Source organism: Lithobates pipiens, unplaced genomic scaffold (genome assembly GCF_037356315.1).
Source record: "Lithobates pipiens isolate NorthernLeopardFrog02 unplaced genomic scaffold, aLitPip1_a1.2 Scaffold_22, whole genome shotgun sequence".
NCBI classification, from domain to species: Eukaryota; Metazoa; Chordata; class Amphibia; order Anura; family Ranidae; genus Lithobates; species Lithobates pipiens.
In genome coordinates, this window is record NW_027507784.1 from 271,589,808 (window position 1) to 271,661,896 (window position 72,089).

The following is a 72,089-nucleotide window of genomic DNA, read 5'->3' on the forward strand; positions in this document are numbered from 1 at the left end:
TAGTTACAACTTTTTTTGATTGTGCAGAAATGCAGAAGGAAGAAAATTCATTACAACTGCTTTGTGAAATGGTAAATGGGAACTTTGAGACCCTTACTTATTCACTCGAATGAAATAAAAATAGTAAACTAAGAAAACATACCCCTTATGGTACACTATTTGTATGAAATGTTTAGCAATAAATCTAAGGGCTTAAAGGCTTTTTATATTACCCTTCTTGCTGAAAAACACCATGAAGGGTTAAAAATTGGAGAGTGAGGTTCCCCTGAGTCTTTCAGACTTATCATGATGTAACTTCAAAGGGATGATATTGACTGAACAGTTGGATTCTGGGAAATTACAGTCCCAATGATGTCATTCTTCATTAATACATTCATTAAATTGGAAACATTGTAACATCAATGCAGCAAAGTAGAAATGATCTCCTAGGTCAAGAAAAACTGCAGTCAAATTAAATTGGATTGGCTGAAATGGGTTGCTGTGTATACCTTGTTAAAGAATAAAACCAAAACATTATTTTCAGTTTTTGTAAAACATTAAAAAAAAGAAAGAAATAAGAGAAAATAAATAAATCAAACTGTTTATTATGATATTATTATTATTACAACTAAAACATAAAAACCATAAAAATTCATAGTGAGAAAAAAATTAAATAAGAAAAGAATACATCTAGATAAAGGAAGGCCTGTAGGCTTGGTGTATCTGGATTTTGCAAAAGCTTTTGACACAGTTTCCCATAAAAGTTTACTGTACAGGAGTGCGCATGCGCGGGACTTCCGGTCGGACGCCTTGATCGGGAGCTCCGTACCGCTCCGGCCCTTCGGCGCTAACATTAGCATTTCCAGCCAGCGGGAACCTCAGCCGCATATATCACCGAGCTCCGGAAGACACCAGGAGCCCGCACATATGCCCAAAGGCCGGGCAAAAACGTTCGCCAGCCGCCAGTTACTTTACGGCCTAGACGAGCCTGATCCGTCCAAGATGGCGACCGCTCCTCTTCCCGGCGGAGACACAGACATCAGGGATGATATAGCGGACCCCCCTCCTCCCCAGCCCTCCTCTGCTGCCGTGAGTAGCATCCAGGACCCTCAGACTTCTCCTGCTTCTACTTTATCATTGATACATAGATCGCTGGCAGGCTTCTCTTATTCTCCTCAAACCATCTCCCCAAATAGCCTGGCTGAGGCCCTGCAGGCCTCCCCTCAGCCTATCCATCCACCGGACCTGACACAGCTCTTAAGTAGCTTTTCTGAAATGCTGGCAGCAGGCCTAGCTCAAAATGCTGTTCAGATAACTTCTTCAATCAAAGCCGACCTGCAGAATCTAGGGGCCAGAATAGATGTGATAGAACAGGCAGTAGATAATACAGCAGCTCGCACTAACCAGAACACTAATTGCATACAGTCCCTGCAGGAACAACTGGATTCAGCTCTTTCTAAATTAGATGATTTAGAAAATAGAAGCAGAAGGTATAACTTCCGCATCAGAGGTGTGCCTGAATCTGTCACGGACATTCAAAACATCGTCAAGGCCTTCATTAAGGACATTATCCCGGACGTTCCGGACCACAAGCTAGAGCTGGATAGGGCCCATCGAGCGCTACAAGCCCCCACGTCAGGACGGCTTGCCCCGTGATATTGTGATCAAGCCTCACTTTTATGGAATTAAAGAGGAAATCATGATGCGATCTCGCAATCGTGACAATCTCACCATCCAGGGCAACAAAATTCAAGTCTTCGCAGACATCTCTCCCGCCACGATTCAAAAGCGAAGATCTCTCAAGCCCCTTCTGGAAGTTCTCAATCAAAATTCGATCAAATATAGATGGGCCTTCCCATTTCGTCTCCAGTTCCAGTGGAAAGAAAGACAGTACAGCTTTACCAACTTTCTTGACGGGGAAACCCTCCTCCTGCAACTTGGGCTCATTACACAAGATCTACAATCCATCCAGATGGAGAGCCGGCCGAACGCGTCTAAAAGACCCCCCCCGAACAGCCCGTTGGCCCCCCTGTGGGTGAAGCAAAAGTCGAAGAGGCAACGCGACTCTGTACTTCAAAAGTGACTCCTGAACCCTTAGGGCCTCTGGGCCCCTGACTTTTTTTTTCTTCATTTTTGAATCCTGATGATTGTCGGGAGGGGCCGACGGACTTTCCGGCTTTCCTCCGGTCCTTTTAAGGACCCTCTGAACTCAGTTTTTCCACTTTGCAATATGTGATTTTTTCCTTTTTTCTCCCAATCCCCTGGCCCCCTCCTCCCCTCCCCCCCCCCCCCTTCCCCCTTTGTTCTTTTTTATTTTTTATTTTTATTTATTTTTACGGGGTGTGAATGTCTGTCCAGATTTTCCACTTTACATTCACCTAGCATCCCGTGCTCTCCCCCCCCTCCCCCCCCCCCTGTCCATGACACATCTCTCTTACCGTTGTTGTCGTACTGACACCATTTGTTTTTTTTTATTATTTGGTCTCACTATCTTGTTGGACAGTCCCGGATCTTAATTGCTTATAAGTTTTCCAAGGTTGATATGTTTTTTTTTTTCTTTCTCTTTGTTAAATTCTTTTATGGTTCTCTGTATTTGCCTGCTGGCACCCATTTTTATAGGCACGTCGATAGAGGCGCTGGTGCCGGAGCGGGGCTTAGTGCCGTGTGCCACTCTACCTGCTGCCCCCTTGTGGAGATTTCTCCCTTAGGGTCTTCAGGAATGCAGTCTGATTTCAGACTGCCTTTAGTTCAGGCCCTCCTGGTTCAGGAGGCTCGAGGTGGGTTCTGCCATTCCAGACCCACCACAGAAGGACCCGAGCTTTCCCGTTCTCGAGTCCTTCCCCTTCTCCCCCCCCCCCTCCTTCCCTCCCCCACTTTTCCTCCTCCTCTCACTCTCTCCTTTTCTATTCTTCTCTCCCTACAGGAGCCCTCGGGGAGATCCCGCCTTTCGGTCTATGGCGCATTTCAGCACCTGTATCCTGCACCTTGGAACAGCAAACAAGTTCTCCTACCCAGGGTAAGATTGTTATTCCCTATCTTGTTCCCACACTCTGATAACCATGGCTGATCCGCATATTAATAAGACGACGCTCAAGATAGCGTCACATAATACTCAAGGTCTAAACTCCCCTTCTAAAAGACGTAAAGCTCTTCACAGCTACTACATTAGGGGCCTTAATATTGTTATGCTTCAAGAAACCCACTTCCCCAAAAATTATAACCCCACGTTTTTACACCGGAATTTCCCTACCTTCTTCTTAGCAAACGCAGAGGACAAGACGAAGGGGGTTGCCATATTATTCTCTAAACACACCCCGTTCACCCACATTCAAACCATCAGAGATATCAAAGGGAGATATCTTCTGGTTAAGGGTCTTATTAACGATGTCCTTTTCTCCTTTGTCTCTTATTATGCGCCCAATAAAAACCAAGCTCCTTTCTTCTCGTCCATGCTGACTGCCTTATCCTCCCACCTGGAGGGTAAGGTGGTCATGGGAGGTGATTCGAACATCGCGTTTGACCACCTTATGGATAAGAGTTCCAATGGTAGAACCCACTTGAAACGTCCCCCCAAACAGAGCCTAAAAATTGCTAAACTTTTTCATTCTCTGGGGATGATAGACTCCTGGAGAGAGCTTCACCCTGATGCTAGGGACTTCACTCACTTTTCGGCTCCACACAGGACATTCTCCCGCATAGATCACATCTTTGTCCACACGGCGGATATTACCTTTTTATCTCAGGCTTGCATTAAAGAGGTACCATGGTCTGATCATTCAGTCATCTACATCCAGCTAGTGGGCTTTCTGGCTCCGGCGGGCCCCCCCCAATGGCGCCTCAAGGAGTCCCTCCTTGCCAACCAAATACACTGCATGCAACTGGAGAGAGACCTGAAAGAGTTCTTTCAACTTAATGACACTCCTGAAATCTCCCCGGGCACGTTGTGGGGGGCCCATAAAGCGGTCATGAGAGGTAAAATTATTCAGCTGACCTCCCAGCTCAAGAAGGAAAAAGCCCAAAGCATAGTCAATCTGGAACGGGACTTCCAGGATCTGAGTGCTGCGCACAAGAAAAATCCATCACCCACTTCATTAGCCAAAATGGATACCGCTAGAATTGCTCTGAATTTGGCCCTGACTTCCAGTGCGGAGAGCCACCTCAAATGGACAAGTGGCAGATTCTATCTTCACACTGATAAATTTGGCCCCCAGCTGGCTGCGAGGCTTTCCCCCCCCGGCACAGGATTCAGGCCCTCCCCAAAGTGAAGTCCCTTTCCGGAAAACTGACTCAAAACCCTAAACAGATTCTAGAGGCCTTCAATAAATTCTATTCTAATCTATACTCGGACACCGACCCCGCTAGTATTCCACAGATGGAGGCCTTCCTGGACGGTATCGCACTCCCCAGAATCTCAGACTCCCATAGGGAGCTTATGGAATCCTCTTTCACGGAGGAGGAGGTTAGAGAAGTCATTAAAGGACTTAAACTTGGCTCGGCCCCTGGCCCTGACGGGTTTTCTACTAAGTACTATAAAAAGTTTATAGATGTCCTAGCTCCTTACCTGGCCCGATTTTTCAACTCCCTCAACAATAAGTCATCCCTGGATCCGACATCTAACCTGGCATTTATATCAGTAATACCTAAACCCGATAAAGACCTAAGCCTAGTGAGCAACTATAGACCTATATCCCTAATTAATAACGATCTGAAAATAATGACCAAGATTCTATCAAACAGACTGGGCTCTTTCATAGGTTCATATGTCCATGGGGACCAGGTTGGCTTCATACCAGGCAGGCAGGGGCCGGACCAGGTGAGGAGAGCTATAGACATAATCTCCATCCTCCAGTCGGGCTGGGATGGCGGTCCTCTCCAGGAGGGTTTCCTATTATCCATCGATCTCCAAAAGGCCTTCGATACCGTTACCTGGCCATATTTGTTCCGCACACTAGAGCGTTGGGGTTTTGGCCACAAATTTGTCAATACTCTTGCCGCCCTTTATTCCCATCCTAGTGCCCGGATCAAACTTCAAGGCCATCTCTCAGACCCCTTTCCCATTGCCAAGGGCACTAGGCAGGGTTGCCCGTTATCCCCCCTATTATTCGCTATAGCTATAGAAACGCTAGCAATCTCTTTTAGGACTCATCCAGATATCCACGGCGTGCGCTGTGGCCCCTCCTCACACAAATGCGCGTTATTCGCGGACGATGTCCTTCTATTCATTACATCACCACTCATCTCCACTCCCAACGTTTTAAGGGTGCTTCATGAGTTTGGGCAAGCCTCTGGCCTGCAAGTCAACATGTCCAAGTCAGTAGCCCTCAACATCTCTGTTAACTCGGAATCGGTAGCAAAACTCCAAACCCAGTTTCCCTTTTCGTGGAATCCAACGTCCATTCCCTACTTAGGGATCCACCTCACCCCAAGCATTGGTCTACTCTATAAGCACAATTTCCCCCCAATGTACAACAAATTGAAGGCGGATCTGGATCAGTGGTCCCTTTACAAGCTCTCCTGGTTAGGCAGAGTTAATGCCATTAAAATGACCCTACTTCCCCGAATCCTCTATCTTTTCCGCTCACTCCATATCTCGGTTCCCAAATCCCACATCAACAGTTTGCACTCTTCTATAATCCGCTTTGTGTGGGGCGGCTCTTCCCATAGACTACCCAAATCGGTTCTCTTCAGACCCAGACGAAAAGGAGGACTTGGACTACCTAATCTTTGGTGGTATTATCAAGCGGCGCAGTTGAGCCAGATTCCTGCATCTACACTAACGGTAGGAAACCGGATTGGGTGGAAATGGAAATACAAGCTATTCCCAACTTTACCATAGATTTTCTTATATGGCGACCCCCCAAGTCCAGGCCTCCGATTATGTCACCCACTCTGTCTCACTCAATGGCCCTCTGCGATTCGGTTCACTCCAAGAACTCCCTGACTTCCCCGTGGCGCCCTCTAGCACATATTTTTAATAATCCTCAGTTTCCACCTGGACTAGACGTCAAAACATTTCAATGGTGGCTCAACAAGGGTCTCATTAGAATTGGGAACTACGTCAACTCTAATGGTCCCCTCACATTAGACCAGTGTATCTCTAAACTAGAGATGCCTCTGACCGAGAGATTTCGCTTCCGCCAAATCTCTCACTTCCTACACTCACTTTCTTCCCGTACATTAGGCCCCCTGACAGTCACCCTCTATGAACAATGGTGCACATCAGCTGTGGTTATGAGAGGTGGTATCTCCCTGATTTATGCAGCTCTAGCAGATCCACAGGTTAAGGCAGGATACATGCTGAAATGGGAGCGGGATCTGGATTTCGATTGGGACCTGGATACTTGGCATTGCAGCTTTACGAGAGGGCTCAAGGGGATCATCAACGTCTCTCTAATGGAGGCCAGCCTCAAGGTGATTTCCAGATGGTATTTAGTCCCGCAACGACTTGCGTCAATCTTCCCCCAATCTTCCCCACTTTGCTTTAGGGGCTGTGGCCACCTAGGATCCCTGATCCATACTTTTTGGGAATGCCCCAGAATCAGAGGTTATTGGAATGGTGTTTTTAACCTCATCCGCAAAGTCACGGGGCTTGGAATTCCCCAGGACCCCAAGATCGCTCTCCTCAATCAAGATATCCCTCGTGCGAAGAAATTCTCACGAATTCTGGCCCAATTCATCCTTATTGGGGCGAAATTGTCCATTGCCAGGGCCTGGAAATCACCTAGAGTTTCCCTCCACTCTACTAAACGAAAGATTACTTGGATCATGCTCCAAGAACAGACTTCCAGTGTAATTCTTGACAAAGTTGACCGGTTCAAGAGCATATGGGAACCCTGGGCGAGTCATATGGGGATCTCACTTGGCTATAACCTGTTCTCTTCTCCCCCCACTAGGGGTACCCCCACAGACAGGTCGGGCCCTCCCTGAGGTCTCCTCTCTACTCTCCTCTCTCCTCATGTCTTTCTTCTCTTTCCTCCCTCCTTCCTCTATCTCTTTCCCTAACCCATCCTCCCCATTGCCCTTTTTTCCCTTATCTGCTATTGCCCCAACTAACAGAGGCTGAAAATTTGGACCCTGCTCAGAGTGGGCCCCTGTTAACAGTAATTTGTCATATATTGGGAGGGCTCTGAGTCCCTGACACAGCAAGATCCCGGTAGGGGTGTTGGGGGCTCGGGGCAACTCTTGCCTCAAGTTGACTTTGGAGCCTTGCTTAATGTTGTAATTGAGAAAATTTCCGATATGAGCAGGCTGATGGGTATTGTTCTACTCACTCTCTGTTTCACTATGCAAACTATAGAACTTTTGCCAGTTATGTTGTACCTCTGTTGTGTAAACTCCTTCTTTTTGACTCCCCTGCGTGGGAGACCTTCTGTTCCATTTTTTTATTACGTTTCAATAAAGCTCTTTTGAAACTTAAAAAAAAAAAAAAAAAAAAAAAAAAAGGACTTAAACTTGGCTCGGCCCCTGGCCCTGACGGGTTTTCTACTAAGTACTATAAAAAGTTTATAGATGTCCTAGCTCCTTACCTGGCCCGATTTTTCAACTCCCTCAACAATAAGTCATCCCTGGATCCGACATCTAACCTGGCATTTATATCAGTAATACCTAAACCCGATAAAGACCTAAGCCTAGTGAGCAACTATAGACCTATATCCCTAATTAATAACGATCTGAAAATAATGACCAAGATTCTATCAAACAGACTGGGCTCTTTCATAGGTTCATATGTCCATGGGGACCAGGTTGGCTTCATACCAGGCAGGCAGGGGCCGGACCAGGTGAGGAGAGCTATAGACATAATCTCCATCCTCCAGTCGGGCTGGGATGGCGGTCCTCTCCAGGAGGGTTTCCTATTATCCATCGATCTCCAAAAGGCCTTCGATACCGTTACCTGGCCATATTTGTTCCGCACACTAGAGCGTTGGGGTTTTGGCCACAAATTTGTCAATACTCTTGCCGCCCTTTATTCCCATCCTAGTGCCCGGATCAAACTTCAAGGCCATCTCTCAGACCCCTTTCCCATTGCCAAGGGCACTAGGCAGGGTTGCCCGTTATCCCCCCTATTATTCGCTATAGCTATAGAAACGCTAGCAATCTCTTTTAGGACTCATCCAGATATCCACGGCGTGCGCTGTGGCCCCTCCTCACACAAATGCGCGTTATTCGCGGACGATGTCCTTCTATTCATTACATCACCACTCATCTCCACTCCCAACGTTTTAAGGGTGCTTCATGAGTTTGGGCAAGCCTCTGGCCTGCAAGTCAACATGTCCAAGTCAGTAGCCCTCAACATATCTGTTAACTCGGAATCGGTAGCAAAACTCCAAACCCAGTTTCCCTTTTCGTGGAATCCAACGTCCATTCCCTACTTAGGGATCCACCTCACCCCAAGCATTGGTCTACTCTATAAGCACAATTTCCCCCCAATGTACAACAAATTGAAGGCGGATCTGGATCAGTGGTCCCTTTACAAGCTCTCCTGGTTAGGCAGAGTTAATGCCATTAAAATGACCCTACTTCCCCGAATCCTCTATCTTTTCCGCTCACTCCATATCTCGGTTCCCAAATCCCACATCAACAGTTTGCACTCTTCTATAATCCGCTTTGTGTGGGGCGGCTCTTCCCATAGACTACCCAAATCGGTTCTCTTCAGACCCAGACGAAAAGGAGGACTTGGACTACCTAATCTTTGGTGGTATTATCAAGCGGCGCAGTTGAGCCAGATTCCTGCATCTACACTAACGGTAGGAAACCGGATTGGGTGGAAATGGAAATACAAGCTATTCCCAACTTTACCATAGATTTTCTTATATGGCGACCCCCCAAGTCCAGGCCTCCAATTATGTCACCCACTCTGTCTCACTCAATGGCCCTCTGCGATTCGGTTCACTCCAAGAACTCCCTGACTTCCCCGTGGCGCCCTCTAGCACATATTTTTAATAATCCTCAGTTTCCACCTGGACTAGACGTCAAAACATTTCAATGGTGGCTCAACAAGGGTCTCATTAGAATTGGGAACTACGTCAACTCTAATGGTCCCCTCACATTAGACCAGTGTATCTCTAAACTAGAGATGCCTCTGACCGAGAGATTTCGCTTCCGCCAAATCTCTCACTTCCTACACTCACTTTCTTCCCGTACATTAGGCCCCCTGACAGTCACCCTCTATGAACAATGGTGCACATCAGCTGTGGTTATGAGAGGTGGTATCTCCCTGATTTATGCAGCTCTAGCAGATCCACAGGTTAAGGCAGGATACATGCTGAAATGGGAGCGGGATCTGGATTTCGATTGGGACCTGGATACTTGGCATTGCAGCTTTACGAGAGGGCTCAAGGGGATCATCAACGTCTCTCTAATGGAGGCCAGCCTCAAGGTGATTTCCAGATGGTATTTAGTCCCGCAACGACTTGCGTCAATCTTCCCCCAATCTTCCCCACTTTGCTTTAGGGGCTGTGGCCACCTAGGATCCCTGATCCATACTTTTTGGGAATGCCCCAGAATCAGAGGTTATTGGAATGGTGTTTTTAACCTCATCCGCAAAGTCACGGGGCTTGGAATTCCCCAGGACCCCAAGATCGCTCTCCTCAATCAAGATATCCCTCGTGCGAAGAAATTCTCACGAATTCTGGCCCAATTCATCCTTATTGGGGCGAAATTGTCCATTGCCAGGGCCTGGAAATCACCTAGAGTTTCCCTCCACTCTACTAAACGAAAGATTACTTGGATCATGCTCCAAGAACAGACTTCCAGTGTAATTCTTGACAAAGTTGACCGGTTCAAGAGCATATGGGAACCCTGGGCGAGTCATATGGGGATCTCACTTGGCTATAACCTGTTCTCTTCTCCCCCCACTAGGGGTACCCCCACAGACAGGTCGGGCCCTCCCTGAGGTCTCCTCTCTACTCTCCTCTTTCCTCCTGTCTTTCCTCTCTTTCCTCCCTCCTTCCTCTATCTCTTTCCCTAACCCATCCTCCCCATTGCCCTTTTCTCCCTAATCTGCTATTGCCCCAACTAACAGAGGCTGAAAATTTGGACCCTGCTCAGAGCGGGCCCCTGCTAACAGTAATTTGTCTTAGATTGGGAGGGCTCTGAGTCCCTGACACAGCAAGATCCCGGTAGGGGTGTTGGGGGCTCAGGGCAACTCCTGCCTCAAGTTGACTTTGGAGCCTTGCTCAATGTTGTAATTGAGAAAATTTCAGATGTGAGCAGGCTGATGGGTATTGTTCCATTCACTCTTTGCCTCACTATGCAAACTATAGAACTTTTGCCAGTTATGTCGTACCTCTGTTGTGTAAACTTCTTCTTCACGACTCCCCTGCGTGGGAGACCCTCTGTTCCATTTTTTATTATGTTTCAATAAAGCTCTTTTGAAACTTAAAAAAAAAAAAAAAAGTTTACTGTACAAAATAAGGTCAGTTGGTATAGACCATAGGGTGAGTACATGGGTTGAAAACTGGCTACAAGGGTGAGTTCAGAGGGTGGTGATAAATGGGGAATGCTCAGGGATCGGTAGTGGGGTCCCACAGGGTTCTGTGCTGTGACCAATCCTATTTAATTTGTTCATAAACGACCTGGAGGATGGGGTAAACAGTTAAATTTCTATATTTGCGGACAATACTAAGCTAAGCAGGACAATAACTTCTCTGCAGGATGTGGAAACCGCACAAGAAGATCTGAACAAATTAATAGGGTGGGCAACTACATGTCAAATTAGGTTTAATGTAGAAAAATGTAAAATAATGCATTTGGGTGGCAAAAATATGAATAAAATCTATACACTAGGTGGAGAACTTCTGGGGGAATCTAGAATGGAAAAGGACCTGGGGGTCCTAGTAGGCTCATGCAATGCCAAGCTGCTGCTAACAAAGCAAACATAATAGTGGCATGCATTAAAAAAGGGATTAACTCCAGGCATAAATAGATAATTCTCCCACTCTACAAGACTCTTGTCTGGCCGCACCTGGATTATGCTGTCCAGTTCTGGGCCCCGGTCTTCAGGAAGGATGTACTGGAAGTGGAGCGAGTACAAAGAAGGACAACAAAGCTAATAAAGGGTCTGGAGGACATTAGTTATGAAGAAAGGTCGCAAGCACTGAACTTATTCTCTCTGGAGAAGAGACGCTTGAGAGGGGATATGATTTCAATTTACAAATACCATACTGGTGACCCCACAATAGGGATAAAACTATTTTGCGGAAGGGAGTTTAACAAGACACGTGGCCACTCATTGAAATGAGAAGAAAAGAGATTTAACCTTAAACTATGTAGAGGGTTCTTTACTGTAAGAGCAGCAAGGATGTGGAATTCCCTTCCACAGGTGGTGGTCTCAGCGGGGGCATTGATAGCTTAAAAAAACTATTAGATAAGCACCTCAATGACGGCAACATACAGGGCTATACAATGTAATACTGACATATAATCACACACGTATAGGTTGGATTTGATGAACTTGTGTCTTTTTTCAACCTCGCCTACTATGTAACTATGTAACATAATGTGCGTTGAATTGGCCATATGTAGTCTCCGTCGGAAGCCTGTATGACAAGGTGACAACACAGGAGTGTAATTGAAAGCCAAGAATAGAGAGTTCTCACACCATAACAGGAAGTACCTTAACAAGTACCTTCATAATAGGATCACCAGGGATTACTTTATCTGCAGCTGCAGTGCAGAGTTCAGAGTATTATGAATTGGCTTTGAAATTGCATTAATATATTTAGCTTATATGAGGGTTTATTAATTACATTTACATATAGTTTAAGTAAAGAAAGCTAGTATACTAATCTTCTGTGCTAAAGCTAGTGATAGTTCACATCATATACAGTATGTCATTTTTGATTTTGCCTAAATTCCACTTTAATATGGAACTAAACTGAGAGAAATACTCACCTCCTCATTCAGGCGTTGCAGCAGTTAAATTCCACATCAGCCATCATCTTCTCCCTGGCTATTTCATGGGGCTTGGTTTTCATCCTCTTGATTGGCTGGTGGCAGAATGAGGTCATCCTGTGCATGTGCACAGGATTCTGTTATTCTGGCACAGCTGAAATATGCCTAGGGTGCACAATTATTTGCCCATGTGCAGCTCAGTGTGCATTCAAGAGAAGAATGTGGGCAGACAGGTGTTTGCTATGACAGAAGAGACATTGCATGTGTTTTCTGCAATGAAGAGCTGCATGCCAGCATTTTTTTAAGTGAAAATTGAAGGATCAGGAGACTCCCCAGAGTTAAATAGGTTATGAAAATAATAATTACTTGGTTTTAATCTTCTGGTTAGGTTTGAGTGAAACTGGGGGCTTTCTTTTCCCCAATTTGTAGGCAAAAATTATTTGCCTGTGAAATTTTACCATTTTGTGAAGACACTCCTCTAGGTCCCTCACCCCTGCCAGTTATGGGTGGGTGAGCACTGATCCAATGCTGCAATGCCCCCCTGTGATCAACGGTCACTTCTTCTGGATTGTGAGAGGAACCGGCCACTGGGCATCTAATAAGAAGTGTGCACCAATGTGTACATCTGAAGAAAGACCCTTCTAGGAAGTAAAGAAAAGAGAAGAAGAAGGTTCGGGACTGCAGCCTCACACGACCACTACTTATGATAACTATAAAGGGCTTTTAAATAGGGATCCATTTTTTTGTTTCAGATAGAGGGCAGTGGGAAGGAGAGGTTGCTGGGGGCTGAGACTGATCTTGTAGTTGGGCTTTAATCTAAACATGAAGCATGCATTTCTGTCTAAAAATGTGCATCTAAATAATCTTTTATAAATTATATATATAAACAGCATAATAATCTACTTCATTTGTGGTTAATCAACTGTATAATTTAAAGAAATTATATTTTCAGTAATATCTCCTTTTTATTTTATTTTACCTTTTTTTATACAATCTGCTTATTAGATTTTGCATTAAATTATTTTTACATGGTACCAAATCTTCTATGAGGTAAACAAGTATAAATAATTTCAATGTATTATATTATTATAAAAAAAATTATATATATATATACATAAAAATTGCTGTTCAAATCAAATTATATTTGTCAACAGCCTAGACTCTGATACATTTCTTAAATATACTTTTTATTAGAATACAATAAAATGAATTGTATTTTACATGAAAATTATGGGATACCAAGGTGGCATTATAACTACAGAATGCCAGTTTGATGATTTTTCATATTTCTTCATGTTCTGACCTTTAAAACACACATTCATCACTTCAGAATGGTTATTGTGTTAGGTGAACATTTTTAGCAAGTTTTTATTGGGTTATAAATAGGCTGATTAATGCAGGAAGTACAATTTTCCAATGAAGAAAGATTTTGGAGAATGTTAGGGCTGCTGCCGATTCTTCCCAGAGATTGCTGTGTGTAAAAACAGTGGATCTTTGGTGAATGTATACTTAGTGAATGTGCATTTAATGGTAGCCCAGTCCGGCGTTCACTACTCAGTCACTCTTAGGCAGAAAACAGTCCATGTGCTTATTTTTGTTATTTTTATTAGGGAATTTAACTTGGATGGGGTAAGGGGATTATGAAATGCCCAGCGAATTGTATGTTAGTCAATGGGGACAACTATGTACACAACACTCTTGCTCTTTCTGTCTCCCTCCTGCACAACTCTTGATCTCCCAGGGGCACATAGCACATGTTTAGGCCTGACACTGGCTTAGCCAGGCCCAAGTAACTTGCCCTTTGCAGGCAGGGACCTCGGGCCCTATGGTGTAGAAGAACATAGAAAGTATTTTTGTGCTAGCTGTCCTAAAGGTGGACTACTGCTCCCAGTCAGTCCTCTTCAGGCCCTGCCAGCCCTCCTGTCTGCAGCTGCCCAACTTCTTTGCCCATGATATTGCAATCACTCCCTACTGGCTCCGCACCTAGCTTTGACTGTTTCCACTCAGTTCTCTCTGGCATGCCCCTCCAGTCCTCCTGACTGCACATGTCACTCACCAACCCTCCTGGCTGCAACCAATGGTTTCCTCCTGAAGACTTGCCCAGCAGTACTAGCTCCTGTTGTCCTCTCTTGCTCCTCCTGTGCCTCCTGTTCAGAGCCTCCATGATTTTCTGGAGAGCTCCGTCCTGCACCTGAGCCCAGGCTCAAGGTCACCCCCCAGACTGGGGAGCTCCTCAAAGCCTAATACGCCATCCTCAGTTCTTCCACCCAACAACTCCTCCCCAGCTGGGCTGACCCTGGTTATTTCAAGGAGGCCTGCCCCCTGCCAATCCTAGCTGGGGATTGGTCAGGGCACACTGAAACACCCCAAACAGCTCCACCTCTCTTCCCCTCCTCTTCCTCTAGAATTCTCTAGAAGAAAAAGAGAGGTGACAGTGAAGTGATGCTGTCTGTCAGTTATCAGCTGCTACTCTGAGCCCCTCCCAGCCCACACAAACCAAAAGAAACAGGCCTAGCTTCCAGCTTTAAATTTGCCTGCACTACCAAAAATCATAACCTCTAGCACCTACCTATGTAGAGGGTGCTAAATAATGATGTACCCACTACTTTATAAATATTCCTTTTAGATAAAGCTAATAAGGTAATACCTCACTTGAAACTTTAAGGGGACCTTGCAGTACAAAGCAAGTTCCTCTCACCCATGTTTTTAAGCTGAGAACAGCTAAAAAACAAGCAGTATATTGGAATTGTTTTACCTGATTAGCTATTAGCAATTCTATTTTGCTAGTCTTTTGATTGACACACCCCTGCTATGCTGCACAACAAAGAAGATGTGCAATAACAAAGAAAAACCCTGTGCATAGTAGTATAAATACCAGAAAAAGCTGCAGCACCTAAAACACCCAAACATGATGCAAGGAAAAAAAAAGTTAGTACCCAAAAAAGGTGTGCTGTCCTTTTAAACAAAGTACAAATCAATGTGAAAAGTAAACAAATGAATAAATGCACAAAATCACTAAAGTTCATACATAACCATAAAAGATGTGTCGAAAATGTCATCTATAGTAATAAAATATTTCATACATAACGACAAAAGTGTCCGAAATTCTATATACAACAATGAAATCGTTTTTTAATATTTCAACAGTGTCCGCAATAGATATGTGCAATAAATAAATAACCTCAGCGATGTACTGACGTCACATGTCTGGCCCCACACAACATTTTTCTCCTACACAGGCATCATCAGAAAAAGAGGCTCTTTTCCTGATGATGCCTGTGTAGCCGAAAGGCATTGTGTGGGCCAGATGTGTGACCTTGGTACTCCCGCTGAAGTCCGGCAGTGCAGAATTAGGATTTTATACTGTATTTTGTTTTTACCTCTGTAAATGCATTTTAAATAAAAGGGATATACTATGGGAGTTGTCCTTTTATATTTATCTCCGTGTGAGCCACACTCCTGGTATGCCATTATTGTGGGAGTCCAAGTTGCCACAGGCCGATTTGTTGAATGTTTATTAATCTCTGTGTGGGATCTTCATATTCGGGAAGGAGTGTGTAACACTTTCTGGTTGCAGTGGCGGAACTACCAGTGTCCACAACAGTCACACTTGCTACTGGGCCCTGGCATTCTGTCACTGTAAGGGGGCCCCAAGGCAGCAGGAATGACTGATGTAGCAGCCACAAGGAGTGTGAGCTCTAGCACAGCTAGTACTCACTTCCGACACTTGGCTCTAGTGACTTGCTCACAGCTTGTGTGGGGAGATTCGAGTCCTGCACACTGTAATCACTGCAATCACAGCTGCATCTTTCCCTCTCTCTCCTCTTTCTCCCCCCTCCTGCCTCATACTAACACACTGACTGAAACCCCCCCTCCTCCTTGGCTAGGATGTTTTCCTAAACACAGACAGGAGGGGGAGGAAAGTGGGCATGGCTTTACCTGTCCTGTGCTAATCTGAGGTTGTTACTTACGGAGGAAGGGGAAGGAGATCCAGGGGTGAGGGAGTTGTCAAAGAAGAACACTTGCAGTGATTTGGGGGCGGGGTGGGATAAGACGATGCTGTACAGTATGTGGTAGGAACTGCTTTGAGAGGGGAGAGAACTTGTGCTGGGGGGGTAGGATTTTATATTTCACCCCCCTTCTAGCACGGATGCTCTCCCCTCCCAAAGTGCCCCCTACCACATACTGTACAGCATCCTCTTACCCCCTCCCCAATCACTGCAAGTGTTCTTCCTTGACAACTCTCCCCCCTTCTTCAAAGAGGAACTGGCTGCTATTGAGGAGACAATTGTAGTGTCTGGGATCCCATGCACCTTACTAGTGATTCGGGGCAATTGCCCATTAGGGATGAGCTTCGAGTTCGAGTCGAACTCATGTTCTACTCGAACATTGCCTGTTCGCCTGTTCAGCGAACAGTGAACAATTTGGGCTGTTCGCAGCAAATTCGAAAAGCCGGAACACCCTATACAAGTCTATGGGAGAAATCTAAAGTGCTAATTTTAAAGGGTAATATGCAGGTTACTGTCCTAAAAAGTGTTTGGGGACCAGGGTCCTGCCCCAGGGGACATGGATCAATGCAAAAAAAAGTTTTAAAAATGGCAGTTTTTTCAGGAGCAGTGATTTTAATAATGATTAAAGTGAAACAATAAAAGTGTAATATTCCTTTAAATTTCGTAGCTGGGGGGTATCTATAGTATGCCTGTGAAGGGGCGCATGTTTCTGGTGCTTAGAACTGTCCCTGCACAAAGTGTCATTTGTGCAGGAAAAAAAGTCTTTTAAAATCACTTGCGGCTAAATTGTCGGGTCTCCGTAATACAGAGAACACTCAATGAGTGTTCTCTGTATTAGCCGACAATTCATTCATTCATTGATTAACCACTTCCCACCCGGCCAATGTATATATACGGCCGGGTGGGAGCCGCCTGCTCCTGATAGGACGTTCAGGAACGTCCTTCAGGAGTAGCGGGATCGCGCGCGCGCGCGCCCGCGCAGCGGCGCGATCCCGATGTGCCCGTGTCACCCGGACACGGCACATCTCAGATCGGCAGGAGGGCTCTGTGATTGGCCCTCCTGATCACATGACGGCCGTGTCCAATCACGGCCGTCATGTGATGTAAACAAACAGCCGGTTGCTAGGCAATCGGCTCTCCTCTCCTCACACGGAAGTCATCGCAGAGGAGAGGAGAGCGGATCGCTGCAGCCGGCTGATGATCAGTGAGTATGGGCTGCTTTTCACAGCTTTTTACTCACTGATCATCAGTGTAGTGTCAACACACAACACACCACACAGTACAAACACAGTCCCCACATATGTCCCCAAAACACACATGTCCCAAAACATACATGTCCCCAAATAATAAAAACACATGTCCCTAATAATAAAAACATGTCCCCCACATATGTCCCACTAAAATCACATGTCCCAATGATTATCTGCACACATATGTACGTGATCACCTGCACACATATGTACATGATCATTTGCGTACATATGTCCGTGATCACACAAACCAATTATTATACACTTAACGGATTTTTTTTTACCAAAAACATGTAGCAGAATACATTTTGGCTTAAATTTATGACAAAATTTGATTTTATTGGATTTCTTTTCAAATAGAAAAAAGAAAATATTGTTTTTTTCCCAAATTTCCGCTTTTTTTGCGCTTATATCGCAAAAAAAAAAAACGGAGTCGTGAATAAATACCACCAAAATAAAGCTCTATTTGTGCGAACAAAATGATAACAATTTCATTTGGGTACAGTGTAGCATGACCGCGCAATTGTCACTGAAAGCGCTAGAGCGCTGAAAGCTGAAAATTGGGCTGGGAAGGAAGGGGGTGAAAGTGCCCTGTATTGAAGTGGTTAAAAAAAAAAAAAAAAAAAAGCGTGGGGGTTCCCCTAAATTCAATTACCAGGCCCTTCAGGTCTGACATGGATATTAAGGGGAACCCCGTGTCAAATTAAAAAAAAAAATTGACGTGGGGGTCCCCCAAATATCCATACCAGACCCTTCAGGTCTGATATGGATATTAAGGGGAACCCCGCATCAAATTTTCAAAAAAAATTGACGTGGGGGTCCCCCTAAAAATCCATATCAGACCCTTTATCCGAGCACGCAACCTGGCAGGCCGCAGGAAAAGAGGGGGGGACGATAGAGCGGCCCCCCTCCCTCCTGAACCGTACCAGGCTACATACCCTCAACATTGGGAGGATGCTTTGGGGGTCTGTGACCCCTCAAAGCACCTTGTCCCCATGTTGATAAGGACAAGGGCCTCATCCTCACAACCCTGGCCGTTGGTTGTGAGGGTCTGCGGGCGGGGGGCTTATCAGAATCTGGAAGCCCCCTTTAACAAGGGGACCCCCAGATCCCGGCCCCCCCCTGTTTGAAATGGTAAGGGGGTACAAAAGTACCCCTACCATTTCACAAAGAAAGTGTCAAAATGGTTAAATAAGACAAACACACTTTTGAAAAATTCCTTTATTAAAAATGAAAAAAATAAAAAAAAGTTTCCAGCGGTGCTAATCCACTCTTGCTATCCAGCGACGGATCTCCGGGGTCCAGCGATGGATGATCATATCCAGCGACGGGGGATCTCTCAGTCCAGCGCTGTCCATACATCCTTCTTCTGTCTCCACTCCGGAGACACTGCAGAGAGCCCAGCGCTGACGTTTCTTATATTAGGAGGGCGGGGCCACCCGTCACCTGACCCCGCCCCCTCTGACGCTGGTGAAGGGAGCCAGGGGTTCCCCAGTGACGTGTGGGTGACCCCGCCCCCTCTGATGTAACGGAAACCTGCGTTACATCAGAGGGGGCGGGGTCACCCACACGTCACTGGGGAACCCCTGGCTTCCCTCTCCAGCATCAGAGGGGCGGGGTCAGGTGATGGGTGGCCCCGCCCTCCTAATATAAGAAACGTCAGCGCTGAGCTCTTTGCAGTGTCTCCGGAGTGGAGACAGAAGAAGGATGTATGGACAGCGCTGGACTGAGAGATCCCCCGTCGCTGGATATGATCATCCATCGCTGGACCCCAGAGATCCGTCGCTGGATAGCAAGAGTGGATTAGCACCGCTGGAATCTTTTTTTTATTTTTAATAAAGGAATTTTTCAAAAGTGTGTTTGTCTTATTTAACCATTTTGACACTTTCTTTGTGAAATGGTAGGGGTACTTTTGTACCCCCTTACCATTTCAAACAGGGGGGGCCGGGATCTGGGGGTCCCCTTGTTAAAGGGGGCTTCCAGATTCTGATAAGCCCCCCGCCCGCAGACCCTCACAACCAACGGCCAGGGTTGTGAGGATGAGGCCCTTGTCCTTATCAACATGGGGACAAGGTGCTTTGAGGGGTCACAGACCCCCAAAGCATCCTCCCAATGTTGAGGGTATGTGGCCTGGTACGGTTCAGGAGGGAGGGGGGGGCGCTCTCTCGTCCCCCCCTCTTTTCCTGCGGCCTGCCAGGTTGCGTGCTCGGATAAAGGGTCTGATATGGATTTTTAGGGGGACCCCCACGTCAATTTTTTTTGAAAATTTGATGCGGGGTTCCCCTTAATATCCATATCAGACCTGAAGGGTCTGGTATGGATATTTGGGGGGACCCCCACGTCAATTTTTTTTTTTAATTTGACACGGGGTTCCCCTTAATATCCATGTCAGACCTGAAGGGCCTGGTAATTGAATTTAGGGGAACCCCCACGCTTTTTTTTTTTTTTTTAATCAATGAATGAATGAATTGTCGGCTAATACAGAGAACACTCATTGAGTGTTCTCTGTATTACGGAGACCCGACAATTTAGCCGCAAGTGATTTTAAAAGACTTTTTTTCCTGCACAAATGACACTTTGTGCAGGGACAGTTCTAAGCACCAGAAACATGCGCCCCTTCACAGGCATACTATAGATACCCCCCCAGCTACGAAATTTAAAGGAATATTACACTTTTATTGTTTCACTTTAATCATTATTAAAATCACTGCTCCTGAAAAAACGGCCGTTTTTAAAACTTTTTTTTTGCATTGATCCATGTCCCCTGGGGCAGGACCCAGGTCCCCAAACACTTTTTAGGACAGTAACCTGCATATTACCCTTTAAAATGAGCACTTTAGATTGTGAACGTTCGAGTCCCATAGACTTTAATAGGGTTCTAAAGTTCACACGAAGTTTAGGTCTGTTCGCAGGTTCTGGTGCGAACCGAACAGGGGGGTGTTCGGCTCATCCCTATTGCCCATGCCAGTGCCCCCGTTAGGCAAGTTAGTGGAGCTGAGTGCTGGAACTTTTTTTCAGAACTGGGCTTCAGGACTCAACAAATCAAAGGAACTCTGCCAGGTGCTGTGCCATTTTAGCTCATTCATTTCAATGGGCTGAAATTGTGCCAGTCTGCATCAAGAGCTGTGCATGCTCTACTTTACAAAATGCACAGAAACTGGATCGCACGGTTCCTCTGATTATACGATCTTGTGCAGGCAAACACATGCTGCAGATTGCTACAGCATTGCATTTTGAATGCAGTGTGGAAAATGCACATAAAATACAGGTTTCCCTCATGACATTCTGTTGTAAACAGACCCTTAGTCCGGATACACAGGATTTCCTTGTATCTCAGGAAGATCAAAAAAGTTATACATAAAGTTGCGCTAAATATGCGTGAAATCTATAGTGAAAAAAGTAATAAAACTCAGTATAGATTATATAGAAAAAGCGAATAATTTAAAAAAAACATATAAGAAATTCAATCAAAAAAAGAAGTCCTTATAACCAAGAAATCCTGATTCTAACTAAAAAATTATGAGCAGGGAAATCAGTCCTTTTCAAAAGTTTGATGAGACCTTCCTGGTTTTGCCAATATCACTTCCAGACCGAAAAAAAGTTTGACTCTTACCGCAATGGGTGGACTCCCAGTTAACGGAGTCATTAGCGCTGGCAGACAGCCCTCTGCAGGGTTCGCTTATGCGTATTCCGTTCCCACGCGCTGCTGGGGACGTGAGTACGTGCAGGTCATCCGAAGGCTACTGACCCGGGCCGAAGAGTTCCGGAACCAGCCGATCGTCCTACTTTTCCTCTTGGTCACCACACACACATAAAACGCTCGGGCCACCCGGCCACGAGCGAGGGGAAGGGGAAAACAAAAGTGGACTCCGATCGTGAATGTACCGTTAAACAATCGACAAATTTATTAAATAAAAAATAGATACCCGGCAGACCAAAGGTATGACCCAAAATGGCCCGATTATAACAAATAAAAAAATATGCATAAAAAAAGGTTAAATTAACAGCCTCAGGGCTGTTTGTGCTGATACCACCACGCTTAGAATATTCCCCAGCACAGGTGTATATTTGCTCTTAATTTAACCGTTTTTTTATGCATATTTTTTTATTTGTTATAATCGGGCCATTTTGGGTCATACCTTTGGTCTGCTGTGTATCTACTTTTGTTTTCCCCTTCCCCTCGCTCGTGGCCGGGTGGCCCGAGCGTTTTATGTTTCACTACAGGTTTGCTCACAGAAAAACCTTCGTATTTGACAACTCATTGGAGAGCTCTAGACAACTCCAGGAACTCATAGTGATCGGACGGCCACCTTGCCTTTTCTTCGTGGTGTCCAAGAGGAATAGCAGGACGATCGGCTGGTTCCGGAACTCTTCGGCCCAGGTCAGTAGCCTTCGGATGACCTGCACGTACTCACGCCCCCAGCAGCGTGTGGGAACGGAATACGCATAAGCGAACCCTGCAGAGGGCTGTCTGCCAGCGCTAATGACTCAGTTGATTGGGAGTCCACCCATTGCGGTAAGAGTCAAACATTTCCGGTCTGAAAGCGATATTGGCAAAACCAGGAAGGTCTCATCAAACTTTTGAAAAGGACTGATTTCCCTGTTCATTATTTTTTAGTTAGAACCAGGATTTCTTGGTTATAAGGACTTTTTTTGATTGAATTTCTTATATGGTGTTTTTTTGATTTATTCACTTTTTCTATATAATCTATACTGAGTTTTATTACTTTTTTCACTATAGATTTCACGCATATTTAGCGCAACTTTATGTATAACTTTTTTGATCTAATTCATAATTTGATATTTGATGGTTTTTAGTTGCAGCTCTTAGGTTTTGCCCCAAGCGCAATATTTTTGTTCGTTTTTTATCTCAGGAAGATCCCACACAAACCAGGACAGTTGGGAAGTATGGATTTGTAGTAGAAGGGGAAAGGATTTTTTTTTTTTTGCGGGGGGGGAGTAGGATTTGTGACAGAACTGGGGAGAGTACTTATGCTAGCATGGAGGAAAGAGGATTTGTGCTGGGGAGGAAGAGAGGGGGGAGAACCTGGCAGTACCTAAATACAGGTGTAACACAGTGGCAGAACTACCAGGGTCACAAAGGTTGCACTTGTGACTTGACTCTGGTGTTCTACCACTGTGGGGGGCCCCAGGATGGCAGCAGAGGGATGCTGTAGGACTGCAATAAAGGGCCCTATGATGGGAGTAAAAGGGCCTTGGGACCAGAGGTTGGGGGAGCCTTCATGGTTTCTTGCACTGGAGCCCTGCAGGTTGTAGTTATGCCTCTATCTGGCAGTGGTTTGGAGCACTATGTTGTTTGCACCATTCTTCCACCTGGATACCACCTTGTCATCTTTGTGGATTTTACTAGTTTCTGCACGTTTTCATTGACTGTTGAAGGTGCAGTTACCAGGGACTTTTCAACTGGGGGGGTTGATTTTGCACAGAGCACATTAATTGTGGACACTTAAGAACTCCTATTTCCATTTGAATTATTTAGTTAATTCATTAATTATCTCTTTATTGCAATTGCAGGCACTGTTGAAATCTTTCATATATATTATTTAGTTGTATATTATATTTCATAAATTTTCGTGGTTATGCATGAATATTTTTTTGCTATATATGAACATTTGGAAACAACTTTTATGGTTATGCATGAACTTTAGTGATTTTGTGCATCTATTCATTTGCTTACTTTGCATATTGATTTTCACTTCATTTAAAGGGACATCACACCGTTTTGGGTACTACAACAAAGAACATGTCACCACCAATCAAGATTATGCATCTGCAGCTACTTCTTGCATGTTCAGAGACAAAAAAAAACATTATTATACTCAAAGAAATGAAAATAGTTCCGCTTGAATGCCACCTCAAGCCTGTGTCAGTCAGATCAGCATGCGAAAATACTGGTGCAAGACAGACAGAATCGGCTTATCAGGCTCCATTAGACTTCAACAAAATGGTGGCCATCTGATCACAGACACTGATTCCCTGTGGCATAAATGTGAATGAAATGTGTAAAAGATGGCTTCAGCTCCTGTTCTCCAACTGCAGAGAACTACCCAGATGTGTTTTGCCCTTTCTGGGGCTTGATCATAGGACTAAGCCCCGAAAAGTGCAAAACATGTCTGAGGAGGTGTCTGTATGCAGACGGGCACCATATTGTTGAAGCATTAATATATTGTTGAGTAGGGATGAAACTTGGGTTTGCTGCTACAATGGTTTTGAATGGATTTCAGATTTGTCGAACCAGCAAATATTTGTGTAGATTTACCCAAGATAACTTTTTTTAAACCATAATGCACTGAATGGCCTTTGAACTATGACCAACAGGCTTAGAAGATCCAGTAGATGGGCTTTTGGATAAACCAGCCCCCCTCATAATAAAAGGAGGGGCACAGTGCAACCCAGTGTCAGTGTATTACAAAGCTGCTGTAGGGAAAGAATAGGGAAATCTGACAAACTGCATAGGGGGATATTAGGGTAATTAGGAAACTATATATATATATATATATATATATATATATATATATATATATATATGTATGTATGTATATATATATATAATGTATATGTATATATATATATATATATGTGTGTGTGTATGTGTGTGTGTATATGTATATATATATTTTTTTTTAGCCCTAAAAATGGTCAGAACCTTCTAACAAGTTGCAGCCACCATACAATTCAATAGAATTTGCAACTTCAAGTTCAGGTTTCCATATTTCAATAAGCATTCACCAAACCCTAGGATAAGATCCCAGAAGATTCACTCCCCCCGCCCTTCAATTCCAGCCTTCATTAGCTGAAAACGTGTTTAGTTAGCAACTGATTGCTCACAATACAATTCTGATTACTACGCAGAGGTTGCAGGTTTATAAAGTTAAAGCTGAAGTTTAGCTAGAAAAAAATCCTTACAACTTTAGTCATATCACTTAACTGTAATGAAAGATGCCTCACATTGTGCAGCAGCTGGATCCTGAAGAAATCTTCACTACAGGAATATAAAACAATAATGTGGCACTCCAAATGTAAACAATAAATGTGTATAGGGACCAGTGAGGTCCAATCAGTGAATAAAGTGTAAACAATAAAGTCATAAACCATATAAGGTCTCAAAAAAATGAAAATGTGTATAGAAAAAAATGATACAGGTGAATAAATCAAGAGTTCATTGCTAGACATCATAAAGTTTGCATCTTTAAATGGTAGATCGTGTACATGGAAAAATCTCTCATACTTCTCAAAGTGATTTTTAAAGTGCAGTCAATGAAGGATCAGGTTGGCACGCTTACCCGAAATGGTGAACTCATATACTATATAGCATAGGAGTCAGACAGACATTCGTGAGGAGATAACCTCAACGGGATCCAACATGGAAACTCTAATGATTTTGAGAATGGACCCTGTCCAATGCTGAGGAAGAGAATCCATCATCGATGGTATGCAATGAACCACATCAGAAATGGGAATGATGATCCGTGATGGTGATCATAAAAAACAGAAAACTGCACATAGTGTGACACCATATAGTAGGTTTAATGTAAAAAGGGGGTTTACACTTACAAAAAAGTAGGTAAAAACACGTATGTATCCTTCAGCAATAAGAACAGTATGCAGTGAATCCACCCAACGCATTTCGTCCTATTGTACATCATCCGGAGTATCCAATAGGAAGACTGGAGTGGTTAACAACTTCGGGTCTCTAGGCAGAACAGCCACGCAGATGGTGCTACTGAAACACGCCCCCTCCTATCTCCTCCTCCATTGAAAAAGTTATTTTTCAGATTAGGCTTCTTGCAATACAATCTGTGAATGGGGGGATAATTCTGTGACTCATTATACCCTCCTCGATTCACATACTGGGTTACAGTCAGTGTAGTCAATGAAAGAACATTTTAAAAGAGGAGGAAGAAAAAGCCTGTCAGATCATCCCTACTTCTGTTCTGCCTGAAGACCTGAATCTGTTAACTATTGCAGCGCCAAAAGTTCAAAGACAGGAAGAGTAGGAAGCATCCCTGCAGTGGAGAGTTCTCCAGTATCCATCTGCCTAAACAACATCAGACATACTTCATTACATGTAAGTGATGTGACTAAAGCTTTAGAGATCTTTTTACATTTTTAGCTAAACTTCAGCTTTAAGGAACCTTTTAGACAGTGACAATAATAAAATACATGGAATGTGTGTTTTAATGAATACATGAGCAAAGTACAATTTTTCTTGTCATTCCATATTTAGCATACATGGTGCATCGTGCTACTAACAACATCCTACAAATCCATTGATCTAGAGGGCCCAAGTTCCATTAATAAAGAATGACTGCCTGAGTGCAGCAAGACCAAATGCAGAAAATTGATGAAATTGGCTCACAAGTAACGCTCCTGGAAGAGAAAGCATCTAGATCAAAGTGCTGGCTAATCTTACAGCATCTTGTGCATCTGCCAGATAAGAGCACGGGCAAGAGAAAATAAAAAGGCACACGCTCACATGCAATGAGAGACAGATCAAAAAGTACAGATGAAGTAGTTTGGATTTATTGATATTTGACAGCATATAAAACAATGGTTTCCTTGCAAGTAATATATGGTAATTGCTCAGCATATTATCTTGTCATGAAGTAAACTGACACATTGTCCTCATTTCCCTCTTCATTAAAAGCCAGTTCCAAAACTTGAATCAAAAAATGCTTCAGCTACATAAACCTCCCAAGATAAACATGTGAGCTCGACATAAACTACAGCAGAATGAATTTGTAATGTCATTTTCAAATGGCAAGTGATCATTAAAGAGTCCATTCACTCAAATTGATATTTCAGTTTTTTGGGAAATGTAGGGAAGTTAAACCACTGTTTTAAACATCCAGAAATATGCCACAGGAAGGTATGAAAAAGAAATCCCAGTAAAAACACATTACCATATAATGCTAAGAACTGGGTAATCATTACTGGTTGCTTCTAATAGCCAGATTATTGTCACATCATATCTGACAATCACACTGACACTGACCTTAGTGTTACATCATACATAATTATATTGTTAATTACCCAGTCAATGTGAAAAAAGACATGAGTCCATTGAGTTCAACCAACATAAAAAGAGAAGGATTACATTTAAAACCTCCACATACAGGACTATATACCGACATTAGATCCAGAGCAAAAAAAACAAACGAAGCATGGTCTAATTTGCTCCACCAAGGAAAAAAATTCCATCCTGATACTCTTGGGCGTTTGGATGTTCCTTGAATTGACAATCTCTAGTGTTATTACTTATAAATGTAAGGACCATTTATGTAATTATACACTCTCCGGCCACTTTAACAGGTACACTTGTTCAATTGCTTGGTAACACAAATTGCCAATCAGCCAATCACTTGGCAGCAACTCAGTGCATTTAGACATCTAGATGTGGTGAAGATGACTTGCTGTAGTTCAAACTCAGCATTAGAAGGGGGAAGAAAGGGGTTTAAAGAGGAGCTCCACCCAAAAGGGGAAGCTCCGCTTGTTTGCCCCCCCCTTCACCGCCACATTTAGCACCTTTTGGAGGGAGAGCGGGTACCTGGTTTTGACAGGTATCCACTCCTTCTTCCGGCTAATCTCGCTGCAGCAAAATCAGCCATAAGTTCAGCCCCCTCCTCTTTCCCCCACCGCCTGGCCATTCACAAACAGCAGCGCGCTTCTCGAATGCACAATAGGGAACTGTCTGTGGAGCTGCAAGGCTTCATTGTCAGTTTCCCTCAGTGGATATTGCGGCAGCAGCACCCGACAGCTGGGCTGAAGACATCCCTGGATTTGTGGACTAGTAAGGCCTGATTCACACCTATGAAGGTTTTCCGTTTGCATATTCCAGGTGCATTTTACATTTTTCAATACATGCTTTTGATCCATTGGAGTCCATGAAACCAAAACCATAAAATGCAAAGATATGTTCTACATCCATAGAAAACCATGTTAAATGGACTGCAGTGTGTTTCTGCAAAACTGAAAATGCACTAAAAAAATGCATATTTGTAGCTGCTGACTTTTAATTTTTTTCTGAAGGACCTGGAGCTCCACTTTAAGTGACTTTAAACACAGCATGGTTGTTGGTGCCAGATGGGCTGGTCTGAGTATTTCAAAAAATGCTGATCTACTGGGATTTTCACGCACAACAATCTCAAGGGTTTATAGAGAATGGTCCGAAAAAGAGAAAATATCCAGTGAGCGGAGGTTGTGTGGAGGAAAAGGCCTTGTTGATGTCAGAGGTCAGAGGAGAATGGGTAGACTGGTTTGAGATGATAGAAAGGCAACAGTAACTCAAATAACCACTTGTTACAACCAAGGTATGCAGAATACCATCTCTGAATGAAAAACACATTGAACCTTGAAGCAGATGGGCAGCAGAGGACCACACCTAGTGCCACACCTGCCAGCGAATAACAGGAAACTGGGGCTACAATTCACAAAGGCGCACCAAAATTGGACAATAGAAGATTGGAAAAACATTGCCTGGTCTGATGATCCTCAATTTCAGCTGTAACATTCAGATGGTAGGCTCAGAATTTGGCTTAAACAAACTGAAAGCATGGATCCATCCTGCCTTCAACATATCAATGGTTCAGGCTGGTGGTGGTGGTGTAATAGTGTGGGGGATACTCACTCTCTCTCTCTCTCTCTCTCGCTCATAATCTACTGTATGCCCTGCTTTACGTTACATTTATCAGCATTTGAACCTCATTTGCCACATTGTTGATAGATGTTATCAAAGCAGTATTGCTGACTTGCTAGATGTTCAACCTACGCCATTGCCATGTTTATCCTTTATTCTCTTTTAGGTTGATGAGTTATTATGGACCAAATCTAAAGAGAAAGCATTACGTGAATATCAAAAGATAAGTCTGGTCATACGTTCATACAATTTTCTTGTAAATTTTTCTTCTTCAGATTTACCAAAACCATATAATATGAGGCCAAACCTAAACATTTTCAATTTGTATGCAATCAGGTAGGTCCTTGCACTATATAGGTGAAGGTAAATGTAAAGGAAATAGAATAAGAACATTGTATAATGTATAGCCAGCTTAAGACTTTTGTCTGCACATAAGCTCCTTTTGAAAATAATATACTGTAATAACAGTGAACATTGTAACATTGTATTTATAAGTAGAATCTGCAAACAATGCCTGCAGTCTTAGTTCATACAGAAGCCACTGACACTGTTTTGAAATTTAAATAGTAGGATAGAGTAGGACTAGGCTGTCAAATTGGCAGGTGAGTACCACAACTGCAGTGAATTGAGTGTTCTCTGGTTTGCTAAGCAGGGTGACCAAACTTAGACACTCTGCCATTAAAGAAATAAACAACATGTATAAAAACTGGACTGCAATGGTTCAAAGAACATATGTCAACCCTATTTCTGAATTCTTCCAGCTCTATTAAAGAATAATGAGAAGAAAATACATACTATACACAGTAGACAATATATGCAATGGGGTTAATGTTGTGCATGCACTAAACAAATCAAATCAGACATTTTGCTAGCCCCTAGGATTCTCAAAAGCAATTAATATTTTTAAAATAGATATTGCTAACTGTGTCTAATCCTTTAAATGGTAGCCTTTTGGAAGACATTCGTAAAGCAGATAACTCTAATAGCCAGGATTTAGAAAAGTGATGACTGTTCGTCTGTAAGACTGGGTGGGGTGAAGAGGCAATGTGAGGATATAGCATGAGACCAGTGATATCACCTCACTGACAGTAAATACAGTATGTTATCCTTGGATTCCAGGGGAAGACAGCACAGTTTGCAAAAGCTTCATGCTGGTGAAAATATGTCCACGCATCTGTAACCACTGATGAGAGATGGAGCCTTAAAAGGCCTTTTAGCACTGACCTGTCATTTACACAGGCATAAAGATTGTTAAATAAATACAGATTTCTGAACATCCTACATTGCTCCTATAAGCTGATGAATTACCGTTCCTTCATTTTTTTTTATCTCACCTCAGTTTCAGGTCCCGTTTTCATACCTTCAATTTTAGTTGAATGCTCCTTTGTTTATTGCTAACTACGCTGCTGCTGCAGATACATTTAAGTTTGATTATAAATCACTAAAATATGTATATGATATGTTGGCTTTTATTGAGTGCATCAGTGAACCTACTGAAAGTTATAAATCAGTTTTCAGCAGATGTTTGGGGTTTAGCAACAAATGCATGTGCATGAAACAGTTGTGCTGAAAAGCATTCCACTGCCATTGTAAATCAGAAATAGAGTTGGGCGAATGGTTCGACCCGAGCATAAGTTCAGGTCCACCAAACCTATTTATCGAACGCTCCGAATTTATCAGAGCATTCGACCATTTGCTCGGCCCACCGAATGACCACAATGCACTGCGCCGCCGAACAATTATTGGCTGAAGCAGTGAAAGCTTAGCCCAATCAGGGTACAGAGCACTGTCAGAGCCATGATTGAAGAAAGTAACGATGACTCTATCCAATCATGTTTTATTGCTCTTAGCCCTGCCCCACACAATAAAAATATTCTCCCCATATTGCCCATTTGTAGTGTGATATTGGCATGGAGAGAGATAGAACAGGGCTCTGTTCAGTGCTGCTAGCGAGTTAGTTAGTGTGCTATAGTGTGCTATTCTGCTTCTATTGTCAGTGTAGACTATCAGTTTAGTGGGAATCTAGTGATAGTTCAGTGTGAGTGTAGTGTGACCATGTATTCTTACTTTAGTATCAGTTTTGTGAGTGTAGTGTGACCGTTCATTTTTACTTTAGTGTCAGTTTAATTTGTCAGGGCAGGTTAAGTAGCTATAGCTAAGTATATATCAGTGCATTACTGCATGTTTAACACAATATATAGCCTGTGCATTACTGCATGTTTAATGTAGTATACATCAGTGCGTTAATGTATGTTTATTGCAGTATATATCAATGTATTACTGCATGTTTAACACAGTATATATCCGTTGTGACAGAAGGGGATGCTGTCAAGTTAAAATTGAAAGTTTGGGGGACACAGGGTATGCACACTTGCTTGGTGCAAGGCTACAGAGTATAAATGTGGACTGGAGAAACTGCTTTTGCAGCTTTCTCCAGGTTTTGGTATTCAGTCATGGGGCTCTGTAGTTTGGAGATTCCATAATGTCTTGGGTGGAACGAGATCTCCAAACCTGAGTCCAGACTTTGTAGATTACCAGCAGGGTGTGTGCTCAGGGTATGGGAAGGCCTCATGGCTCCCAGTTGGAGACTGCTCCACCCCGGCAGATAGGAAGTCTGAGTACCAGGAGTCAGGAGGGCTCCACGGGGGAGCCAGTGCAGCAAGAGACTGTTAGCTGTGTGCACCAAGGTGGTCGCTGAAACAGTCTGTAGGAGACAGACAAGGGCCTGGTGTGTAAGGCCAAAGCAGCAGTGCTGCAAGTGAGCGTCAACTAGGCTAAATGTAGTTTTGTTGATGAAAAGGAATGCTGAAACCCCTGCGAGGGAAACCTATCTTTGTTTGTTGAACTTTTTTTTTATAAAAATGGGCAAACAAAGCCCTTAAAAAGAAGACCCAGCGAGTTGCTGTGTCCTTCAAGCTCTACATTTAATGCTAGTCCTTTACACCGTGCGTTACTCTATGTTTAAAGCAGTATATATCAGTGCGTTACTACACATTTCACACAGTATATTTGAGTGCATTACTGCACATTAAATGCAGTATATATTAGTGTGTGTTAGGTACTCACCAGAGCCGAAGTGCTGAGAGCGGCTTCCCTTGCAGCTGGGTGCACAGTACCCCTGAGGATGGAACAGTGGGTACAGAGCACGGAGAAGCACGGGTTGCCAGCAGGTGACTAGTATGCAAAAGGTCTTCTGAAGGAAGAGATGCCCGTGTAGATGGTCTTGGAACTGGTAGAAGGAAATGCCCGGCAGGGGTTCTAACACCTGGAGTGAAGGCCGAGGGTCAAACACAGGTATCAGGCCGTGAGACAGAGGATATTCCAGAGGCAGGCCGAGGGTCAAACACAGGTATCAGTCCGTGAGACAGAGGATATTCCAGAGGCAGGCCGAGGGTCAAATACAGGTAACAGTCTGTGAGCCAGCAAGGCTAAGTGCAGAAAACAGAGGATATTCCAGAGGCAGGCCGAGGGTCAAACACAGGTATCAGTCTGTGAGACAGAGGATATTCCAGAGGCAGGCCGAGGGTCAAACACAGGTATCAGTCTGTGAGACAGAGGATATTCCAGAGGCAGGCCGAGGGTCAAACACAGGTATCAGTCCGGGTGTCAGCAAGGCTAAGAGCAGGAAGTCCGTTAAGAAGGGGTCAGATCAGGAGAGAATCAGAGTAGTCTTCAAGCAATCTGGGTCACAACAGGAAGTGGTAAACAGGAACAGGAAACAGAGGAACACAGGTGAGCTGAGGAGACAAACCAGCAAAGACGCAGAGCACATTGATGCCTTTTATAGGCCTGTCAGGCCAATCAGGTAAGGCCCATAGCCGTGTGCACATGCGCGTACGACATTGTATTATATCACGCATGCGTGCGTTGTTGTGCCGCTCTTCCCCACAGGCGCACGGGGAAGTGCCGACGTTGAAGTCTGGTGATTCTCTGACAGTGTGTTACTGCATGTTTAACGCAGTATATGTCAGTGCATTACTGCACATTTCACGCAGTACATTTGAGTGCATTACTGCACGTTTAACACAGTACATATCAGTATGTTACTGCACGTTTAACACAGTATATATCCGTGCGTTATTTAATGTTTAACACAATATATATCATTTCATTACTGCATGTTTAACACAGTATATTTGAGTGTGTTACTGCACATTTAATGTAGTATATATCAGTGCATTACTGTAGTTTAACACAGTATATATCCATGCGTTACTGCATGTTTAAAGCAGTATATATACGTGCATTACTGCATGTTTAACTTGGTACATATCAGTGTGTTACTGCACATTTAACGCAGTATATTGCAGTGCGCCAGTGCAGTTTTACTGCAGTATATTGTAGTGTGACAGTGGAGTTTGTCTGTGTAATTAGTGCTCAAGTTAAAGTGCACCAAACACCACTTTCATTTATTAAAGTGCATCCACGTACACATTTTCACATCTTTACTACATTTTGTCAATAAGCACCCCTCCCTGCATCATGTCTGGGAGGCAAGCAAGAATAGGCAAACATTCCCATAGCACTGTGAGGGGTCAGCAGCGTATGTGTCCACAGGCAAAGTTGGACATGTTCCGTCCTCAGGCAGGGCATTTCCTCTGGCTAGTGATGTTACCCATGCCATCCAGCCACAGCATGCAGAGGAGGTGGTGGACTGGCTAAACCATCATCATCTGAATTATTTGAACACATCATTGATGATGCACAGCCAATACTTGATTCAGATCTTGGTTATGAAATTGAGAAAGGTAAAAACATGAGCCTGCAAAGAGGGGAGGACACTTCAGTGATAATGAGAATGGAGGGAATGATGATGATAATGAGGTCACTAATGTGACTTGGGTGCCGGATAGAGCAGAGGAGGAAAGTGAGGGTAAAGTACAACCCCAAAGAGTGGAGCTTTTATCTTCCGCCCACTTTCCACAGCCCAGCTGTGTTGGCATTTTTAGCACATGTGCAGCCAATCGCACTGTTACAATTTGCAAAATTTGCCTCAAGCACATCAAGAGTGGCAAAAACACCAGCCATTTGGGTAACACATGTTTGACAAGACATTTAACCTTCCACCACTCAGCCCATTGACAAGAGCACCTGAAAGCCATACAAAAGGGATGCAATTCTGCTCCTCCCCTTTCTGGTCTACCCATGCTATACCTAATGACCTCTCAGCAGCCTCCACTGACAGAGATGATGGTATAGCGCAGGATGTCCCCAGGTGCTTCCAGCACATCTGCCAGTAACACACCACCAGCTGTAGACTACAGCAGGCAGAATTCTCTGCCCCATCTACAGTGAAAAAAAAAATCACTGCCACGCCCATGCCCTGTGTCTAAATTAAAGCTTGTCAAAGCTGCTGGCTTTACAACTCCTGCCTTTCTGTCTGGTGGATTCTGCCCCCTTCAATCAATTTTCAGAATGTGCTGTACCACAATGGCAGGTTCCCGTTCACTATTTATTTTCATGTAAGGATATTCCAGCTGTCTACCATCACATGAAAGGCAATGTTGTGTCAAGGTCCATGTTACTGCTGACATGTGGTCCATCAAGCATGATCAGGGACAATATATTTTGTTCACAGCACACTGGGTAACTCTGTTTGCAACTCAGAAGCATACAGGACAGGGCTCAGTGCTGCAGCTTGTTGTGGGGCTACATCTCTATACAGCTAGTGGTGATGATGTGGGATTGGTCAGCTCCACCTACTCCTCCTCCTCCATGCCCTCATCTGTTGAATTGTCCCATGAACTACAAGTACCCCCTAAGCGTTCTAGGGGCTATTGAATGAGTCAGGCTGAAAGGTGTCATGCAGTGCTTCAGCTGGTTTGTTAATGGCACAGGAGTCACACTGGATCAGAAATTATGGCAGCACTGCAGGGGCAGGCCCAGAGGGGGTTCAGGTTTATGCCACACCAGCTGGATCCAGGAATGGTGCTGTGCGATAATGGCACAAACCTCCTGTCTGTCCTTAGACAGGGAAATCTGGCACATGTCCTCAATTTGGTGGTGCAGCCTTTTTTAGGTACCCAGGGTTGGAAGATCTGCTGAAGCAGACCAAAAGAGTCTGTAGCCATTTCAGGCGGTCACACACAACCAATGCTCGGTTGGCTGAAATTCAGTTGGAATTCCACCTAAACCATAAACTGTAAACCAACTGATTTGTGACATGCCCACCAGGGGGAACTCGACTTGCATGCAGAGGGCCGTCAACGAGTACCTGTGTGGGTATGTCACAATGACGGGCTCAGGCCGACTCTGCTTTTTTTCCCCACACCAATGGCTGCTGATAAAGGATGCATGAACTGTACTGTCATCATCTGAGGTGGCCATAAGGATGGTGAGCCATGACAATGCAAGCATCAGTGACACAATCCCTGTTGTGTTCCTAATGGAGCAGACACTGCATGGCATTATGGACAGGGCACTTGAGGCAGAACCGCTGGAGGGAAAGGAGAACTTCCTTTCATCTTAAGGCCTGCTTTATGCAGACACCATTCTTCCTATGCCACAGAGCACACAAGAGGAGAGGGAGGAGAAGGAGGATTCTGGCAGCTTTAGAGGCATTGAAGCAAAGCAAGACATACGTCAACTCTTAACAGATGGTTTTCCATCCCCAGAAACCTTGGGAGTAGTACATGGATGGGAGGAGGCAGTTCCAGATACTGTGACACTGAGAAATATGCTTCTCATGCCTCTGCAAACTTGCGGTGCATGGGCTCTCTCATTGTTTAAAGCCTGCGAAAGGACCCAAGAATATGTGGCATCAAGGAGAAGAATCACTATTGGTTGGAAACCCTCCTTAACCACCGCTACAAGGGGAAAGTCTCAGAACTCATCCCGTCCCCACAGAGGGAACAGAAGATTAAATTTTTTGAGGACACCTTAAAGAGACGTTAATGTAATGCCTTTCCCAACTCTGGTAGCTTACAGTCTGTTGGTCAAGAGAGGAGTGGTGGATAAGGGGGCCGCCTCAGTGATGCCTATAAACAATGTTTTAGACCTTGGCGCCCAGGGCTGTCAGCTTCCACATCCCATTGATAGTGTTTTCATCATATGATGGGAGATTATCTAGGTTCGAAAACAGATATGGAGAGCTTTCCAGTTGACGATCCACTGGGTTACTGAGTCATGAAAATAGATCACTGTCCAGAACTTGCGCAGTATGCAATAGAGCTGCTGGGCTGCCCTGTATCCAGCGTGTTTTCCGAACAGGCATTCAGTGCTGCTGGACATTTTCTGCCATATAAGAGAGCACATCTGTCTACAGACTCCGTTGACTGGCTGACATATATCAAAATGAACCTGGATTAGCAGCAGCTATCAAGCCCCTGATGCAGATGTCACTGATTAAAGTGGAGGGCCACCCTAAAAAAATGGCATTAATATTCTTAAAATAATAAAAAAAATAAAACATTTGAAAAAAAAAATGTTTTAACTTACCAGAAACCCCTGCTGCTAGTCAGATCTTCCTAATCTGCCTCTTCCTACTCCGCAGTGATCTTCAGTCTTCTCCTCCTCACATTGTTTTCTGGGGAATGAGGAGCGCTGTGTTCTGGGAACTGTGTGTGTCCCAGAACACAGTGCACTCCATTCAAAAAGCGCAGCGCGACTCGTGCATGCACAGTAGGAAACGGGCAGTGAAGCCGCAAGGCGCCGGGACATGATATGAGGGACGAATCGGCGAGGGGGGCGACATAGTGGGCGCCCTGGACAGGTAAGTGTCCTTATTAAGTCAGCAGCTACAGTGTTTGTAGCTGCTGACTTTCAAAAAATAAAAAAATCTGCTGGAAAACCCCTTTAAGTGCTTTATGGATCTTGAATTTCTGAAAGACTGTCTAGGCTGCCTAGCTTTGTGGGTGTTGATTTCATCTGGAAGACATTTTTTGGTGTAGGTTTCATGGGCATGGACCCAAGGACCAATTTTTCCTCACCTGTTTGACAGGTGCACAGCATTGCACTTTTTGACAGAAAGGACAATTTTTGCTTTCATCAAGCGTACCTCTATAGGGTTGCAGTTTGAAGGCACCACCAACACCCAAAGACCAATTTTTCCGCACCTATTTGGCAAGTGCATATCATTGAAATTTTGACAACAAGGCCAATTCTTGCTTTCATAGTTACATACTGTAGTTAGTAAGGTTGAATAAAAACATCAGTCCATCCAGTTCAACCTGAGTGAGTGAGGGTACATGTCTACCATTGTCCCTATCCCAGTAAATTGTGTCTCATTAAGATACTCCTCTATTATATATTATTTATTTAAGGTACCCATATAGCGTTGTCAATTGACGTAGCACTCCACACATATATCACACACTCACATTGGTCCCTACCCTCAACAAGGAGCCCACAATCCAAGGTCCCCAACTCACATTCATATACTAGGGCCAATTTATTATTTTTTGGACAGAAGCCAATTAACCTACTAGCATGTCTTTGGAGTATGGGAGGAAACCGGAGTACCCAGAGAAAATCAAAGGAAATCCACGTAGGCACAGGGAGATCATGCAAACTCCAGGCAGGTAGTGTCGTGGTTGGGATTCAAGCCAGCAACCCTTTTTACTGCTAGGTGAGAGTGCTACCCCCTACACCACTGTGCCGCCACTGTGCTTGATGAAGAGTACTGCTTCATCAAGAGTACCTTGATAGGGTTGCAGTGTGAAGGCACCATCGACACCCAAGCACCAATTTTTTTAAATCTGTTTGACAGGTGCACATCATTGCAATTTTTGACAGCAAGGCCAGTTCTTGCTTTCATCAAAAGTACCTTGATAAAGTTATGGTTTGAAGGCACCACCAACACCCAAAGACAAATTAATCCACACCTGTTTGACAGGTGCATATCATTTACATTTTTGACAGCAAGGCCAATTCTTGCTTTCATCAAGAGTACCTTTATAGGGTTAATAAAGTAAAGGCACCACCAACACTCAAAGTCCAATCTTTCCACACCTGTTATTTCTATTCAAAGTCTGCAAAAGAGACACCAGAATTTATCCAAAAAATCTCTAATCTTGTTCCGAGTGCACTAAATTGTGGCCTCATCATACAGACTGACCCCCCCCCCACTGATAAAATAAATAAAGCTTGAATGGAAAATTGCATTTTTTTATACACTATACACAGTACAGATGTCCCACATTACAGGCAGAATAGGAACCCCCCAGACACTATATTTAAAGGATTTTTAATTTTTCACTTTTATTGTCTTTTCTCATTTTGATGGTTTCACTTTAACCACTTGCTGACCGCTGCATGACGATGCATGTCGGCAGAATGGCACTACTGTGAAAATGGGCTTACCTGTATGTCCCTCTGTCATCGCAGGCTAGCGGGCGCACGCACGTTGCAGTATACATGCAGCGGGAGCATGCATGCGAGTCTCGAGGACTCAATGTCTGCCGGTGGCCTGTGATCATGGCATTTCCCTGTTCTGCCTAGTGACATGACAAGGATCTACTGATCCCAGTGATCAGGAGCAGTGACAGTGGCGGAATTATCAGGGTCGCACCAGTCGCATATGCGACTGGGCCCTTGAGTTTCGCCACTGTAGGGGGGCCCGCCGCCGCCCGGGATATAGTCATTTACACGGAGAGTCCAGGTAAGCTCCGCCCATTGTTTCCGGCTGCTCCGCCCATCCTCCTCGCCCATCCGGGACAGTCCCCGCCCGCTTCACCCATCCTCTCTGCCCGCACAGTCTCCGCCCATCTTCTCTGTCCCCGCCTGCTCCGCCCATGTTCTCCAGCCACACCTTCACTAACAGGCTCTGCCCAGCCTCTCTGCTCTCCCAACCAAGACCAAGCAAGGAGGAGGAATGAAGTGATCTGCAAGTGAGTGGCACCCATCGCTTAATAACAACACTGCCACTGATACCCCCCCACTCCCACCACAGCTGGCACTGATACCCCCCACACCACCACAACTGCCACTGATACCCTCTACGCCACCGCTACTGCCACTGATACCCCCCTCACCACCGCTACTGCCACTGATACCCCCCACACACCACCGCTACTGCCACTGATACCCCCCCACACACCACCATTACTGCCACTGATACCCCCACACCACCACAACTGCCACTGACACCCCCCACACCACCACTACTGCCACTGGCACCCCCCACACCACCACTACTGCCACTGATACCCCCCACACACCACCACTACTGCCACTGATACCCCCCACACACCACCACTACTGCCACTGATACCCCCCCACACACCACCGCTACTGCCACTGATACCCCCCACACACCACCATTACTGCCACTGATACCCCCCACACCACCGCTACTGCCACTGATACCCCCCACACCACCGCTACTGCCACTGATATCCCCACACACACCACCATTACTGCCATTGATACCCCCCACACCACCACAACTGCCACTGACACCCCCCACACCACCACTACTGCCACTGATACCCCCCACACACCACCACTACTGCCACTGATACCCCCCACACACCACCACTACTGCCACTGATACCCCCCACACACCACCACTACTGCCACTGATACCCCCCCACACACCACCACTACTGCCACTGATACCCCCCACATACCACCATTACTGCCACTGATACCCCCACACACCACCACTACTGCCGTCTGCCACTGATACCCCACAGACCACCATTACTGCCACTGATAACCCCCACACACCACCACTACTGCCACTGATACCCCCCACATACCACCACTACTGCCACTGATACCCCCCACACACCACCACTACTGCCGTCTGCCACTGATACCCCACACACCACCATTACTGCCACTGATACCCCACACACCACCATTACTGCCACTGATACCCCCACCCCACACCACAGCTACTGCAACTGATACCCCCACAACACACTACTGCCACTGATACCCCCCACACCACCACTACTGCCACTAATACCCCCACACCACCACTACTGCCACTGATACCCCCTCCCCCCACACCACCACCACTAATACCCCCCACACCACCACAACCACTGATCCACCCCACGATGACCACTACTGTCACTGATCCACCCCACCATGACCACTGCTGCCACTGATCCCATCCTTGCCACTGATACCATTCCCCTCCCCACCACTCATCCCAACCCACCCCCCCAACCACCACCCTCACCACAGATCCCATCCTCCCACCACCACTGCCACTCATCCCATTCCATCTCCCTCCATCCCCCTCCAACCATCACCCTTTCCACTGATCCCATTCCCACCACCACATCTGCCACTCATCCCATTCAACCTCCCCTATCACTGATCCCACCCCCCAACCACAACCCTTGCCACTGATCCCATCCCCCCTCACCACTGCCACTGATCCCATTCCCCCACCACCATCGCTACTACTGATCCAATCCCCACCCAACCATCACTGCTGCCACTGATGCCATCCTCCCCACCTCTGCCACTCATCCCATCCCCCACCAAAGATGCCACTGATCCTATCCCTCCTCAACCACCACTGCTGCCAATAATCTCATCCCCCCACCACCACCACTGGCACTCATCCCAGGGGCGTAATTACAGGGGTCATAATTACCCCTAAACACCTGGATGGGGGAGGGGGCATTTAGAGGAACAAATTCCCTCAATTCTTCTCCTGCAGCCACTAAAAGTCTGCTTCTCCTCCTGTCCCTCTGAAAATGGAGGGGATTTGTTCCCCCTCCGATCCAGGTCCTGGTGCCCCCAGGATCATTGGGAAGATCTCTGGCTGGAGGTCGGGGGGGGGGGGGCCCTCCATGGTTTCTTGCATCGGGGCCCTGAAGGTTCTAGTTACGCCACTGAGCAGTGATGTATGTCATGTTCCTCCCTACAGTTAGAAAACAATGAAGGAACACAAGTAACCCCGTGATCGCCCCCTAGTGTTTAATCCCTTCCCTGCCAGTGACATTTATACAGTAATTAGTGGCTATTTTCATCGCTGGGTTCCTGTGGTCATTTAGAAATGATCTCCTGTGCTACCTTTGCTCCCTCTGTTTGTCAGGATACCGGACTTCCCCCATAGTTCCCTGGGCAGACTTCCCTGGTGATATCCAGCAGAATATTGTGGTTTTATTTTGCAAGCTAATTTATACCTTGTCAATAGTATCCACTCTTGATGAAGTGAATTAAAGTTTACAAATAGGGATGAGCTGAACACCATCCGGTTCGGTTCATGGCAGAACATGCAAACAGGAAAAACATTTATGTGAACATGCGAACACCGTTAAAGTCTAAGGGACTCGAACGTGAAAAATCTAAAGTGCTAATTTTAAAGGCTAATATGCAAGTTATTGTCATAAAAACTGTTTGCGGACCCTGGTCCTGCCCCAGGGGACATGTATCAATGCAAAAAAAAGTTTTAAAAACCGACGTTTTTTCAGGAGCAGTGATTTTAATAATGCTTAAAGTGAAACAATAAAAGTGAAATATTCCTTTAAATATCGTGCCTGGGGGAAACGATAGTATACCTGTAAATTGGTGCATTTTTCCTGTGTTTAGAACAGTCCCTGCATAAAATGACATTTCTAAAGGAATAAAAGTCATTCAAAACTGCTTGCGGCTGTAATGTAATGTTGCCCCCCCCCCCCCCAGCCCATTACCAGGCCATTTGGGTCTGGCATGGATTTTAAGGGGAACCCTGTACCCAAATTTTTTAAAAAAAGCCGTAGGGGCCCCCATGCCCTATATACTCTGAACAGCAGCAGTATACAGGTGGTGTACAGGTGGTGCCCAGGTCACAAACAAGATAGGGACTGTAGGTCTGTACGGCCTGCCCTATACACTCTGCGGAAAATTGGGCCTTAGATGTTGGTGGTACCAGAACACTGTAAGCCCTCACATTTACTCTTGGTGGGCGCTGGCCCTGCTGTGAAATATTATATAAAAAATTGTAATTACGTGCCCCTGTTAAACAGGGGCATAAAAATTGGGCCTTAGGCGGTGCAGGTGGAAGCACAAAACTGTAAAGCCTCACAGACACTTTTGTTGTGTGCAGGAACAGGCCTTGCTGTGAAATATTAGATCAAAAATTGTAATTACACGCCCCTGTTAAACAGGGGCATAAAAATTGGGCCTTAGGAGGTGGTGGTGGTGGTGGTGATGGCACAACAATGTAAAGCCTCACAGGTACTTCTGTTGAGTGCAGGAACAGGCCCTGTTGTGAAATATTAGATCAAAAATTGTAATTACACGCCCCTGTTAAAAAGTGGCAGAAAAATTGGGCCTTAGGCAGTGGTGGTAAAATATTACTAGAAGCTATCATCATGAAGATTGAAGAGGACTAGGATAGTCGCTCAGCATAATAGGATAGTCACTCAACATGTGCAGTCTTCAAGGGATCCCGCATCCATAGAAAAATCAATTGGTTACATCAGTATCAGGTGCTTGGTAGCTGGTAATCCAAGACTGATTCAGTTTTATGAATGTGAGCCGATCAACAGAGTCTGTGGACAGGAACACTCTGTGATCGGTTACAAAGCCTCCAGCAGCACTGAATGTGCATTCTGAAAGAACGCTGGATGCAGGACAGGCCAGTAGCTCAATTGCATATTGAGCAAGCTCTGGCAGTGGTTCCTCCTCAAGACCCAGTAACCCAGTGGATGTTCTGGTGGAAAGGTCTCCAAGTCTGATCTTGCCCCTAGATATTCCTGCACCATGTAATTCAGACGCTGGCGATGGTTGCTGAAACCGATCAGACCTGGGCCCTGAGGACTGAAGAATTTTCTGAAGGCATCGGTCAGTCGGCCACCTTTTCCAGACAAGAGGGACAGTATCACTGATGCATGAACTGTCACTGCTCACCATCATCGTGGCCTCCTCAAATGGTGTCAGGACAGTGCATGCATTCTTTATCAGTAGCCACTGGCGTGGCAAAAAAAGCCAAGCTCCCCTGACCCTGTCCTGGTGCCATACTCACAAAAGTACTCATTGATGGCCCTCTGCTACGTATACAGCCGCAGTAGCATTGCCAATGTTGAGTTCCACCTGGTGGGCATGTCACAAATGAGGCGGTTCTTGGGCAGGTTGCATTCTCTTTGAATGTCAACCAGCCAAGCATTGGCATTATGTGACCGGCGGAAATGACCACAAACTTTCCTGGCCTGCTTCAGGAGATCCTGTAAACCAGGGTACCTGCTCAAGAACCGCTGCGCCGCCAATTTCAGGACGTCAGCCAAACTTTCCCTGTTGGAGGGTGGAGAGGAGGTTGTTGCCATTGTCGCATACAACCATTCCTGGCTGAAGCTGGCATGGCATCAACTACCTCTAAGCCTGCCCCTGCAGAGCTGACAGAATCTCTGCCCCAGTGTGGCTCCTGTCTCCTAAGCAGTCCAACTCAAGCACCGCATGGCATCTTTTTGCCTGAGTGCTTGTGTAGACCCTTGAACGCCTACGGAGCATCGCTGGTTCAGAGGAGATATCTGCAGAGGAAAAGGCCATAGAGGAAGAAGAAGAGGAGGGGGTGGAGTAGAGAGCTGTGGCAGAATCACCACTAGCATTTTGGAGGTGTGGTGGTGGTACAAGCTCCAACAATACTGAACCCTGTCCTGCATCCTTCCCAGCTGCCAGCAGAGTTACCCAGTGCTCCGTGAAAGAAAGGTAACATCCCTTTCCATGCCTGCTGGACCATAAGTCAGCAGTAATATGCACCTTACTGATGACTGCCCTGTCCAACGAGGCCAAAACATTGCCTTCCACATGCTGGTAGAGAGCCGGAATGGCCTTCCGTGAAAAGAAATGGCATTTGGAAACTTGCCACTGAGGTACCACACATTCCACAAATTCAGGAAAGGGGCATGGCTACAGCACTAGTGTTCGGAGCATGCGTGCTCCTTCATCAGGCAAGGAGCACGCATGCTCCGAACGCGAGTGCTGTAGCCACGCTCCTCGGTCTCAAGCGGCTGATGTTCTCCACCTGCTGACGTTTTCCTCCTGCTGACGTGCTCATTGTAGGACCGACAGGACGCCACTGAAAGCGACCGGGGTCTGATTCCTCACTACAGCCCAGCAAGAAATACCGGAGGATAGCTGAGGATGGCCACGGAGATCTATTATGCCTGTTTTTACCTTCTCAATGTGAATGCACATCTTTTAAATTATAAATAAAGCCATGTTTAATTGACATACTACTCTCAGAGCGGCGCTGCTCTACCTCTCTTTTCTCCCATGTTACAGAGTCTCTTCTGCTCTCTGGAGCCGGCTGCCACTCACAACATATACCAGACCTTATTAACATAAGTCTGAACTGTAAAAATTGTCTTGAAATGCCACACAAAAAAAACAAAACTCCTGGCTCTTCTCATTTCCATTTTTATCAACCATTTTATGACTGTTCACTAGCAGCTCCCACCAGCGCTCCATCCTCCTCCTTTTTACTGCATCTCTCTAGGCTCATCTTACTCCCTTCTTTAACCTGGGTACCATCATCGGAGCCTTCAAATCACTGGGCATCCTCCTGCAGCATGTACCCGACACTGTAGTCGAATAGTTTGGGGGACTCCTCCATGCATGATGGTGGGGCTAGGGAAGGAGTGACTGTTGACATGGAGCCGATGGAATAGGCTGCTTTGGCAGCTGCATTGGCAGGCAAACTACTCTGAGCCTGGGTGACAGAGGATGAGGAGGATGAGGAGGGCTTTGTTATCCATTCCACCAACTCTTCTGCATGTTGTGCCTCAATAACATGGCCAGCTGAAAGAAAAAGGACAAGCGTACCCCGCGGCTACATCCTGAGGATGCACCATGTCCACGACCAGCACTGTCGACTGTAGACACAGAGCCTGCTTTCCCTCTTTTAGTGGCCTGTTTAGCAAAACCACACTACACTGTATTGTGTACTGTGTACACCACCAGAAAAGTAGTAGCAAGTGCACTAGGGATGCATGGTACTGTGCACACCAACAGAAGTTTAACAACAACTATGGGTGTACTGTATGTATTGTGTACTGTATACACCACCAGAAAAGTAGTAGCAACTGCACTAGGGGTGCACAGTACTGTGTACACCAACAGAAGTGTAATAACAACTATGGGTACACTGTATGTATTGTGTACTGTGTACACCACCAGAAAAGTAGTAGCAACTGCACTAGGGGTGCGCGGTACTGTGTATGCTAACAGAAGTGTAATAACAACTATGGGTGCACTGTATGTATTGTGTACACCACCAGGAAAGTAGTAGCAATTGCACTAGGAGTGCATGGTACAGTGCACACTAACAGAAGTGTAATAACAACTATAGGTGTACTGTATTGTGTACACCACCACAAAAGTAGTAGCAACAACATTAGAGGTGAACGGTTTTGTGTACACCACCAGAAGTCTAATAGCAACTATGGGTGCACTGTATGTATTGTGTACTGTGTACACCACCAGAAAACTAGTAGCAACTGCACTAGGTGTGCACGGTACTGTGTACACCAACAGAAGTCTAATAGCAACTATAGGTGCCCTGTATGTATTGTGTACTGTGTACACAACTAGAAAAGTAGTAGCAACTGCACTAGGGGTGCATGGTACAGTGCACACTAACAGAAGTGTAATAACAACTATGGGTGTACTGTATTGTGTACACCACCAGAAAAGTAGTAGCAACTGCACTGGGTGTGAACGGTATTGTGTACACCACCAGTAGTCTAATAGCAACTATGGGTGCGCTGTGTATACCACCAGAAAAGTAGTAGCACCTGCACTATGGGTGAACAGTATTGTGTACACCACCAGAAGTCTAATAGCAACTATGGGTGCACTGTATGTATTGTGTACTGTGTACACCACCAGAAAAGTAGTAGCAACTGCACTATGGGTGCATAGTACTGTGTACTGTGTACACCACCTAAAGTATATTAGAAAAAGTACACCAGGAATGGCCTGCAGTCAGATATAGCTAAACTGGAGATATATATATATATATATATATATATATATATATATATATATATATATATATATATATATGTGTGTTAAATACACTGCAGCTAACTGAATAACTTGCCTCCCTGCTCAATCTAAATGAAACTCACTATCCGTCCACGCCAACAACACACTACACAGGGCCAACGTGCAGGCAGCCTTATACAGTGTAGGACGTGGACTTAGTCCCCCTGAGCCATGATTGGCAAAAAGCACCCTGCCTTTGGCCAATTATGGCTCTCTTAGCTGAGGGCGCTGGGATTGGCCAAAGCATGCAGGTCATGGTGCAGCCATCATACAGCAATGCGCAAACGGCCCATAATGTTCAGTTTTTGACAAATGGGTGAACAGCCAATGTTCAAGTCAAACTCATGTTCGACCCGAATAGAAAGCTCATCCCTATTCACAAACCGTGTTGAGAAATTTGATGTATTTTTCTACTCACTGGAACTGTGTTAGATCACCCTTGAGACTAACTGGGTAGAATAGATATGGATTTAAAACAATTATTTATTTTAATTTTAGTAGAGTATATTGGAATACTTTGAATCAGCTTTACCTATCTTATTATGCCTCCTATGTATGTAATTACATTTTTAATAATTAAATGTCAATTCATTTTATTTTGTTGTTGTTGATGTGCCCCATTGGCATCCCATGGGCAGTGTAATCCTGTCTTGTTGGCTGACCACCGTTTGCAGGAATAATCAACTGGGCAGGTCTTAAAACCCATCCTGGTTAATATTTCTCTTACCCTCAGATAAGTGTTGTAAACAGCATCTGCATTCCTGTTGACTAAGGCCGCGTACACACGCGGGGACTGTTCGCTCAACTTTGTTCGTCAAACAGTTTCAGCGGACAGTCCGCTCAAAATTAGCATGGACGGACTTGCCCACACACGACGAACGAACAGTCCGCTGAAACCGTGCGCGATGACGTGAACGGCACGTACGACGGGACTAGAAAACGACGTCCTATACACTGCAATGCAACCTTCGGCGTGTAAATTCTTTCTGAGCATGCACGAGACTTAGTTTGACGAACAAGCCTACACACGGGCGGACTGTCCGCTCAAACCAAGTTTCAGCGGACAGTTTTACGGAATTTCCGAAAAACTTTGTTCGTCAGACTGTCCGCTGAAACTGTCCGCTGAAGCCCACACACGAGCGGACTGTCCGCCGAAACACTGTTCAGCGGACAAAGTTGAGCGAACAGTCCCCGCGTGTGTACGCGGCCTAAATATGACTGTTTGCCCAAACCAAGCTTTCATGTTTATGGATCTGAAAGACATCATTTAACTGTGACTAAAATGCCCTAATTAATAATAAATTAAATGCTCATGTTACTGATTTACGATGCCCATGGTAACCAATTAGAGTCTCTGTTTCTTTTTTCCTTACTGCATTGAAAATAATAGAGTATTCAATTGGCTATTATGGGTAATATAGTCTGTCTGAAGTGTACAAAATTAAACATGTTGCTTAAAAGGCATCAAGGTGTACCAACCTGCTTATGCAATACTCTGCAGAAAAAGATGGGAAGCAGATTTGATAAATAGCCTCCACACATAACTAACGTGATGACAGCAGGTAGCTTTTTGCAAAAGCAGTGTATGAGTCACTTGCTGACAATCAGACAATGTCTGGCTGTATAAATGTAAAATTTATTTGATTTAAATCATACGTTTTATTTCAGGCATCTCAGTTTGTGTAGAATATATGGCTAAAACTGTGATCCAAAAAAGAATTTAAGTTGCTGTCTCTGCAGAGGGAAGAAAGCCAAAAGCAAAGCGGGAAAACAAACAGTTGGCAGAGGAACTGGCATCAGAGAGTGAAGCAGAACAAAGAAACTCAATCTAAAGTGAGTGGTCATGGGAGATTAGTACAAAGGCTAGAGATATGCTGGCAAAAGCAAGGTAGGATCCACAAGTCAAAATCTATGCAACAAAAGACAACACAGAGTACATTAAAGTGGAAAATGTTACCAGATGAAAAACTAAAGGTCAAAGACAATTCCGTATGCATGCTGTGTTTTAAGTGCTGATTTTTTTTTTCATAATACAAAGAACTATATTGGGAGCAAAAAAAGCCCTTTAACGAAAAAATATATAGAATCTTACTGAAAATGAAATTATTTTTGAGCGCTGAATAAAATATTTTATATTTTTCTGGGGAAAAGTTTAAATACTGCACAATTTATTTCATGAACAATGCACCTTTCCAGTGCTCCAACATTGCTCCATTCTCTATTGCAGCCAGGGCCGCTGTTAGAAATCACAGGGGACCCGCCAAATTATCCCCAGATAATAATTCTACCAACTCCTAGTTCAAATCCCCCCTCCCGCCACAAATCTTTGCCCCCCCCCCCACAATCCTGCCCTCCAGCTCAAATCCCACCCCAATTCCCCCTTGTAGCACAAATCTCCCTCATCCCAAAAAATCATTCACATAGCACACATTCTCTTTCTTCGCAAACTTTCTAACCTAGCACAAATCTTCTCCTCCAAATCCTTCCTGCCAACACAAATCCCCTCAATCTCTCCTATTAGCCAAAATTCCCCCACTCCCTCCTGGCACAAATCCCCCAATTCCTCCTATTAGCCCAAATTCCCTCATTCCCTCCTGGCATAAATCCCCCCCCCATCTCCCCTTCCAGCACAAATCTTCTTTCTTCAACCCCCCTCCTAAGACAAATTCCCACAAATCGCTCTTAGCACAACACCATCTAAATTACCCTTCCCAGAAAAAAATTGTCCTCCCTACCCAAATGCCCCCCAGCATGAATCCCTCACCCCCTACTAACACAAACAACCCCTCTCCTGGCTCAACCCCCCCAAACCCTCCTCCTAGCACATACCCCCCCATTCTTCCTTCTAGCACATAACCCCCCCCCCCATTCCTCCTTCTGTATACTCCCTCCCCAAATCCCCATTAAACTTCCTAGCACAGATAGCCACCCATTCCCTTCCCTCAACTTACAGTGGGAAGCCCCTACAAAGCCAGGAGGAAGTGCGGTGTGTCGTGCTCTCCTCTCCTGTCAGAAGAAAGTTCATCTTTACAGCACTTAGATCGCATTGGACTGTACACAAACACAGTTTGATTCCCCCCCCCCCCCCCCCATCTAGCCAAGGGTTACTCAGCGCAATGCGATCTACAGTAAGAGCGATCCAGTCTCATGTGCTATATAGACCTGAACTCTTCTGACAGGAAGTGATAGCAAAACACAATGTACCTCCTCCTGGTTCTTCTTCTCTCAGTGCTCCAGCCCCCAGGCTGCCGTCTCCTTGTACTGGTCCTGAGTGCGGGCGGGGGCCAGGGAAGGAGCTCAGCAGTGGCTGCCAGGCACTGCATCCAAGGGAGGGCCGGCCTGGGGGGTAGAGCTCAAATTTGGATGGCCACAACCCACTTCAACACCCCCTAAATCCAGAAATGTGTGTCTCTCACCCAGCAGCTGAAAGTCGGTGGGAGAGAGAGGGGAAGAAACTGACTTTCAGCTGCTGGGTGAGAGACACAGAGGGCATTGTTCTGTCATCCTTATTTCTCTGCCCCACGATCCTCCTGCTGTCCGGACCCCCCTATGTGCCTGGGCCCTCTACAGAAGGACCCATGGTCTCCCCCTATTAGTGGCCCTAATTGCAGGCAGCACCAAGATTCCTAGTGTTGACTGGTGTCAGCAGCTAAAGAGAGCAGTGGTATTAGATAGAGTCTAGAAATTGGGTTGCTAGACCTAACAACTGTTACATGGGGGGGGGGGGGCTAACATGTTCTCCAATGCCCTGAAAGCACTGCTTTTTTGTTTTCTAAGACAGTGGAAGCAGCCGGGAAGCATCAGCATGTTGAGGGGGAACCTTTATTAAGATGCTGTCACTTTGACTGGAATGGGCAAGAACACAGTGTTCCTTTACCGCAATAATATTTGAGGTCATATACTTTGTTTAAAGTATTAATTATACATAGTTACACAGTAAGCTCTTGTACACACGGTCAGACATTCCGACGGAAAATGTCCAATCGGACCGTGTTGTTGGATAATCCGACCATGTGTGGGCTACATCGGACTGTTTCCATCGGAATATCCGACCCACAAAGTTTTAGAGCTGGGCTATAAAATTTTCCGACAACATGATCCAATCGAACTTTGTCCGATCATTTGTAGAGAATTACGATCAGGCAAAGTGGCACGCATGCTCAGGTCAAATTCCTAGACCAAAGCTATTGGCTACTAGCCTGAACATAGTCCCGTCGCAACGAAATAATGTCATCACGTTACGAACGATCGAATTTTCCGACAACTGTGTCCAACCGTGTGTATGCAACACCAGTTTCAGAAAAAATCCGGCGGGCAAAATCTGACTGATTTTGTTGTCGGAATGTCCGACCGTGTGTACAAGGGCTAAGACAGGTTACAGAAAGACATGTCCATCAGGTTGTAATAAGGGAATATTCTACTTCCATAATAAGGCAGTGATGTCAGACATGGGCTCCACAACCCCTACAGCCTCAAAGTGGGCCTTCACTCAAAAGTGAAAGAACCGCTAATCCTCCTCCTCATTCTCGCCCATAACACATTTGAGATTTATTTTTAGGGAGCACTTCTTCAATTTTAGTCTAGGTAAGAATTAAATCTTCTTAGTATCCCCCTCGTTCCCTGCTTGCAGCCAATAGGGTTCCAGGAAGCTCCCACTTTCAAGATGTGGGGTGTACAATGTTAGACTCCATGGACTGGTGTCAGTTTCTTAAAAGTCAGCAACTTCAGATTTTGTAGCTGCTGACTTACAGTATAAACATATATATATATATATATATATATATATATATATATATATATATATATATATATATATATATATATATATATACACACACATGCACCATGCCATGAAAAAGTATTCATACCCCTTGACATTTTCCTCATTTTGTCATGTTGCAACCAAAAACATAAATGTATTTTATTGGGATTTTATGTGCTAGACCAACACAAAGTGGCACATAATTGTGAAGTGAAATGAAAAAAGATAAATGTATTTCACAATATTTTACAAATAAATATGTGAAAAGAGTATTTGTAAACATCCCCTCTGAGTCATTACTTTGTAGAACCACCTATAGCTGCAAGTATTTTGGGGTATGTCTCTACCAGCTTTGCACATCTAGAGAGTGAAATTTTTTGCCCATTCTTCTTTGCAAAATAGCTCAAGCTCTGTCAGATTAGATGGAGAGCATCTGCGAACAGCAATTTCCAACTCTTACTACTGATTCTCAATTGGATTTGTTTCTGGACTTTGACTGGGCCATGGTAACACATGAATATTCTTTGATCTAAACCATTTCATTGTAGCTCTGGCTGTATGTTAAGGGTTGTTGTTCCTGCTGGAAGGTGAACCTTCCAGCAGGAACATTAATACATTAATACATCATTAATTGTATTTTTTAAATGCAAGAACTGAAGGTTTCCCATTTTGACTTGGTGTTAGTCTTTGGCAATCTCTATAAAGCAGAGTTCAGACTGCTAGAGTCATGTATGACTGTTCACATTCATGAGAAGTTGATCTACTGATTGACTTCCCACAAACAGAACTTCTGAAAATTTTAAGTTCGATAAGCATGTAGCCATTGGGCTCCCAATCTACAAGACTCTGGCCCGGCTCATGGTTATGAGCACCAATCCTCAAGAAGAATGTGCTGGAACTGGAAAGAGTTCAGAAAAGGACAACACAACTAATAAAGGGGCTGGAGGACCTCAGCTATGGGGAAATACTACAAGCATTGAATTTATTCTTTCTGGAGTGGGGACGCTTGGGATGGGATATGATAAATATATCATAGGTGACCCTATCATAGGAAAATAAATTTTCAGTGAAAGGGAGTTTAAAAAGACACACGGTTATTCACTGAAATTGAAAGAGAAGCGGTTTAACCATAATCACAGTAAATGGTTCTTTACTGTTAGAGCAGTAAGGATGCTGAATTCTCTTCCACAAGCAGTGGTATTAGTGGGGAGCATAGATCATTTCAAAAACCTCTTAGATGGGCATCTTAATGATCATAACATACAGGGATATACACTTTACTGATCTAAGAAACACATTCACACACACCCACATAGGTTAAACTGGATGGACTGGTGTCTTTTTCAGCCTAACCAACTATGTAAATATGTGCTGATCTGTGTATTCTGATGACAAGGAGGTGTTTAGGCAGGGCCAGCAGATTGGTACCCAAGTTAAAGTAATGACTAACTCAAGTCCAAAGCACCATTACAGTTTTGTATTGTTGAGTTGCAAATAAATCAAATACCAGGGTAAACGACAGTCTGAAATCACTAGCAATAGGAAAATGGTTCATAAATTGGGGCAGCATACTTGAAGTAACTATTCCAAACATACAGGTAACAGCAAACTCTATAACACTGAGAGCTTCACTGCAACTGGACTGGAAGTGAAAGTCACAGTATCATGGGTACCACAACATTTTATTTTCAGGAGCCAAATATCACACAGCCTTGTAGTGATTTCAGAGATGGTATATTACAGTGGCATGCCGAATCTCTCCCTCCTCTAGCAGAAACCTCTCCCTACCACTAAGCCACTGTCCCTGACAAAGTGGTTTGCTCTCCCTACTCTAGCCACTTGCAAAATGTGGCGCAGGGCACTGCTATTTAATATCACTGCCCATATTAAAGATGGCCACCAAAAGGTTACTCAGGGTTGTAGGATCCAATCAGACCCCTGCTCTCTAGGTGACACCTACAGAGGCTCCCTAGGTGCTCCTCTCAGCTGCCACTTCACCTGCATAGCAAACAGCACCACATACAGACTGGAGGCTAAACTACACAGGCTTACAGCAAGGGAGTCTCCCAGCTTTCATAGTGGGAAGGATTTTTGCATCCACACTAAATTGGTTAGGTTTTTTAAATTTTTAAAGCAGCATTTCAATTGGTATATGAGTACCCCTGCATAACAAATAAAATAAAGTAATCACCCCCCCCCAAATACACTTGGTTTAAAATACCTAAAATATAATTTTATTAGGGCAATGTTGCACTCTGGCCTGAAAGGTGGTTCATTATGGTAATGAATGAGAAGGCTTCAGACTCAATTGACCATTTTTTAATGGATTTTACAGACAGCCTCAATCAACCTATAATTAGTTTGGACTGTCTGTAAATTTATGGATGGTTGGCAACCCTTCCTTTAGGTAATGCCAATGGATTTAGACTTGATACAGGCTTTGACTCAGCAGGTATGTAATGAATTCTTGATCCTCACCAGTGACTTTTGGTTACATCATGTCTCTTATGAAGCCTGTTTCTTTATAAGTTGTGGCTCTGCTGCAACCTCTGCAAGCGGTTGCCATATTTTCCTTGTTTTCAATTAAATAATATCTGTATTGAGAAAAAAATGGAGGTTAACATTAGTGGCCTGCCTCTAAAACAAGCTATTTCCCTTACTGCCTCAAGTTGTTTTAGAGCTTTTAGAGTCACTGATACAGAGCAAGAATGCTGATTTCACTATGGGGTTAATATGACTAAATGAATAGAGGTTGTATAATTAGCAAAGTAAATGCTAAGGTAAATAAGGTAAAGGTGTGCTCCATTTGAATGTCCAACTATTTGAGGGAATAAATCCTATTCTTTTTATTTTTCTTGCACATAACTGGGAATTCAAAGTGATCACATCTCCACTATTAATGAGCTAATTTTAGGGTTGAACTTCAGGCCACATGGCTAGATTATAAAAATGTCATTGGCAAAATATGGACACGAAACCATATTAAATCAATGATGTCACCATCTCTTAAGTGCACTGTGAGGCAGGAAATCCCATGGCTGCAGCTTATTGGGACTTTTACTTTGCAAAGCTAGCTTTGATGGGTTGACAGCTCCTACTCCTTCAAATAAATCTACCCCCTAGTGGTGGCTGGTGTTTTTTTTTGGGGCGGATCCAAAACAGCACCTGCCACTGTTTGCCGGTCGGTCCAGCACTTACCCCATTGTGGGGATGGCAGGCAGCATGATGCAGCGGCTCAGCTCCTCTCCTCCTTGGTAACTTCCAGCTCCTCTCCTCCCCCTCCTCCTAGGCGTCCAATAGGATCAGCTGTCCTTTCAGCCAATCGGGTGACCAGTGTCAAAACCCGCTTCCTGATTGGCCAGGAAGAGTATCAGTGTTTCAACAGCCAGTATTCATTTGCTGTTGTAACACACCTGGGTGGGATCGGAGCACATGCCCTGTGACCCATACCCCCCCTATATTCAAGCCTATTAGAGCCTCTGGCTCAAATAACAGCCCCTCCGCATTGGAATATGCATAGGGGAGGCAGCAGGGTGGCGTGGACGGGGGGGGGGGGGGGGTCAGTGCCTGTGAGCCCTGTCTATCCCCTCTGAATTTACTAATTTGCATGGTTGTATGGTTGAGCTCAGTGACTTCAAAATTCAGCGGGTCACAATGACTACCAGACAACTAGTATTTTGAGAAGAAAAGATCAGTAATGGCAGCCACTATACAGGTTCCCTTTAAAGCCCATCTCCAAAATCTATTTACATTTTTTGATAAAGTAGAAAGGTTAGAATTGTTGTCAATCCTTTATTGATGTCTGTCCCCTTGGTTCTCTTCACTATTGGGAGTCAGACAGAACAGGAAGTGATTGGAAATCTGACCAAGGAGGAAGCAGTCAATAATTGGATTTTTTTTTTCTAATAGAGTGGGGAACAATGAACAGTGTCCGATGGGGAATAATGTACCGCCTCTATCAAGTTTTAATGGTGTCCAGTTTATCTTCATGCCTGTTTAGATGAGTGTCCCCTAAGATCTAAATCTTCTTATCAGAGGAACAGAGTTTCCAACCCTTCCCCACTTAATCCAAAACTGAGCAAAAAAAGTTTTGACTTGATATGGACTTTAAAGTTCCAGCACAATAATGTGCACAGGCTGTCTTTCTAAACCTACTGGATATAAAATATGCGAATCAATGTAAACTGCCTTCTGTAATAAATAATTGTAAGACTTGAATATTGCTCTGGATTTACAGTGCCACAGATAACAAATAATCCCTATGATGCTACAGAACTGAACCAGTTTGTAAACCTCCCCTAGTTATGTTTTCACAGCGAGAACGTACAGGGATAAGCCAAAGTATATGTGGATTTTTAATTGTATAATAACTCATCCTCTTAATCAAGATTTTAATGAGAATGTAATTTGGTGGAACATTAACCCTCGCTTATGAAGATTCTAATATGCTTTTGTGGTGTTTCCAAGCAGTTGGATCTTGTCTTATACCTTATTTTTTTCGTAAAGGCTGTAACTATGACTCTTTTAAAGCATATTACATAGAAATACAGTACATAAGGATGATGGATGGCTCAGCCCATCTGTGCTACGGGCCTGAGAAAACAAGTGAATTTTTCCAGTTACCCAGCCCCATTAAGAGCGCACGAGCCAAATCATCTGGATATGTCATCACTAAATGAGCTCCATTTAGGGCTCGTTTAATGTTTGAAATGCATATTCTTTGCTCTAATGTCTAGGAAATGAAAATAATACAGGCACGTTATGTATATTGCAGCTATAAAAGAAAGATATAATTAGGAAATATTGTACTATATAACATTGCCTTGCAGTGCTATGTGTAGTAAAATGGTTGGCTAATGTTTTTAGCCTTCCTATATTAGAAGTCAGAGAGTAGAAAAACATATGTCATTTGAGGGTCGTTTGAATAGAAAGTGTCTGTGCTATTTGCAGCAACCAATTGGATTCCAGACACATAACCAGTTGTTAAAGCGGACCTTCAGTCATTTTTTTAATTTTTCCATCTTATAACTCTTCTACCCTTGTTGTTTTAACTTTGGACAGTAAAGCATTTTTTCTGCCAGTAAATACTTTATAAAGCCTACTTCCTTTTTCTTGTCTGGTAATAAGCCTAGAAGCCTAGGCTTCTGACATGCACATCTGTCTCTCACTCTCGTGAGAGTTTGCTAGGAAGGGGGGGGGGGGGTGAGTCATAGAGAGCCAATGAGAGCTGCAGGGTTGCAGAGCTGGGGGTGTGCGTCTATGTAAATCCAGGAAGTGAACAGGCAGCAGCTTCAGCTGCCCACATTTAAAATGGATGCAGCAAGACTTAGTAGAGGGAGATTTATGCAGCATATTTGACAAGTACAAAATGACATTATATATAAAATAATATGCAAAGTGGTTGGAGGAAAGCTTCAGAATGGCAAAGATGTTTTTATTACAAATTATGTGAGCAGACTGCAGTTCCTCTTTAAGAGTAGAATTCCTTTCATACTCTTTATTCGTGTGAGACTTTTAGTACAGAAAGAGCCACAGTATATATACTGCAGCAAGTTGGCTCTCCTGTGCAAACTGACGTACCTGTGCATCCCTGGGGGTTCTGCGGACTCAATGTCCGCTGGTGACCCGCAATCGCGGTGAGGAGAGACAGAACGGGGCTCTGCCTATGTAAATAAGGCAGATCCCCGTTCTGTCAGGGGACATAATGGAGATCTGCTGTACCCAATGATCTCTGTGGTGTTCCAGGCCACCCACCCCCTCCATACAGTCACACCCAGGGAACACAGTTAATCCCTTGATCGCCCCCTAGTGTTAAGCCATTCTCTGGCATTGTCATTTATTCATTGATCAATGTAATAATATCCCTGGTAACCAAAAAGTGTCACTTGGGGTCAGATTTGTCTGCCACAATGTCTCAGTTCCACTAAAAATCACATAAAAAAAATAAAAGTTCATAAATCTATTCCCTATTTTGTGCAAACCAATCAATATACACTTATTGTGATTTTTTTTATTTTTTTTTAAATATGCAGCAGAATACATATTGGCCTAAACTAATGAATACTTTTTTTTTGGATATGTATTATAGCAAAAAGTAAAAAATTTTATTTATTTTTTTTCAAAATTGCCAGTCTTTTTTTGTTTATAGCTCAAAAAATTAAAACCGCAGCAAAAGAAAGCTCTATTTGTTGAAAAAAGGGACATACATTTTGTTTGGGAACAGAAGGGTTTAGAACCTCTTTAAGGTCTCATCTACATGGGGCTATTTAATCTGTGCCCTGTGTGGGGCTTTGATTTACTGGTACAGAGGTGCACGGGTGTTTTGCGTGCATCCCTGTACTGATGGGGCTGTCTTTTGGGACACATTTGCTGCTCCCAATGTGGCGGTGTGAGTGCAAAGCCCTAAACATACCCAGGGTGAGTTCAAGGACAAGCACCTGCACCCACACAGATGTCATATTGGGAGCAGGGGCTGTGTTCATGCCTCTGCTGTGTGCCAATAGACATGAATGGAACACCTGTGGGTCCCCCAGCTGGTAGATACTGCCCTGCATGGGACACAGATCAAATAGGGCTCATTGAAATGGGACAAACTCTTGCTGACTATATCTAAAACTAAGAACATGTTTTCACTGGATCTATGCCTTACTTACTCTAACCTCAGCTTTTACCTAACCCCTAACCTTAAACCTCAATCTATGTTCTTGCTTAATTGGCACCAAAGGTATCAGTGATGGAACCTACTTCTCCTGCCACAAGAACTGTTGTGCTAAATTAAACTGTTCTACCAAATCCGTAATAAAGAGCCCAGAGAGAAGCTGTTGGCCAAAATACTGTTTCACGGAAATCAATGCACTCCTTTTAAGATTACCGGATGTCTGGATTGCCCCACCTCATAATTTAAGGGGTTAAATCAGTCATTGCAAAAAATAAAAATAACTATTTTGGTGGTTTCACCTAGTTTCGGTGTGACTGCTTTGCTTCTGTTGCTTTAAGTGCTACGGTGCAAGGAATTACAGAAGACTGTCTTAAGTAAGGATGAGCCGAACATCCCCTGGTTCGTTTCACACCAGAACAGTCCAAAAATTTGGATGAACACACGAACACTGTTAAAGTCTATGGGACACGAACATGAAAAATCAAAAGTGCTCATTTTAAAGGCTTATATGCACGGTATTGCAATAAAAAATGTTGGTGACCCGGGTTCTGCCCCAGGGGACATGTATCAATTAAAAAAAAGTTTTAAAAACAACCTTTTTTTTCGGGAGCAGTGATTTTAATAATGCTTAAAGTGAAACAATAAAAATGAAATATTCCTTTAAATATCGTGCCTGGGGGGTGTCCTTACTATGCCTGTAAAGTGACACAGTTTTCCAGTGTTTAGAACAGCAAAAGTGCATTTCTGAAGGAAATAAAGTAATTTAAAACTGATCTAAGCTGTAATGAATTGTTGGGTCTCGACGATATAGATAAAACTCATTGAAAAAAAACACCAGTCCATTACCAGGCCCTTTGGGTCTGGTATGAAAATTAAGGAAAACCCCAAGCCAAAAGGTAAAAAAAAAATGTGTGGCAGTCCCCCCCAAAATCCACACCAGGCCCTTCAGGCCTGGTATGGATATTAAGGGGAACCCTGTGTCAAATTTAAAAAAATGGCGTAGGGGTCCTCCCAAAATTTATATCAGACCCTTATCTGAGCACGCAACCTAGCAGGCTGCAGGAAAAGAGAGCGCGCCCCCCCTCTGAATTGTACCAGACCACTTGCCCTGAAAATGGGGAGGGTGTTTTGGTGTAGCCCCCCATGTTGATGGGGACAAGGGCCTCATCCCCACAACCCTTGCATGGTAGTTGTGGGAGTCTGCGGGCAGGGGGCTTTTTGGAATCTGGAAGCCCCCTTTAACAAGGGGACCCCCAGATTCCGGCATCCCCTATGTGAATTGGTAAGGGGTACATTATACCACTACAATTTTACAAAAAAAGTGTAAAAAATAGTAAAAAAGACAGGAGAAACTTTGGGACAAGTCCTTTATAAAAAAAATAAAAATGTCCAGCGATGTCTATTCATCTTCTATCATGCCGCTAGATGAACCAAAAAAAAAGAAAAAAAAAGCAACAGCTCTGCTGCCATGGGAGGCTCCCTCCAAGTGATGATTCTTCTCTGTGACAGCTGTTATGTAGTTGAGGGCGGGGCCACTTGGGGACATAAACGGGTGACCCCACCCCCTCTGAAGCCTTGTGGTCACCCATTTATGGCGGACAACGGCTTGACGTCAGATTTTCATATGGTCAGTACAAAAATCTGTCACACAAAAGTCAAAAGTACAAACACGCATGCTCGGAATCAATGCTCACGAAACATAAAATTAGCAGAAGGGGCCCAAAGAGTGGTGCTCAGGAGCTGAAATTGCCCATAGTATGTCACTACGTTTGTGTTTGTGGCACGACAATGGTGTACCGTTAGTATGCAAGACAAGATCCTGACACACACTCTTTTGACAAAAATCAAATGCTCGGTTGGCCGAAAATCTTACCGTGTGTACGAGGCTTTAGAATTACTGCTCATGATTTTATGTTCGTGGTAATACCTCACATGTGTGTGACGATCACAATTTGCTTGTAGGGTCAGGATTGATTGATTTTTTAAACAATGTTGAGAACATGAGAAAAACATATTTCCAAAAATCTTTTGTAACCGTACAGTCCCAAAATATATGGCAATGTGTTTCTAATTCCCCACAGCCACGAAAGCAAAACTGAGAATATAGGGGAACATATTTCGCAATTCTGACAGGGACCAGATACCAATGCGTGAGTATCTTATAATTTGTCTCTAAGGCAGTTATATTTTGTGAAGAAGATTTTGTTGTGGCTCAGATTTTATCCCACATGGTTGCTTCCAAAGGAAATCTAAGGCCTCTCTTCCAGTTTACCACATATGATTGTAGTTCTGCCTTAGGTGAAGTAATAAGATGATTGTATATTATTGTTATGAGTCCCTTTGAGTGGGGATCACGTTTTCATATGCTTTCCAAATGTGTACGTTTATCTAGAGGGATGTTTGTGCTTGTAGAATATGAGGAGGTAAGGAGATATTTAAAGCGGGAGTCCACCGGGACTCCGCGTTTTTTTTTTTTTTTTTAAAAGCCAGCAGCTACAAATACTGCAGCTGCTGACTTTTAAATAGTGACACTTACCTGTCCAGCGCGCCCGCGATGTCGGCACCCGAAGCCGATCGCTCGCTCGGCTGCCGGGTCCCGCCGCCATCTTGGGTATGGGAATCAGGAAATGGAGCCTTTCGGCTTCATTTCCCGGTTCCCTACTGCGCATGCGCGAGCCGCGCGGCGCAATCCGGACGGTCCCCGCTGCCTCTGGGAGCTGTGTGTTTCCCAGCAGGCAGCGGGGCACTTGCTGAAGGGGGCGGGCGCTTGCGGAACGGGGGCGTAACGTACGCCCGTTCTGCAGAGAGCTAGCCCGGAAGTGGGTGCAGTTACCTGGATTATCCAGGTAACTGCACCCCCCTCCCCCCTGAAAGGTGCCGATTGTGGCTCCGGAGGGGGGGGGGGGGATTCCGATGAGCGGAGGTCCATTTTAGGGTGGACCTCCGCTTTAAGGCTGTAGATTTTTGAGAATTAATAGTTAGACCAGAGATGTGAGCAAAATTATCAAGTTTGCTTATAAGGTTGGGAGCAAAAATATGAGAGGATGACATAAACATTAAGATATCGTCAGCAAATAGACATAGCTTGTGTTGATGACCTTTGATTGAGGGGTCAGTACAGATTGCCTGAGCAAGGGTCTCAATAAGTAGTTCATTTTTAAACTTCTTTTTACTTGTTTGCTGTTTTTTTTTTTTTTTTTTTACAGTTAGTTGTGTGTGTTTTCTCATATGTATTTGCACTGGGTTGATTTACCAAAGAAGTAAAGGCTGTTCACTTTGTAGTGTGTGGTAATTTAGAGTAATAAACAAGATACATCTGTGAATATCTAGTCATATCCAAGGGAAATTATTAAAAAAGGATATTTGCTTGCACATGATAGGATGTTTGAAGTATACACAGCTTAAGCTCATTCACTAAGCTAAATTCATTTTCACTTTGCAATGTGAACTTATACGTTCATAGGTATGCGCAGCCTATTACATTAGAGTGTGCACCCCAAATGTATTAAAACATGGATGGTGATAGTAGGGCAGAGGTTGGTGTCAGTACAGCAGTGGACAGTGTCAGAGCAGTGGACTTGTCAGTAGGGCAGAGGTTGATGTCAGTAGGGCAGTGAACAGTGTCAGTAGTTTTTTATTACTTTATTTTTTATTATTTTTTACAATATTTTTAGGAGGGCTTCGGTGAAATATCAGCAGGGGCATCTACACAGCATGGGGTGATTTGGTGTGCCCAGGCACACCTGGCACACGTCTGCGCACACCTATGTATACCTTACAGAATGAACATGCCATGCCCTATTGCTTTAATTAATCAACCCCACTGTTTGTATATCTACTTTGAATTACTAAATTCACATTTTCCTTAGTCAGCGGTTAGCGATCCCCTTATTTTCAGTTACCACCAGATCTCACTGCCTGTAATAGATTTTTTTTACATTAATCCTTGCAAGTATCTTCTTAGAGAGTCTTAGTTCATTCAAAGATTTTACAGTACCTGGATTTTGAAATATATTCACATTAAAGGAGTTGATAAGGATTCTATATTCCATTCACCAGGGTGCATGCAATTTGACCTTAGACTCTCTCCACAGTGCTGTAAGAGAAGAAGTGAGCCAATTACTGTAACAGGGGGGATGAATATTCTTGAAAATATGGACTACAAACTGTAGTCTGTAGGTGATGATTCAATAAAGTTATAATTATTTTATTCTGGCAAATATAGAAAACCATAGATGCTGCAGAGTGAAAAGAAAGTGTATCAATGTACTAAATTTATATATAAAAAAAAAGTCTAATAAAAAAACAATATAAACCTTATTAAAAATTTTGTAAAATTAGAATTATAGTTTTCCATTTCCCCTATTTATTTTGGTTAAAATGGACCTTGCAGTAAAATGCAAGGTTTGCGTACAGTGTTCTGCTATTAGGAGCTGTAAAATTAATCTTAAAAGAAAACAAGTTAGGGTTTATACTATTCTCACACCCATCTTTCACCAGCAGTGCGTAGGCAAGAATGTCACACTCCTTCTGGCTAAATGATAAAGCAACCAAAAATCTCATGAGAAGAAGCTATTGCAATGGACCAGAATGTCTTCCCCTGAGATTTTGCTTGCTCTAAATACCCCAGGAATTTTCCTGAAGAACTTTGAAGTGACTCCCAGCTTTGCAGAAGATGGGGGTAAGGTAAGTACACAGTAAATCAAACTTTTTTTTTTTTTTTACTGGTACATTTTTCACCTACTAATGCCCTGTACACACGATCGGACATTCCGACAAAAAAAATTTTCCGACGGATGTTGGCTCAAACTTGTCTTGCATACACGCGGTCGCACAAAGTTGCTGGTATTTTTTTTTTTTTTTTAAATGTATATTTATTGAAGAAAGATTTTTTTGCATAACAGAAAAAATATACTTTCAATACAGACAGTCAAAATTGTCATTGCAAGTATAACAGCAAAAACCGCCGCAGCCGGGATATAAAGTGTTGAGACATTGATAAATCACATTGGAGGGGAGGGGAAAAGGATACACCACAGGCTCACAAACAAAAGATACATAGTTAAAATAAAAACTGTAAGTTGTAAAAGGGACGTATAATTAGAATCCCGAGACGGAACCTTAATAAAACATTCCTGGGAATTCGTACCAACATATCAGGGTTCTGTCTGTGGGTTAAATGTGGAGTTATCCCCCCTATCCCATATCTTAGAGAACTTGGGTAGGGAGTCCTGTACCAGCGCAGTCATGTGTTCCATCCTGCACATATGCGCAATAGCGGAGAGTAGCTGTGAGTGGATAGGGGGGGTAGGAGACAGAAGGAGGGCAGGGATCACTCTCTTGGCAGCTAAGAGGATAAAAGCTGTCAACTTCTTGGCGTGTTTAGATAGCGCCGTAATAGGCAGGCCTAGTAAATAGTGACTAGGGTCTAAAGGCATATCTATCCCCAACACAGAGTGGAGTAGGGATTGGACCGAGGACCAAAAAGGTACAATCAAAGGGCAGCTCCAGAATATGATAATGGGTGCCTTCATTCCGTAGACACCTCCAACACAGTTTAGATACGGTGGGATCATATTTGTGTAACACTTGCGGGGTCTTGTACCAAAACATCAGTATCTTATAGGCCGTCTCTCTCTGCTCCACACACCTAGAAACTTTAGAAGTGGACGTCCAGATGTCCTGCCATTGAGAAAGAGTTAAGGGAATTGGTAGAATTTCGGCCCATCTCCTCATATAGAGGTGGGATTCCATGGTGGGAGAGATTGAATTGTGGAGGATGTTGTATATAGAGGATATGAGGCCTTTCTGACAAGGACCCTGGGAGCATAAAGTTTCAAAGGCGCTAGGGTTGGCTAAGGTCAGGGCAGGAGATCTGGAATGAAAATAGTGTTTAAATTGGAGGTATGAAAAAAGGAGCTGATTCGGGATGTCATATTTATTCTGAAGCTCTGGAAAAGATAGGAGTTTACGGAATATCGGGTGCACCAAGTGGCGGAGTTGGAAGATGCCCGAACTAAACCATGGGAACATATTCTTCGCAGAGAGACTGTCTGGCAAATCTGGGTTGAAGATGACATTCAACAGGGGTGGGCATGGAGAAAAGAGAGAGAACTTCCTATGACATTTTTTCCATATGGATAGCATAAAGAGCATTGGCCCAAGGTTTATGCGTCTAAGCTGAGCTATGGAGGAGGGTAGGTCGGACCACAGCATAGAGCAAGGATGGACAGGGCTGATGACACTCATTTCCAGCTCCGACCATCTACTGGTAGCGAAATACGATGACCAGGAGATAGTTGCCAAAAGATGAGTTAGATAGTAATACTTCACTATGTCGGGAGCTCCTAGCCCTCCATGGGAACGTGGAGCAAAAACCACTGTTTGGGCAATCCTGTGCGATTTATTCCCCCAGATAAATTTAGTGAAGGCCCGTTGGATATTCCTAAGCTGTGGCATGGGAATAGCGATTGGTAAAGTTTCAAAGAGATATAAAAACTTAGGGAGTATGGCCATTTTTAATACATTAATCCTGCCCAAGAGAGACAAAGGGCAGGTTGTCCAACCCCGAAGCAAGCTATGTGTTTCCGTGATTAGGGAGATAAAGTTGGCTTCGTAGACTGAGCTGTATGTGGTGGTCAAGTTAATGCCAAGGTACTTGAGGGAAACAGGGCACCAGTGATAGGGGAAATTGTGCTTCAAAGAAGCGAGGAGTGAGGGTGGTATATGGATGGGAAGCGCTTCAGTTTTAGTTGTATTAACCTTATATCCAGAGAGTCTGCTTAATGTGTCTAAAAGGGTGTGAAGTTTGGGGAGGGAGATGTGAGGTTTCGTCAGAGTGAGGAGTATGTTGTCTGCAAAGAGAGACAACTTATACTCCTTCTGTCTGAGGGAGACTCCGCTTATGTCGGGGTTCTCCCGTATAGCTGCGGCTAGAGGCTCAAGGCATAATATAAACAGCAAGGGGGAGAGGGGACAAGTTACTGGTATTTACGATCGTCAAGAATGCGGTGACTTACAACATGTACAACAGGACTATAAAAGAGAAGTTCCGTACCACGTACACCACCCTTTGGGCTCCTTCTGCTGATCTTGAGTTTATCGCGTGTTAGTAGAAGTTTGGTTAGAGACAATTCGTGCTTTTCAGACTTGTGCTTCAGATTGTTACTGCTCTTCAGTTTGTGCTTGTGGGTTCATATCTGCTTTTCAGTGGGTGTAGTCAGTTTGCATTTGTTTGTCAAGGCGTGCTATTTATAGTATAGGGGGTTGGTGTTGGGCTTCTAGCTTTGACACAAGCCCAGTCCATGAACAGGGCAAGGAGGAGTTCATGGACACAGAATTGGTTGCTCCAGTGTGACCAATTCTCGCACATGCCTTTGCTTTGTGAGATCCGGGAGAATAATCCTGATGATTTCAGGAATTATCTCAGGATGACGGACCCCGTTTTTCACCACTTGTTGGCTTTGCTGTCCCCTTATATCAGCAGGCAGGATAACTGTATGCGGCAAGTCATCACTCTGGAGCAGAGGTTGCCATGTTGCGGTACTTGGCAACTGGGAGAAGCCTGCAGGACCTCAAGTTCTCCACAGGCATCTGCCCCCAGGCTCTGGGGATTATTATTCCAGAGACCTATTCTGCCATTATTCAGGTCCTGCAGAAAGACTATATTAAGGTAAGTTTTCTCCTTTAACATCACATTCTATGTATTTAATGTTTGCTAATGTATTGTATTTCTTTCATCATTCTCTAATTACCATGATTGGAGTATGCTGTAATATGCTGTGCCCCTTTGTCCTCATGCATGCTGGAAGCTTTTAAAGTTCCTTTTTGTCCTTCACGCATATTTGCCTTCTCTAACCTCCCCAGCATGCTCTCCTGGGCCCATACACACCTATAGCTTAGTCACTTAGCAATGTATTTTGTCAGCTCCATAGTAGTGCTTTCCCCTAAACACCCCCCTAAAATGTGTAAAAATGTTATGTGTGTCCTTAAATTCATGCAGAGTGCCAGAGGCTTTTTTTTTTTGGTGGCCAAACTCATTTGGAACCCTCCCTCCACCCAACCACTAAGTCAGCTGATAGAAATCCTCTATCTGCTGACTTTGGCAACCCATACACACTATACCTACCTCTTTTGTGGTCAGATTTATGGATGAATTCACCAAAGCATGTAGTGCAAGGGCCTGTCTGAATACTTTCAAATGGTACTGTTTGAAGTTTGTTTCTCATATTATTATCTTGATAGGTAATAACAGAATGTAAACATGTGCTTCCATTTGTTCAGTGTATATATTTTTTTTTTTTTATTAAGACACTTCTTACCTGTCCAGTGGGCTGCCAATAATGTAAGTAAGGAGGGGCTGGCCAAAGTTAACACACATTATTTATGCATTCAGCTCTTAATGAAGTGGAGAGGGTTACCTGTCCAAAATATTCTAATCTGCTTGCAATGTTTATGTGCAAAATGACTAATTTTGTTTTCTTCTTTGACTCCACAGTTTCCTTCAATGCCACAGGAATGGCAGACTGTGGCCTCCCACTTTACAATCTGTTGGGACTTTCCCAATTGTGGAGGTGCAATTGATGGGAAACACGTCCACATCGTCCCACCCCCCCAACTCGGGTTCATACTATTATAATTACAAGAGGTATAATAGCATAGTGATGTTGGTGATGGTGTCAGCTACTTATGAGTTCCTCTATGTAGACGTGTGGAAAAATGGCCGGATGTCAGATGGTGGAGGGATCGCCCAGATGGAGTTCTACTGGCATCTCCAGAATGGCAACTTGGGCTTGCCACCTCCAGAAGACAATGTGGAAGGACTCCTCTTCGTCTTTGTCACGGATGAAGCCTTTTGCGCTGGGGGACCATGTTATGCGGCCATTCCCTATGAGGATCCTCACTCCGGACCAGAGGGTTTTTAATTATCGGCTGGCCAGAGCCAGAAGAGTGGTGGAGAATGCTTTTGGGATAATGGCCAGCCGCTCCGCATATTTTTCACACAGATCCATACGGCAGAATATAAACTGAACCATATAGTGCTTGCCTGCTGCATTCTGCACAACATTCATCAAACTATGTGGCCTCAGTTGGGCCTGAGGCTGACTCTCCAGAACCTTAAAACCTGACGGCACTTGAAGCTGGCCGTCCTGGCTTACCCCCCCCAAAGTGCCCGTGAGGTCAGAAGCAGATACATGGAGTACTTTGCGGGTAGGGGGGCCATTGATATGCCAGACAATGTCTGAGAAATTTTTTAAATAAATTTATATTTGAAACTGGAATAATATTTGTTTTAATTTACTGCTTGGGTTTCTTTTAGCTGTCGCCTAGGTTTTTTTTGGGGGGGCTTTTTCTTCAACAGTGCAAACCAAATTTCTTTGAGACATGAAGAGACAGTCTCTTCTTCAGATATTATGTTGTGGGTCTGCTACACACACACCTTGTTTTTGTTGTTAATGTATATAGTGCATTACTGACAAAAATATTCAACAAATTTATGGAGTCATGAAAATGGTGCGATTGGGGCAAATTAAAAAGCACTGTGGGTGTTTTTTACTAAAGGTAAATCCACTTTGCACTACAAGTGCACTGCAAAAGTACACTTGAAACTGCACTTGAAGTGAATTTGCCTTTAGTAAATAACCCCCATTGGCACAGAAAACACCAACTTTACTACAAAAACTGCTTTTGACCATTGAAAGAAGAAGCCACACATTGTTGATGATAATAAAACTTTTGACTCAAAGCACATTCACATGTGCATTTATAAAAGGGTTTTTCAACAAACCAACATATTTGGTGTATATAACATTATAACTAGCTGTTTTTGTTAAAACAGGCATGTTTCAAAGCATAAAACAATACCAACTCAGGAACTTACAAAGTTCAACTTTGAAATGTGAAGGCAATATCACACACTAGTATGTCCAAACTGTGTTGATATTGCCTTCATCAGATGGGTTGTCACTCCTGTAAAAGCCAAATTTTGAAGATGCACACAAATTGTGATTCAAACTGGGCATTTTCCTCCAGATCCCATGCCTAATGCCAACATGTGCTATCTCCCATCATGGGGGATCAATGTACGTGTTTTGAGGGTGCAACCCCTTCATCTTAGCCACTTTAGTAGCGAGGAAGGGGTTGTACCCACAAAACACGTACATAGATCTCCTGTGATGGCAGATAGCACATGTTGACACACTGTGTGCAGCTCCAAAATTTGGCTTTTCAAAAAAAAAAAAAAAAACGGATTTTAAAATAATAAATTGATGCTAGCTAGTTTTGTGTGTTTTAGATTCTCCCTAAAACATCAATGATGTTCTTCATTTTTTGTGGAACATCATTGATGTTTTTCTTGAGATTCTCTAAATCGTGATTGCACCCCATTTTCTCCCCGATGAGGATCTGGGCACTTTCACTGGTAAAATTACATTCTTCTTCCACAACATCCACATCACCTACAAATACACAAAAAAAACACACCATGTATTATAAAAATGCAGTCATACATCTATTACCTGAATCTGTGGTCTCAGACACTCACCTATCGTGGTGACAATTTTGCCAATTTCAACAACCTCTCCTTCCTCCTCCTCTACTGGTGTTGGTATTTCTCCTTCTTTGTGAGGTGTGGGGTCCCTGGTGTCCTCAGATGTCACAAGTCTTGTCTCCCCTATGAGAATGTAAAAAAAGGTATACTTAGCACACCGATATTTGAGGGCAGAAATAGGAATATGAAACATTGCTTGGAAGTGTCATACAATTGTCTTTTTTGGCAGAGTTCAAAGCTGAAAACATAATTTTTTATACTTTCTAAAGCTGTAATACTAACCTGTTTTGTGCAAGTTTCACAGATGGAGACACCCCTATAGTATCCACTTGAGCATGCGTGTGGGACGCCCTACTAAAAAGGGTGTTCTGGTGTCACACGCTAGTGCTCCTGAGTCCAGATTTGTCAACAACTGCTGAGTCTCCTCTCCTTTACACTGAATCAAGTTTGCATTTCATTCTAGTTACAAACCCATGAAGACAACAATCTTCTTTGAATAGAATTAGGCCCGAACAAATGTTGTGAAATGCAACTTCACAAAACATCATATTTTAGTGAGTGAACGAATAATTTTTCCTACGACCGATTGAACCCCTGAACATGAAAGTGGCCATTTTAAACTGTACAACTCTAAAGAAAAGCAAATGGAGCAGTATGCAAGTAATAATAATAATATGAACACACAGCAAATACTTACTTTTTTGAAGAAATGGCTTGATCTTTCTGTACTGATTGTGCTCCCTTAGTTTCAGGTTTGACCAGCGTTTCCTCAGTTGATCCTTGGATCGTCATTTGAAGGCCAAAATTGGTGTCATGGGGAGCACATATCTTAGGGAGCGCAAGAAGGTCCAGAATTCCCTGAGATCAGGAGCAGCAGATGACGTTTATGTACCCAGGCTGCGGTACTATGACAGACTGCATTTTCTGGCAGACCAGAGGGAACCCAGGCCAGCACTCTCCAGTCTTCCTTCAAGGCTTCCTTCCCTCCCAACTGAGGCTTCCGATATCCAACCTGGGCCTTCCAGGCAGGAAGATGTGGAGGAGCCTAGCTTGAGTCAGGTAGAGCATTGTTCAACATATTTCTTGTCGGAAATGTAATGATGTTAGCTAGATGTTATTATTGATTGGTAAGTTCTGATTTAACAAAGTGGTTTACATATCAATAGACAGTAGTGACCAAAAATGGTTGGGACAAGAATGAAAAATGCTGGAGTCAGAATGATAGTCTGTTCTATTTATTAACATTCAATTTGCAACAGTCATGAGCACAAAACTGTGTGATTGATGAACAAAAAACTATTGTCCCATTTTCATACACAGTAAGACCTCAGCTAGGAAGAGGCTGTGGCAAATGGCAGCCAGGAGGTTGACCATCTCCTCCTCCTCCTGCTCCTCCACCTCCTGACACAACTGCAACAGCAGAGCCACAGCTTGGAATGAAGTCTGGAAGGAAGTGTCTAATGAAGACAAGAGTGTGATGGCCTGGGTTCAGTCTGGTCTGACAAAATATGCAGGCTGTTATATCACCACAGTCTGGGGACATAGATGTCATCTGTTGCTGTTCCTGATCTCTTGGACTTCTGGACCAGATTGTACTCCCTTATATATGGACTCCTCAGGCCACCAATTTTGCCTTCAGATAATTGATGTGTGCCCTGGGGTACAAAGGCTTCACCAATTTCAGCAGTTTCTCCAGCGTTGCCTTCCTCTTTATTTTCTTATGACCCCCTAATAAAGGTATATATATTTTTCGGAAATACTTATCTATGTGTTTTACTTCAACAGTTTATTTGTGAGTAGGCAGGTACATTTCCTAAATACAATGTGAAATTAACAAGGGACACCAACCAACCTCTTTGAGGTTTAAAAATACAATATAATAATGTTGTTGTGGAAACTTGACACACAAAACTCACAAAAAATGATGGAGATAACCCAAAAAAATGGAGATCTTGAATAAAAAAAACACAAAATACTTAAAAATATTAAAGCATAAAACTAAAATAATTATTCGGGAGATCTAACGAATAAAAATATTATATTCATGAAATCATGAGAAATAATAAAGAAAGAAGTTTGTGAGAAGTCTGTGTGAATATGAACAGCAAAACAACTTCATTCTTCTAGCATTATAAAGAAAAAAGAATGTGCTGCATTAAACAATTTTTAGCATTGCAGCGTGACGAAGGTGCTATATCCATTATGGACGTTCGTTTTACCAGACCGAACGCTTCCGTCTCATAATTAAATTCTGAGCATGCATGGCACTCTGTGCTTTGGACTTGTCTACACACCATCAGAATTTAGGCGATCGGATTTTGTTGTCGGAAAATTAGAGATCCAGCTCTCAAACTTTGTGTGTCGGAAATTCCGACTGAAAAAGTCAGATGAAGCCCACACACGATCGGATTTTCTGACAACATGATCCGATTGCACATTTTCCATCTGAAAGTCCGGCCGTGTGTACAGGGCATTACAGTCAGTGATTTGTAAGGTGGAATGGTAACCAGGAAACTTAAAGAGGAGTTCCAGTCTTCATAATCAATTTTTTTTAATAAAAGATCCCCTGTGTTTGTTATAACTTCTACATTAAGGTTTGGATACGGTTAAGTCTTCATGGTTGCTACTTTTGCTAATAATAATATTTTACCTGATCTTGGAAACAGTCAGGGGCCATCAAGGATGTGGGCATCTGAAGCGTAGTGTGTATTTCTGGAACTACCCAGTATGTACCTCCCGATCTTGCGTTGGCTCAGTAATGACAATGCACAGTGCAGTTTATTCATTACTGGTTGCCATAGCATGAAGGCATCAGCAGAAGTTCCTGCCCTGTTGTTATGGCAAGGACAGGAAGTGCCACACGGATATATATAAAAAAAGGCATTTAGAAACACACAAAAAAAGTATCCATTTAGGCATGTACACCAGGGGGGCATTGAGAACAGAGGCATTTAAGATAAACTTAAATTTTACTGCAAGGTGTGCTTTGGAGGCTCTTCCATTATCAAACTATTTGATTTATTTTTATATTCATTATAAATGTCCAAATCCTATGCTGAGATCACTACAGCATCAGGTTTTATGGATATTGTAGGTTATTACAGACTCTTGGTTAGAAAGGTTAGTTAAAATCACGTTATTTATCTATAACCTCATATAAAAGTGTGAACTTCTCTATTGCTTCTGACACCCTTGACTGCTGCAATACATTCCCAGAGAAATTGTAATCCATCAGTATTGTCTGCACTGCTGGAAAGATAATGGTATATTACTTTACAAGAGAATATTATCCTGACCTATTTTTTCTTCCTCACTTTATAAAGAAGGAGAAAGGTACTTTATTACCAGACCTGACAACATTTTACATAAATATTTAATTACTACTATAACTAGTACAATTTAATTTCAGCCTAAGAAATATTTTTAACAGGTTGGCTTTTTAAATTCTTAGTAAAATTTCTGCTACTTTCATTTGACTAATGACTTATAGACTGATGCAACAGAGTCTTAAAGGAATACCTTTGTTTCCAAAACTGTAGAAGATTTCCTTTAACTGCTTCAATACTGGGCACTTTCACCCCCTTCTGCCTAGGCCTATGTTCAGCTTTCAGTGCTGTCACATTTTGAATGACAATTGCTGTACCCAAATTACATTTTTATAATTCTTTTGAGACAGATAGAGTTGTTTTTTGGTGGTATTTAATCACCACTGGGTTTTTTATAAAAAATATTTTAAAAAGAAAAAAGACGGAACATTTAGTTTATGTTAGAAATTGTAGTAATTTTTCTCCTTTACTAATGTGCACTGATGAGGCTGCACTGATGGGCACTGATAGTCTGCACTGATGAGCACTGATGAGGTGGCCCTGATGGGCACTAATGAGATAGCACTGAAGGGCACCGATGAGACAGCACTGACGAGGAGGCACTAATATGCAGTACTGATGGGCACTGATAGGCAGTACTAATATGCAGCACTGATAAGTACTGATAGAAAGCACGGATGGGCACTGATAGGTGGCACTGATGGGCACAGATAGATGGCATTTATGGGCACTGATAAGGGCTTTGATAGGCAGCACTGGGGGTGGCACTGATGGGCACTTATGGACCGCACTGATAGGCAGCGCTGATGAGTATTGAAAGGCAACACTAATGGGCACTGATAGGTGGCACTGATGAGCACTGGTTGGCAGCACTGCTGGACACTAACTGGCATCACTTGTGGGCATTGACTGGCATCACTGCTGGGCATTGTTGGTGCTTCACTGGTACATAGGGAACTCATGATCAGTGCCCTGATTATCTGTGCAGGTCACCCCTGTGAGGAATTGCCACTGATCGTCTCTCCTCTCCTCATACTGTCTCAGTGTGAGGAGATGAAAGCTGATAACTGGCATTTCCTTGTTTACATTTGATCAACTGTGATTGAACACAGCTGATCACATGGGTAAGGAGCCGCATCATAAGCTCTTTACTAAGATCAGGAATGTGCCTTGTTCCATGGATGGGCAAGGGTGGCAGGAGATGACATCATATGAAGTTGTCTCAGAACAAGAGAGCCACCATGCACCGTCAATTGGCTATACGGCGGGCAGGAGGTAGTTAATGGACAACTTTACCTTCAAAAAGAAGCCCTCACCCCTGAACCTCTGGAAACCCAAAGGCCCCCCAGGTGCCTCTGCTGGGAAAGTTTGGCCCTTATCAAGACTATTGAAAATAACTGCACAGTTGCAAGGTGCACTGGAGAATATTTTGACTTGGGGGCTGTTCTTTAAATATAAAAGTTTGTGTTTTGCTTTAAAATTTAAAATGCTATATTATACATGTAGGCAGGGTCATCTACTCTGTTTAGTTAGCTATTTGATGGCACAGGTCATAGGGAAGGGGTCAATATTTCTTGATTTCTTACCGTCTTGGCTGCTGGTGTCTAGCTTCCAGTAAAATATAAAAGGGAAGAGGTTCGGGTCCTGGCGGTGAAGCACGAAAGACAATGGGAACTTTGCAGAAAATTGCTAGGATCTGTAGTCTACCTCAGGAGCACTCACTTATTGGGATCTCCATAGCAATGGACACCTCCACTCGAGATTCTCCAACTATGGACTTTAGCTGTGCAGGTATGCTGGAGCAGCCGCTACTAGAGATAGGGAAAGGATGTTTTCCCCTGTTGCACATGTCAGGCTGGGTCTCCAGTAAAGTTTTTCAACTGCTTTGAGCCTGGTCTGAAGATATTCAAGGAGTGCATGTTGGGTAATGACATATTCCTAAAGAACCTGGGTCTGTAATAGCACTATAGGGTATGTGTAACACAACTACAAAAAGTTAACTTAACAAGAAGAGGAGGTCCTTGCAATGGGTAACCAAAAGGAAGAATAGCTACAAGCAACCAGCTGTTTGGCA